The sequence below is a fragment of the Lolium perenne genome, chromosome 6 (assembly GCF_019359855.2).
Source record: "Lolium perenne isolate Kyuss_39 chromosome 6, Kyuss_2.0, whole genome shotgun sequence".
NCBI lineage: Eukaryota > Viridiplantae > Streptophyta > Magnoliopsida > Poales > Poaceae > Lolium > Lolium perenne.
The window spans coordinates 192,803,608-192,875,696 of NC_067249.2; the positions used below are offsets into that span (position 1 = coordinate 192,803,608).

Sequence of the window (72,089 nt, forward strand, 5' to 3'; positions counted from 1 at the left end):
CTCCAAATAAGAGAGTGCGTCAAGGAGAGAATCATTGTCGGGATTCTCAAGATCAAATTCTTGGTTTGTTCGACCTGCCACATAAAATATATGTTGGTCGACAGCAAGTAAGAAAAAGCAAGTCTAAGAAAGATAGAAGGGATCGACAAAATTACCGAGGAAGCGCCGGTTCTGCGTGTTCAAGCGCTTGATGATCCCCTTTTCACGAGTAGCCTGTGCGGCCTTGTGCTCGTTCAAAGCAGTTTCGGCATCATCAAGTCTCTTTTGCAGATCGTCGACACCAGCAGCTTTTGCCTTGGCCTTCTCAGCCTCTGCTTTAGCTTGGCTAGCGTCAAGTTCAGCTTTCTTGCGAGCCGTTTCGCTTTGCTCTAGTTTTTGAGCAAGCGTGTCGACAAGCTTGTTGGCCTCTGCAAGTTTCTCTGCCAAGATAGTAAAGAATCATCAAAATGGCGACAAGATAGGAGCAAGAAGCTATAAACAAGGGGCAGCAAAAAAGTTATTACCTTCAGTCTTGCTGGCATACTCACGGTACCCAATGAATTGGGCACCGATGCGAACAAGCTCTTTGATCATAGGCTATCAAAGAAGAACAAAGAGAGAAAACGTCGGTATGGGAAAAATATGAAGGCATGAAAAAGAAAACAGAGGAAATATAGATAATGACAAGAAAACCAAGAACTTACATCATCCAAGAGAGAATTGGAGGAGCTACCCAATTGGAGGGTAGGCTCCGGGATTGTTTCAACCCTTGTCCTTTTTGGTGAAGGGACAAGAGGGCTTGAAGGAGGAGTGGTGGCGCCAACGTTTTGTTGAGGAGGCGAGGATTCTTCTCCCTCAACTGGCGTCTCCGAAACAATTAAAGTATGTGACGTGCTCGTTTGAGCAGCCACATCAAGAGTTGGTACTTCTTCCTCATCATCACTGCGATTAAAAATCGACAGCATAAAAAGCAAGATAAGACAAAAATCTTCGAGTATAAAAAATAAGGGGAAATAAAAGTGACTTACGAGCTGATGAGGGATTCAAGATATGGATCATAAGTTGCCTTCTGACGTGAAGGACCAACTTCTTCGGCTTTGGAGGTGCCAGAATCTTCGGCATCATTCCTCTTCCTCTTGTTCCTTGGAGAAACAGCAGGAGGAGGAGATTGTGCCAACGCAGTGCCTTCGGAGGCAGCCTCCTTTTCAGAAGATCCTGCAGATTTTAGAGAATCCACGGGTTCATTCACAAAGGAGGGGGCATCTTGGTTGTCATCAGTGACAACGGCCCTTTCCTCGACTTCTCCACCTTCAGGAAGAGGAGGAAGCGAGACAAGATTTGGATGGTTCTGTACAAAAAAAAATAGGGGAAGATATCAGAAAAGGAGTTACAAAAAAGATAGCAAAGCAATAACAAATCAATCGACAAAGGTTACCTTGGGAAGTGGATTGGCGGCGCTGAATGGTTTTACACGGCAAGAAGAAGGGACAGGATCTTTTTTGCTGATAGACGAGATTTTTCGGACAAGCTTTTCTAAGTCATTGACCTCCAAATCCGCTGACAACCGATCTGCGTCCTTGTCGCCAGCATATTTCCAGAGAGGGTATTTGCGAACCTGAAGCGGCTGCACTCTAGTCCTAAGAAAATATGCCGTGATTTGGATACCTGACAACTCTTTGCCGCGAGTATTTTGCAACTCATGGATGCGAGTCATCAAGGCTTGTGTCGACATTTTTTCTTCTTCGGTAGCCTCTGTGTCCCAGGAGCGGCGGCGAAGAATTTTTTTGGCGCCATCGAAAGGAGGAATGTTGTCTTCAGCACATCCATGGTTCTCCTCCTGAATGTACAACCACTTCTTGCGCCATCCTTGAACTGAGTCAGGGAGTTTAACGTCGAAGTAATCGACGGTGGGGCGAACAGAAATTACAACGCCGCCTATATTATAGGCGACATTGGGAGAGCCATTGCGGCGACAAAAGAAAATGCGCTTCCACAGCGCCCAGTTAGGCTGGACGCCAAGGAAGGCTTCGCAGAGGGTGATGAAAATAGAGATATGGAGGATGGAATTGGGCGTCAGGTGGTGAAGTTGCAGACCGTAAATAAAGAGCAGTCCGCGGAGAAAAGGATGAATGGGGGCAGAAAGACCGCGGATGAGGTGGTCGACAAAACTTACCCGATACCCCATTGGTGGGGTTGGGTAGCTTTCCTCGCTAGGGAAGCTCAGTGCCTTGGGTTTCTTGCTGATTCCCAGCTTCTTCAGCAGATTGATGTCCTGGGTGGAAATTTTGGACCTTTCCCACTCCGCGGTTCCCAGATCCACGGCGGCCATTGATGATTCCGGCGTGCTGTGCCTGGTCAAACGACGCGGTGGCATCAACAATGGCGCAAGAATGCAGCTTCGAGAAGATGAGCTTAGGGGATTGAGGAGCGCAGGAGGAGGTTTTGCAGAGGAGAGCAGAGGTGCGGCGTGAGCGGAAGTGCTCGAGGAGGAAGAAGGAGATCTTATATAGAGGTGCGGCGAAACGGCGGACCGTTGGATGGAAAAAATGCGTGGTAGATGATAACCACGTGGAAGTGGGGGTAAAAAAGTATTTTAACATTGGAGAAGTTACGGTACGTGCGCCAGAAAAAGCGGAGGACGTGTGTCCCCCACTTGCACGACGTGTCAAGATAGTGGATCAATTGGGCCCACAAGGCAGCGGGAGGAGACTTCTCGCGATTTTTAACTCGCAGTCGTGGCTATCGTCAGCAATAACGTCACCTTGGCAGAAGAAAAAATTCGCCTTAAACAGCTTCATAAAAGGCGACATGGAAAAGTTATGCTGAGCCTTTGATCAAATACAAGTTTTTGATCAAATGCTCGGGGGCTACTTTGAAAAAATGAAAAGATCAAGAAAGACAAAATAGAAATGGCGTGAGCCTATGATCAAATACAAATATTTGTTCATAGCCTCGGGGGCTACTCCCATCGGGAGCGCTGTTCGCGCACCCGAGAAATTATAAAACTTCGGGAGATAAAAGAAAATATAGTGGTATAAGGCGTGGAGCCTACAACCAAGTACAAGCCCTTGGCTGTAGCCTCGGGGGCTACTCCCATCGGGAACGCTGTTCGCGTGCCCGATGAAATCATGAAAAAGAAAGAAAGAAAAAGAAAAAGAAAGATAGCAGACCAAAAAAGTATATTTCGAGTTATAAATAACTCTGCATATACTCCCATCGGGAGAGCAATATAAGTCATCTTTGACTCAATAAAATGTGCCATTCCAACAGCCGAATAAGCACTCGACAATATATTCTCAGAACGCCAAAGTTGCGATCAATTTCTGAATGCCGCAAATTTGCGAAGGTAAGACCCCAGATCCGTTCTGTGTGGCGTGGCGCCGTCTCTGACGTCGGTTTGCTACTTTTATCCGTATCAACAGATACGAAGAAAAATCCTAACGGACGCGTTAGGTACCCGATAAATTTTACTGGGACTCGACAGAATGGTAAGACCTTAAGCGGCACCTGTCGAAGTTTACACCAGTATCCCGAGATCATGTCCAGGGACGTGATCTTGAAGTAGGTTTTTGCGGATTGCCACTAGAGCAGTTAACTAGTACCTGATCCATCAGATGAACTAGCCCCAACTACCATTATCCCTGCACAATATATAAGTTTATGTGAAGAAATATAGAAAAGTTAAAGTTGTCGAATAAAAATAAAACAGTGGAGATTTTCCCTGACTCTACGATTCAAGCAAAATCTCGGGGGCTACTGACATAGGCATCCCAAATGGGCCTGCCGAAGATAGTACCCGGGGTTTACTGAAGGCCCACTACCCGAAGAATAAGAAGATTCGGAAGCCCAAGATATTATTAAGGAAAGCTAGAGTTGTAATAGGAAGTGTTATTTGTAATCTTGCGGGATGAGTTAGAAACCTTCCCGGACTCTGTAACTTGTACAACACGAATCTCTCGGCTCCGCCTCCTATATAAGGGGGAGTCGAGGGACGAAGAATCATCGAATCATTGTCTCTCAAACCCTAGTTTTCATAATCGTCAAGTACTTTTCGGCTGAAACCTTCGAGATCTACTTGCCCTCTACTTCCAACTAAACCCTAGTCTACAACCCGTAGGCATTGACAAGTTAATACCTTGTCACTATGCTTGTTGCATTATGCTTCATGAATTTGTTTATTTACAAGATTCCTTTTCATAGGAAGTGGGTTAGACTTAAATGTGTTTTGAATTTGCTTTTTGATGCTCTCTTTTGCTTCAACTACTATTTCTTGCGAGTGCATCATTAAAATTGCTGAGCCCATCTTAATGGCTATAAAGAAAGCACTTCTTGGGAGATAACCCATGTGTTTATTTTACTACAGAACTTTTATTTTATATTTGAGTCTTGGAATTTGTTACTACTGTAGCAACCTCTCCTTATCTTATTTTATTGCATTGTTGTGCCAAGTAAAGTCTTTGATAGTAAGGTTGATACTAGATTTGGATTTCTGCGCAGAAACAGATTTCTGTCTGTCATGAATTTGGGCAGGGTTCTCTGTAGGTAACTCAGAAAAATCTACCAATTTTTGTGTGTGATCCTCAGATATGTACGCAACTTTCATTCAATTTGAGCATTTTCATCTGAGCAAGTCTGGTGCCTCTAAAAAATCCGTCTTTACGGACTGTTCTGTTTTGACAGATTCTGCCTTTTATTTCGCATTGCCTCTTTTGCTATGTTGGATGGATTTCTTTGTTCCATTAACTTCCAGTAGCTTTGTGCAATGTCCAGAAGTGTTAAGAATGATTGTGTCACCTCTGAACATGTGAATTTTTGATTATGCACTAACCCTCTAATGAGTTTGTTTTGAGTTTGGTGTGGAGGAAGTTTTCAAGGGTCAAGAGAGGAGGATGATACAATATGATCAAGAAGTGTGAAAAGCCTAAGCTTGGGGATGCCCCCGTGGTTCATCCCTGCATATTTCAAGAAGACTCAAGCATCTAAGCTTGGGGATGCCCAAGGCATCCCCTTCTTCATCAACAATTTATCAGGTTTCTTCTCTTGAAACTATATTTTTATTCGGTCACATCTTATATACTTTACTTGGAGCGTCTGTTTGTTTTTTATTTTTGTTTTGTTTGAATAAATTCATGCTTGTGTGGGAGAGAGACACGCTCCGCTGGTTCATATGAACACATGTGTTCTTAGCTTTTAATGTTCATGCCGAAGGTTGAAACTGCTTCGTTAATTGTTATATGGTTGGAAACAAAAAATGCTACATGTGGTAAATGGTATAATGTCTTGAATAATTTGATACTTGGCAATTTTTGTGCTCATATGGATCATGTTTAAGCTCTTGCATCATATGCTTTGCACCTATTAATGAAGAAATACTGTAGAGCTTGTTAAAATTTGGTTTGCATGATTGGTCTCTCTAGAGTCTAAATATTTTTTGGTAAAGGTGTTTGAACAACAAGGAAGACGGTGTAGAGTCTTATAATGCTTACAATATGTTCTTATGTGAGTTTTGCTGTACTGGTTCATACTTGTGTTTGCTTCAAACAACCTTGCTAGCCTAAGCCTTGTACTGAGAGGGAATGCTTCTCGTGCATCCAAATCCTTGAGCCAAACACTATGCCATTTGTGTCCACCATACCTACCTACTACATGGTATTTCTCCGCCATTCCAAAGTAAATTGCTTGAGTGCTACCTTTAAATTTCCATTCTTTGTCTTTGCAATATATAGCTCATGGGACAAATAGCCTAAAAACTATTGTGGTATTGAATATGTACTTATGTATCTTATTTCTTATTAATTTGCTTGTTGTGCGATAACCATGTTCCTGGGGACGCCATCAACTACCCTTTGTTGAATATCATGTGAGTTGCTAGGCATGTTCGTCTTGTCTGAAGTAAGGGTGATTTATCATGAGTTGAATGGTTTGAGTATGCATATTGTTAGAGAAGAACATTGGGCCGCTAACTAAAGCCATGATCCATGGTGGAAGTTTCAGTTTTGGAAAACAATCCTCAATCTCTTATGAGAATATTATTTGTTGTTGAATGCTTATGCATTAAAGAGGAGTCCATTATCTGTTGTCTATGTTGTCCCGGTATGGATGTCTAACTCGAGAATAATCAAAAACGAGAAATCCAATGCGAGCTTTCTCCTTAGACCTTTGTACAGGCGGCATAGAGGTACCCCTTTGTGATACTTGGTTAAAACATATGTATTGCGATGATAATCCATGTTAATCCGAGCTAATTAGGACAAGGTGCGGGCACTATTGGTATACTATGCATGAGGCTTGCAACTTGTAGGATATAATTCACATAATACATATGCTTTATTACTACCGTTGACAAAATTGTTTCTTGTTTTCAAAATAAAAGCTCTAGCACAAATATAGCAATCAATGCTTCCCTCTGCGAAGGGCCTTTCTTCTACTTTTATGTTGAGTCAGTTTACCTACTTCCTTCTGTCTTAGAAGCAAACACTTGTGTTAACTATGCATTGATTCCTACATACTTGCTTATTGCACATGTTATATTACTTTATGTTGACAATATCCATGAGATATACATGTTACAAGTTGAAAGCAACCGCTGAAACTTATATCTTCCTTTGTGTTGCTCCAATGCCTTTACTTTGAATCTATTGCTTTATGAGTTAACTCTTATGCAAGACTTATTGATGCTTGTCTTGAAAGTACTATTCATGAAAAGTCTTTGCTATATGATTCAGTTGTTTAATCATTGTCTTTATCATTGCTTTGAATCGCTGCATTCATCTCATATGCTTTATAATAGTATGATTAAGATTATGTTGGTAGCATGTCACTTCAGAAATTATCTTTGTTATCGTTTACCTACTCGGGACGAGTAGGAACTAAGCTTGGGGATGCTGATACGTCTCCAACGTATCGATAATTTCTTATGTTCCATGCTTGTTTTATGACAATACCTACATGTTTTGTTCACACTTTATGATGATTTTATGTGTTTTCCGGAAATAACCTATTGACGAGATGCCAAAGTGCCAGTTCCTGTTTTCTGCTGTTTTTGGTTTCAGAAATCCTAGTAAGGAAATATTCTCAGAATTGGACGAAATCAACGCCCAGTATCTTATAATTCCACGAAGCTTCTAGAACACCCGAGAGGGACCAGAGGAGGGCCACAGGGGGCCCACACATGTGGCTGGCGCGGCCCAGGGGGGGCGCGCCCCCCTATTGTGTGGAGCCACCGCGGCCCTTCCGACTCCGCCTCTTCGCCTATAAGAAGCCCCCTGACCTAAATCTTCGATACGAATAAGCCACGGTACGAGAAACCTTCCAGAGCCGCCGCCATCGCGAAGCCAAGATCTGGGGGACAGAAGTCTCTGTTCCGGCACGCCGCCGGGACGGGGAAGTGCCCCCGGAAGGCATCTCCATCAACACCACCGCCATCTCCATCACCGCTGCTGTCTCCCATGAGGAGGGAGTAGTTCTGCATCGAGGCTAAGGGCTGTACCGGTAGCTATGTGGTTCATCTCTCTCCCATGTACTTCAATACAATGATCTCATGAGCTGCCTTACATGATTGAGATTCATATGAGCTTTGTATCACTATTAATCTATGTGCTACTCTAGTGATGTTATTAAAGTACTCTATTCCTCCTCCATGATGTAATGGTGACTGTGTGTGCATCATGTAGTACTTGGCGTAGTTTATGATTGTGATCTCTTGTAGATTATGAAGTTAACTATTACTATGATGGTATTGATGTGATCTATTCCTCCTTTCATAGTATGATGGTGACAGTGTGCATGCTATGTTAGTACTTGGTATAATTGCGTTGATCTATCATGCACTCTAAGGTTATTTAAATACGAACATCGAATGTTGTGGAGCTTGTTAACTCCGGCATTGAGGTGCTCTTGTAGCCCTACACAATTAATGGTGTTCATCATCCAACAAGAGAGTGTAGAGTGGTTTTATTATGTGATCAATGTTGAGAGTGTCCACTAGTGAAAGTATGATCCCTAGGCCTTGTTTCCGAATAGAAAAGTCACACCACAAAGATTCCTATCTCCCATGTCAACTGCACGCCAGCAAGTATTTTCTGGTGCCATTGCCGGGGAGGTCACTGTTTGTTTACTGTTCCACTGCATGTTTACTCGCTGCCATATTTTATTCAGATTGCTATTACAACTCATATACATCCATATTACTTGCATATCACTATCTCTTCGCCGAACTAGTGCACCTATACATCTGACAAGTGTATTAGGTGTGTTGGGGACACAAGAGACTTCTTGCATTGTGATCGCAGGGTTGCTTGAGAGGGATATCTTTGACCTCTTCCTCCCTGAGTTCGATAAACCTTGGGTGATCCACTTAAGGGAAAACTTGCTGCTATTCTACAAACCTCTGCTCTTGGAGGCCCAACACTGTCTACAGGAAAAGAAGCGTGAGTAGACATCATTCATCCCCTCGTTGCTCCCGTCTTCTAGATTGCATCTTGGCTTGGATTGCGTTCTCGCGGTAGGAAATTTTTTGTTTTCTATGCAACGAATCCCTACAGTGGTATCAGAGCCGTGTCTATGCATAGATGGTTGCACGAGTAGAACACAATGGTTTTGTGGGCGTTGATGCTTATGTTGTCTTTAGTTTGAGTACTTTGCATCTTTGTGGCATAGTGGGATGAAGCGGCTCGGGCTAACTTTACATGACCGCGTTCATGAGATTTGCTCCACGCTCGACATGCAACTTGTATTGCATAAGTGGCTTTGCGGGTGTCTGTCTCTCCTACTATAGTGGAGATTCAATTTACTCTTCTATTGACAACACTAGTATCACCGTTGTGGTTCATGTTCGTAGGTAGATTAGATCTCACTCGAAAACCCTAAACCACGTAAAATATGCAAACCAAATTAGAGACGTCTAACTTGTTTTTGCAGGGTTTGGTGATGTGATATGGCCATAATGTGATGATGAATATGTGTGAGATGATCATTATTGTATTGTGGCAACCGGCATGAGCCTTATGGTTGTCTTTAAATTTCATGTTGAGTAGTATTTCAAAGTAGTTGTAATAGTTGCTACATGGGAGAACAATCATGAAGATGTCGCCATTGACCTTGACGCTACGCCGGCGATGATGGAGATCATGCTCGTTGATGATGGAGATCATGTCCGTGCTTTGGAGATGAAGATCAAAGGCGCAAAGACAAAAGGGCCATATCATATCACATATGAACTGCATGTGATGTTAATCCTTTTATGCATCTTATTTTGCTTAGATCGCGATGGTAGCATTATAAGATGATCCCTCTCACTAAAATATCAAGATAATAAAGTGTTCATCCTTAGTAGCACCGTTGCCAAGACTTGTCATTTCGAAGCATCTCGTGATGATCGGGTGTGATAGAATCAACAAGTGCATACAACGGGTGCAAGCCAGTTTTGCACATGCGGATACTAAGGTTGCCTTGACGAGCCTAGCATGTACAGACATGGTCTCGGAACACGTGATACCGAAAGGTAGAGCATGAATCATATGATTGATATGATGAACACTTTGAGTGTTCGCCATTGAAGTTACATCTTGTCTCGTGATGATCGGACATAGGTGTGGTGGATTTGGTTCGTGTGATCACTAAGACAATTCGAGGGATATTGTTTTGAGTGGGAGTTCACCTAGATTTTTAATTTTGTTGAATTAAAATTTGAACTCAATTTGTCATAAACATTAGTCTAAACTATTGCAAAAATATGTTGTAGATATGGTGTCCCCAATCATTTTTAACCAGTTCCTAGAGAAAGAAAAGCTTAAGAGCAACGGTAGCAACTTCACCGACTGGTTCCGTCATGTGAGGATTTTCCTCGCTGGTGGAAACCTGCAATATGTGCTTGATGCACCGCTAGGTGACCCTCCTGCAGAAACTGAAACCGATGAAGTAAAGAATGTTTACGCAACTCGGAAAACTCGGTACTCTCAAGTTCAGTGTGCCATCCTATGCAGTCTGGAAGCCGATGTTCAAAAACGTTTTGAGCACCACGATCCTCATGAGTTGGTCAATGAGCTGAAAGCTATCTTTGAAACTCATGCGGCCGTGGAATGCTATGAAGCATCGAAACACTTCTTCAGCTGCATGATGGAAGAAGGCAGCTCCGTTAGTGAGCACATGCTCGCCATGACCGGGAATGCGAAGAAACTCAGTAACTTGGGAATAGTGATTCCTAACAGACTGGGGATTAATCGTGTCCTTCAATCACTGCCACCTAGTTACAAGAACTTTGTGATGAACTACAATATGCAGAACATGAACAAAGAGTTACCTGAACTCTTCGCCATGCTAAAATCTGCTGAGATTGAGATCAAGAAAGAGCACCAAGTGTTGATGGTCAACAAGACCACCAGTTTCAATAAACAGGGCAAGTCTAAAGGTAAATTCAAGAAGGGTGGCAAGAAAGCTGCCACGCCTCCTATGAAACCTAAGAATGGCCCTAAGCCTGATGCTGAGTGCTATTACTGCAAGGAGAAGGGACACTGGAAGCGTAATTGCTCCAAGTATTTGGCTGATCTAAAGAGCGGCCTTGTCAAGAAGAAGAAAGAAGGTATATCTGATAAACATGTTATAGATGTTTATCTCACTGGTTCTCGTACTAGTACCTGGGTATTTGATACTGGTTCGGTTGCTCATATTTGTAACTCGAAACAGGAACTAAAGAATAAATGAAGACTATTGAAGGATGAAGTGACGATGCGCGTTGGAAATGGATCCAAAGTCGATGTGATCGTTGTCGGCACACTTCCTCTACATCTACCTTCGGGATTAGTTATAAACCTCAATAATTGTTATTTTGTACCCGCGTTGAGCATGAACATTATATCTGGATCTTGTTTAATGCAAGACGGTTATTCATTCAAGTCTGAGAATAATGGTTGTTCTATTTTATGAATAATATCTTTTATGGTCGAGCACCTGAAAAGAATGGTTTATTTCTGTTAGATCTTGATAGTAGTGATACACGTATTCATAACATTGATGCTAAGCGAATTAAAATGAATGATAATTCTACTTATATGTGGCACTGTCGTCTTGGTCATATTGGAGTGAAACGCATGAAGAAACTCCATACCGATGGATTTCTTGAATCACTTGACTTTGAGTCACTTGATAAATGCGAAGCATGTCTAATGGGAAAACTGACTAAGACTCCATTCTCTGGTATTATGGAGCGAGCTACTGATTTATTGGAAATCATACATACCAATGTGTGCGGACCAATGAGTGTAGCATCGCGCGGTGGTTATCGTTATGTTCTAACCTTCACAGATGATCTGAGTAGATATGGGTATATCTATTTCATGAAACATAAATCCGAAACTTTCGAGAAGTTTAAGGAATTCCAAAGTGAAGTAGAAAATCAACATAACAAGAAGATTAAATTTCTACGATCTGATCGCGGAGGTGAATATCTGAGTTATGAGTTTGGCATGCATTTAAAGAAATGCGGAATACTTTCACAATTGACACCGCCGGGAACACCACAACGAAATGGTGTGTCCGAACGTCGTAATCGAACTCTCTTAGATATGGTTCATTCTATGATGTCTCTTACTGATTTGTCGTTATCATTTTGGAGTTATGCATTAGAGACAGCCGCATTCACTTTAAATAGAGCACCATCTAAATCCGTTGAAACGACACCGTATGAATTATGGTTTAATAAGAAACCTAAGCTGTCGTTCCTTAAAGTTTGGGATTGCGAAGCCTATGTAAAAAAGTTACAACCGGACAAGCTAGAACCCAAAGCGGAGAAATGCGTCTTCATAGGATACCCTAAGGAAACTATAGGGTACACTTTCTATCACAGATCCGAAGGCAAAATCTTTGTTGCTAAGAACAGAACCTTTCTTGAGAAAGAATTTCTCACTAAAGAAGTGACTGGAAGAAAAGTAGAACTTGATGAGATTACTGAATCTTCACTCGTTGATCAGAGTAGCGCAGTACCGGAAGTTGTTCCTGTGCCACCTACACAGGCAACAGAGGAAGCTAATGATAATGATCATGAAACTTCAAACGAGATAACTACTGAACCTCGCAGATCGACAAGGGAACGTGCCACTCCTGATTGGTATGATCCTTGTCTAAATGCCATGATTATGGACAACAATGATGAAGACCCTGCGACGTATGAAGAAGCGACGATGAGCCCAGATTCCAACAAATGGCAAGAAGCCATCAAATCCGAAATGGGATCCATGTATGATAACAAAGTGTGGACTTTGGTAGACTTACCTGATAGCCGCAAGGCTGTCGAGAATAAATGGATCTTCAAAAGAAAAACAGATGCTGATGGTAATATTACTGTCTATAAAGCTCGACTTGTCGCAAAGGATTTCCGACAAATTCAAGGTGTTGATTACGATGAGACTTTCTCACCTGTAGCGAAGCTAAAATCTGTGAGGATTTTGTTAGCAATAGCTGCATTTTTCGATTATGAGATTTGGCATATGGATGTCAAAACGGCGTTCCTTAATGGACACATTGAGGAAGAGTTGTATATGGTACAACCCAAAGGTTTTATCGATCCTAAAAATGCTGACAAAGTATGCAAACTTCAACGTTCAATTTATGGACTGAAGCAAGCATCGAGAAGTTGGAACCGACGCTTTGATAAGGTGATCAAAGACTTCGGGTTTATACAGTGTCATGGAGAGGCCTGTATTTACAAGAAAGTGAGTGGGAGCTCTGTAGCGTTCCTGATCTTATATGTAGATGACATATTATTGATTGGGAATGATATAGAACTATTAAGCAGTATAAAAGGTTATTTGAATAATAGTTTTTCAATGAAAGACCTTGGTGAAGCATCGTATATATTAGGCATCAAGATTTATAGAGATAGATCAAGACGTCTAATAGGGCTATCACAGAGTACATACCTGGACAAGTTTAGAATGGACGAAAGTAAGAAAGGATTCTTACCTATGTTACCAGGCAAGGTCTTGAGTAAGACTCAAGGTCCAGCTACGGCAGAAGAAAGAGAAAGGATGAGTCAGATCCCCTATGCCTCGGCAGTAGGCTCTATCATGTATGCCATGCTATGTACTAGACCGAATATAGCACATGCTGTTAGTTTGACTAGCAGATATCAAAGTGATCCAGGAATGGAACACTGGACAGCGGTCAAGAATATCTTGAAGTACTTGAAAAGAACTAAGGATATGTTTCTTTGTTATGGAGGTGACCAAGAGCTCGTTGTAACCAGTTACACCGATGCAAGTTGGAACACTGATCCTGATGACTCTAAGTCGCAGTCTGGGTACGTGTTTATATTGAATGGTGCTGTAGTAAGCTGGGCAAGCTCGAAGCAGTGCACGGAGGCGAAGTCTTCAACAGAATCGGAGTACATAGCGGCTTCAGAGGCTTCATCAGAAGCGGTATGGATGAAGAGGTTCATTGTAGAGCTCGGTGTGGTTCCTAGTGCATTGGACCCACTAGTCATCTACTGTGACAACATGGGTGCCATCGCCAATGCACAAGAACCAAGGTCACACAAGAGGCTGAAGCATATCAAGCTGCGTTATCATTCGATTCGTGAGTACATCGAAGATGGAGAAGTAAAGATTTGTAAAGTACACACTGATCTGAATGTAGCAGATCCGTTGACTAAAGCTCTCCCTAGGGCAAAGCATGACCAACACCAGAATGGCATGGGTGTTAGGTACCTTACAATGCAATCTAGATTATTGACTCTAGTGCAAGTGGAGACTGTTGGAGATATGCCCAAGAGGCAATAATAAAAGTGGTTATTATATATCTTTATGTTTATGATAAATGTTTATATACCATGCTATAATTGTATTAACTGAAACATTGATACATGTGTGTCATGTAAACAACAATGAGTCCCTAGTAAGCCTCTTAACTAGCTTGTTGATTAATAGATGATTAGTTTCATAATCATGAACATTGGATGTTATTAATAACAAGGTTATATCATTATATGAATGATGTAATGGACACACCCAATTAAGCGTAGCATAAGATCACGTCATTTAGTTATTTGCTATAAGCTTTCGATACATAGTTACCTAGTCCTTTCGACCATGAGATCATGTAAATCACTTATACCGGAAAGGTACTTTGATTACATCAAACGCCACTACGTAAATGGGTGGTTATAAAGGTGGGATTAAGTATCCGGAAAGTATGAGTTGAGGCATATGGATCAACAGTGGGATTTGTCCATCCCGATGACGGATAGATATACTCTGGGCCCTCTCGGTGGAATGTCGTCTAAATAGCTTGCAAGCATATGAATAGTTCATAAGAGACCACATACCACGGTACGAGTAAAGAATACTTGTCAGGAGACGAGGTTGAACAAGGTATAGAGAGATACCGATGATCAAACCTCGGACAAGTAAAATATCACGTGACAAAGGGAATTGGTATCGTATGTGAATGGTTCATTCGATCACTAAGTCATCGTTGAATATGTGGGAGCCATTATGGATCTCCAGATCCCGCTATTGGTTATTGGTCGGAGAGAGTTCTCAACCATGTCCACATAGTTCGCGAACCGTAGGGTGACACACTTAAGGTTTGATGTCGTATTAGTAGAACTTGAATATGGAATGGAGTTCGAAGTTTTGTTCGAAGTCTCGGATGGGATCCCGGACATCACGAGGAGTTCCGAAATGGTCCGGAGAATAAGATTCATATATAAGAAGTCATTTTCTAGGTTTGAAAATGATCCGGTATTTTTCCTGGAAGGTTCTAGAAGGTTCTAGAAAAGTCCGGAAGAAATCACTTTGGAAGGCGGAGTCCCGGAGGGACTCCACCACCCATGGCCGGCCAACCCTAGAGGGGTGGAGTCCCAAGTGGACTCCACCAAGGGGGCCGGCCACCCCCCCTCATGGAAGGGTGGGAGTCCCACTTGAGGTGGGAATCCCACCTTGGGTAGGTTTCCCTACACATGGAAGGTTTTGGGTTGGGGTCTTATTCGAAGACTTGTAGTCCAACACTTGGGGGTTCCACCTATATAATGAGGGGCCAAGGGGAGGGGGCCGGCCACCACAACACCACCACCTTGGCCGCACCCCAAGGAGGCCGGCCACCCCCTCTCCCCAAACCCTAGCCGCCCCACTCCTCCACCTCTCCCGCAACGCTTAGCGAAGCTCCGCCGGAGATCTCCATCGCCACCGCCACCACGCCGTCATGCTGCCGGATTCAAGGAGGAGCTACTACTTCCGCTGCCCGCTGGAACGGGGAGAAGGACGTCGTCTTCATCAACACCGAACGTGTGACCGAGTACGGAGGTGCTGCCCGATTGTGGCACCGTCAAGATCTTCTACGCGCTTTTGAAAGCGGCAAGATCGTCTACCGCAGCAACAAGAGCCTCATCTTGTAGGCTTTGGAAATCTTCAAGGGTGAGTCTCGTTCATCCCCTCGTTTCTCCCATCTTCTAGATTGCATCTTGGCTTGGATTGCGTTCTCGTGGTAGGAATTTTTTTTGTTTTCTATGCAACGAATCCCTACACTCTCACTATATTGGCCTTCTAAATTTTTCACCCATTTCGGCAATTGGTGCCAATGGGGGAGAAGTTTGGAGGGTTTAAGGGAATTTGGTTATGTCTTTGCTTTGTGCTTAAGCATGTTCCTTTATTGCATTGCATCTTGTTGCTTTGCATAGTTGAATATTTAGAGGAAACTCCACTAGGCTTTGAATGCCAATATATGCAATGAAAGTCAAGATCATTCACACATGCATATATTATGGGGGAGTTTTCTCTATATATTCAACTTATTTGTTACTTAAATTCCTTATATAAACCCTCTCAAAGAGATTGTCATCAATCACTAAAATGGGGGAGATTGAAAGTGCATGGAGCCCCCATGTGTGGTTTTGGTAATTAATGACAATCCCTATGGACTAATGATTGCATTGAGTTATATTTGTAGGAGTTGTCCATAGGCAATTCTTGAACCATTTGTTGGCTTCAAGGTTGCAATAAGAAGAATTTGATGAAGGATATCAAGTGTCAAGTATGTCTTGAAGATGAAGATGAAGTGAGCCTTCAAGTTACTTCAAGACATCAACATGTTTGTATTAGGTTGCAATAAGAATAATTTGATGAAGGATATCAAATATCAAGTATGTCTTGAATATGAAGATGAAGTGAGCCCTTAAGTTACTTCAAGACATCAACATGATGAAGAATGAAGAATGAAGTGCAAGTTCAAGATGAGCCAACTCGAAGAGTTCATAAGCTTGAAGCTTGCCATGGAGAAATGAAGTGCAAGTTCAAGATGAGTCATCTCGAAGAGATCCTTTGCTTGAGTCTTGCCATCCATATGGTGATCATGGATATGTGAAGATGCGCCGAAGAAGAAGCTCTCCCATGGTGGATTATGGGGGAGCAATCCACATGGTGGTCATGGTTATGTGAAGATGCGCCGAAGAAGAAGCTCTCCCATGGTGGATTATGGGGGAGCAATCCACAAGACTTCGTCAAGCAAGCACAAGCAAGAAAGGCGTTCCATCTTGTTGAGGTCAAGATCTTCGTCATCAAGCTCAAGTGGAATGCGCAAGTATAAGGTTTGCTCTTGATAGGGTTTCTTTCTCACCGGTCTCATAGTGTAGTTGGAGACCGGTTTATAGTTTAGTTGCCGTACTATCAAGAGGGCTCTCGAGTGAATAACTCGATCATATCGTTCGGAGAGAGCTCAAACCTTTGCATCCTTGCATCATCTTTCTTGGTTGTTATTTGGACCTTATCCATGTGATGTTTTAGAGCTTGTGCTTATTCTCATGACAAGCTCTAGTTCATCGAAAACGGATTTCGCATAGATCACTTGTTGCGTTTTCGAGTTTGGTTCATCATCTTTCTTGGTTTTATTTGGATCTTATCCATGTTATGTTTTAGAGCTTGTTCTTATTCTCATGACAAGCTCTAGTTCATCGAAAATGGTTTTTGCATGGGCAACTTGTTGCATTTTCAAGATTGGAGGTTTTACTGGTATGTCTTTTTTAGATAGGTTAAACCTTTCATCATTTGTTTCTATCCTCCCTTGTTGGACTATGATGGTTTCCTGCATGATCTTGTAGAGCTTGTTTCTAGCTTTAAAACAAGCCCAAGATCATCAAAATCGGAGTCCGGATGATAAATTTATGCCCGTTTCAGTTTGATGTTTTTGCCAGTTTTCAGGGGGCGGATATTCCGGCCCAAGTTTGGGGCGGATAATCCGCCCCCCCCCCCCCGAAAAATCCGGTTTTTGGGAAAATCCGGCCAAATATCCGGCCAAATGTCCGGCCCCCATCCAGGGGCATGTTTTCTCATGTTCTTAGCCGATTTTCGGGGCCCGGATATTTTGCAAATATCCGGCTCGGAAAATCCGGCCTGAGCTGACCCAAACGGTCATATTTCGATGGGAGGGGGTATTTAAGACCCCCTTCTTCCTCCTTGGGCAGCTACCTCTTCCCCTTTGTGCTCTCCACCATTGTTGACCTTGAGAGCTTCCCTTTCCCTCTACTCCTCCTATGCTTCTTGAATCTTTTTGAGGGAAAAGGAAGAGGAGATCTAGATCTACGTTCCTACCAATCAAATCCCTCTCTTTGTGAGGGGAATCCACTAGATCTAGATCTTGGAGAAATTTGGTGTTCCTCCTCTTATTTGTTCTTCCTCTCTTATTCTCCCAATAGCTTTTGTAGCTTTGTTGGAATTTGAGAGAGAAGGACTTGAGCATCTTTGTGGTGTTCTTGCTATTGCATTTGGTGCATCGGTTTGAGTTCTCCACGGTGATTCGTGGTGGTGAAAACAAGAAGGTTGTTACTTTTGGGTTCTTGGAACCCTAGACGGATTCTAGGCCTTTGTGGCGATTTGTTGGGAGCCTCCAATTAAGTTGTGGATGTGTGCCCCAATCTTTGTATAAGGCCCGGTTTCCGCCTCGAAGGAAATCCCTTAGTGGAACCGTGACCTAGGCCTTTGTGGCGAGGGTCACCGGAGATTTAGGTGAGGCGCCTTCGTGGCGTTCGGTGTGTGGTGTGAGTACCGCATCTTGGGGTGAGGCCTTTGTGGCATTGGTGTGCATCGAGCAACCACACCTCAAGGTGAGCCTCTTGTGGCGTTCGGGAGCACTAAGCAACCGCACCTCTCCACCGGAGATTAGCACTCGCAAGAGTGTGAACTCCGGGATAAATCATCGTCTCCCGCGTGCCTCGGTTATCTCTATACCCGAGCTCTTTACTTATGCACTTTACCTTGTGATAGCCATCGTGCTTGAAGTTATATATATCTTGCTATCACATACTTGCTTGTATTGCTTAGCATAAGTTGTTGGTGCACATAGGTGAACTCTTGCTTAGAATAAGTTGTTGGTGCACATAGGTGAACCATAGTATATAGGCTTTGGGCTTGACAAAGTAAACGCTAGTTTTATTCCGCATTTGTTAAGCCCATCTCGTAAAAGTTTTAAATCGCCTATTCACCCCCCCTCTAGGCGACATTCGTGTCCTTTCAGGCGAGGCGTGCGTCTTCAGCTCCGACCCGTCGGACGACGGTGTCGGGCCAAGCCGCCGCATCAAGGAGGATGACGTCGCGACCTCGTCACCACTTCCACCAGCGAAGAAGCAATTGTGGGAGAAATAGGAGGAGGCGCAGACGCCCCTCCGTGGTGACGACGAGAAGGAGGAATTCCCCGGCTTCAACTTCATCGTCGGTCGCTCCGTCGACGAGGACTACAGACAGATTACGCTGGACCCGCGGCAGGCGGCGGTGTGGTCCGCCGGGGACCACGGCGCCAACTTCGTCGACTTCGCCGGACCTTCCGAGCCGCTGGCGCCAAAGGATGAGGACGACGACGATGACTGGTCTTTCGGGACATCCAGCGACAACGGCGACAACAGCAACAACCTCTACTTCAGCGCTTCGACGCACGCCGCTGCTAGATTTTTTGTTTTTAGTTTAAATTCGAGTGACTTCTTTATAAATTTTATTTGAATTTTGTATGAATATCGTTTTCAAAATGTCATTTTAAGTTTAAATTTCTATCGAGACTGTCGTATGTGGTGCGCCGGTGCGAGAACATTATTCCCAAATAAAAAATGCTCTACCAGCACCCTTCATACCACAATGCCAGTGTCCTTGCCGACCCCTACTTGAAGACCGCCTGTGGAGATGGTCTAAAACCCTAGAACTCCATTTCTATCCGAGATTCCTCCTGGAGCAGAAGTGCATAACAGGTCAGACAAAAATAAGACGACCCATCTTCTGTGGGCTGGCTCTTGGCCCGGAAAAGCCCAGTATCGTACCCCTGATGCCCAGTAGGCCCATCGATGTGCCGAGCAGCACTGCAGGAGTAGCCTCTGTTCTGTTCTGCTTGCTCCCTTCCGCCTCCAGCACCCAACCGCGAGTCCACGACGGCGAGCGTGTCTCTCCTCCCAGACCGATACGGCGGCGTGGCTGGCGAGGTGGTGGAGGATGGCGAAGGCCGGCGGGGGGCTGATCTGGGCGACGGCGGAGGACCTGGCGAGGAACCGGCCGGTGGTGCTGTCGATGTACCGGCAGATCCTGCGGGCGCTCAACTCGCCGGCGCTGCCGCTGGGGCACGCGGCGCGGCTGGCCAAGAAGGCGGAGTGCCGCGCCATCTTCATCTTCGGCGCCGAGGAGAGGTCGCTGCACAACATCCGGGACCTCCTCGACGCCGCGCGCCACACCCTCGGCATCCTCAACCGCGGCCGCCTCCCGTAGAGCGAGAGAGTAGCCCCTAATCTCACCGGGTATGCTCGAATCGATTGCAAGACTCTGTTCGTCTTCGTGCTGTTGAATGGAATGGCTAGTTTCACGGCATGAATTTGGAGCCACCTGTTGCCTAGTTGTTTCTCTATCTATGTATACACTGCAGAACATGAATAAATATATGTTGCAGACCCAAAAGAAACCACTTATCATTGGATGTTGATGATGAACAGTTCGTGTTATTGTTCTTCAGTTAAATTTTACATGTGCTGTTCACGGAGGTATTGTTGCAACAGGTGTCATAGTTGCAGCGTTCAGGAGCTAGCACACATTTGTAATACCTGAATGACCGATATATCACACCACTGCTGCTTGATAGTTTTTGCCTTTGCTCGGCTGACTGTAAATTTGACATATAACCTTTGCACATAGGAGGATCTGTGCTCTCCCTCTCTCTCCTTTGGTGGAGAGTACAATAGAAATCTATGATATATGACACTAACACAAGCAGAATGGATCATGGCTAATCTTGCAGCTGTACCTTGAGGCATGAAGCAGATTTAGCTTAGAACACAGGGCACACCCTAGTTTCAACTGGATCTAGGCTCAAGTCTATCCCTTTAGCGGTGGGGCATGTGGCCAGAGGATAGTGCTCGCCGGCCATGCCCCACCAGTTGACTGACCGGTTCTCCATGGTCAGTGTGAAGTACAGCAGCACCGCCATGAAACTGATACCTGCATCGAGCGTGGCTGAGAGGCCGTAGTTGTACCTCTGCCACCATTTCTTATGGTACCGGAACATGAAGAAGTTCAAAATGATGCCAATAATCAGCCATACATTGTAGTTCACGGATTTCGCTGGCGGCATGTTCGCTGTAGCGCCGATGAGCACTGGTAGGTTTATCATTAGTATCCACTTCTGACTGGGGAATATCCTGTGGAAGATTTACACGATGACAGGGTCTGCTCCGCCGATGAGAAAGAACCAGTTGACTGCTCCATAGTTACCACATGCCCTGAAAATGCGCTTTTGGCCAACAAGGCCCCAGATAAACGATGCATCAAAGAGGATGCGGTCACCTGGGCATGTCCATGGGTTGTCAGCTGAGAGCTCCTTGTCCTGGCAGACGGGATGGAACCAAGTAGCCACCATGCCACACCGAGGTTAACTGTCCCAGCGTGCTATCTTCCTCTTCGGCGCCGAGAGAGATTGCTGCACAACATTCTTCAACCGCGTCCCTAGTCTCACTGGGTATGCTTGAATCGATTGTAAGATTTGTTTCCTCTTCGTGCTGTTGAATGGCTAGTTTAACGGCATAAATTTGGTGCCATTTGTTGCCTAGTTGTTTCTCTATGTATACACTGCAAAACATAAATGAATATGTATATTGTAGACCCAAAACAAACCCATTTTGTGTTATTGTTGTTCAATTAAATTTGAAACGTGCTGTTCACAGATGTATTGTTGCAAAGTGTCATATATGGTTGTAGCATTCAAGAACTAGCACACATCTGTGTTACCCAAATGAACTGATATATAACACCACTGCTGCTAATAGTTTTTGTCTTTGCTCGGCTGACTATAACCTTTACACGTAATAGGAGGAGCTGTGCTCTCCCTCTCTCTCCTTTGCTTGAGAGTACAATAGAAATCTATGATAATATGACACTGATACAAGTTGAATGGATCATGACTAATCTTGCAGCTTTATATTGAAGCATGAAACAGATCTAGCTTAGAACACGGGGCACACCCTAGATTCAGTTGGATCTAGACTCAAGTCTACCCCTTTAGCGGTGGGGCATGTGGCCAGAGGACAGTGCTCACCAGCTGTGCCCCACCAGGTGACTGACCGGTTCTCCATGGTCAGTGTGAAGTACAGCAGCACCGCCATGAAAGCGACGCCTGCGTCGAGAGCGGCTGAGAGGATGTAGTTGTACCTCTGCCACCATTTCTTCCGGTACCGGAACACGAAGAAGTTGAAGAAGGTGCCAATGATCAGCCACGCGTTGTAGTTCACGGATGTCGCTGGTGGCATGTTAGCTGTAGCCCCGATGAGCACTGGCAGGTTTATCATTAGTATCCACTTCTGACTGGGGAATATCCTGTGGAAGATGTACACAACGACAGGGCCTGATGCGCCGATGAGAAAGAACCAGTTGACAGCTCCATAGTTACCAGCTGGCCCGAAAATGCGCCTCGGGCCAACAAGGCCCCAGATAACCGATGCATCAAAGAAGACACGGTCACCGGGGCATGTCCATGGGCTGTCTGCTGCGAGCACCTTGTCATTGCAGATGTTTGGGATGGAACCAAGTAGCCACCATGCCACACCGAGGTTGACTGTCCCAGCCACAATTGTACCGGCGAACTGGGTAAACAAAGTTCACTAAGGTCAGTAAATGGTATTTTCCTACATGTCACTCCTTGGCTTATAAGGTGGGAAAATTTTAGTGGTCTAATTACCTGAACAATGAACATTGATCGGGGAGGTATCTTCATATAGTGGCCGAGCTTGAAGTCTGAGAGGAAAGCAACCGCCTGGTTCATGCTCATGTATCCGTACACCTTGAAGCAGACGTTGGCGATGGGGTATCCAGGCTTTATCAGCCCCATGGCGTACTCGGTGATGACATTCAGACCAGGTGTCTGCCAATCAAGTAATTGTCAGCTTTTCTTCTTGCAGAAATAATCAAATGCAAGAGAAATGGAGAATACATTGACCATTCTGAAATACTATATACTTGCCTGGGCTGTGGTTGCAGTAATGATGCTTATGGGGAGGGTGAAGACGAAGGCCATGCCACAGGCGAAGATGAGGCCCCACCATGGGAGCTGAACCTGGTCATTGAGGACGGTGCAGAGGATGAGGGAGACTGTCAGCGCCAATACTGTCAGCGAGTAGAACCACCATGCTGGTATGTCGTCGTACTTTCTCATCAGTCTTGTGTGGATGTCAGGCTCCTCCTGCTTTGAAGCTTGGAACCGTTGGTAGATCTCCCTGCAAGTTGGTGTCTCTTTAAGGTTCATAAACCACATGTGTGTCTGTTCATGTACAGAGTTGAGAGCTCTTACTTCCCATAGAAGATGGCGACGTGAGAAATGGTTGCAGCAATGGTGGCGAAGCTGAGCCCGTAAGAGAGCGCAAAGAAGGTGCTGAGGTTTACCACGCCGAGCTTTCCGTACGCCTCCTTGTCTAGCTGGAAACGACTGTCCACGATTTTGGTGATGTCATAGAAGGATCCGTTGGACATGAAGAGGTGCGAGGAGAATATGGGGAACGTCTTGGCGTGGTAGAGGTCGGTCCCCCAGTATGCCGTGGGTATGATCACGTATAAGAAGACGGCATAGCCAATGGCGATGTTGGCGGTGGCGAAGAAGGGCGAGATGAGCGGGCTGAAGAGGAAGGAGGAGACGGCGGTCCAGTCGAGCGTGAATGCCCCGAGGCCCAGGCCGTGCATGCCGGATCCGAGCTGCTGCGCTGTGACGGACTTGGAGAAGACCCAGCACACCCAGGACACGGAGGTGAGCACCGGGAAGAGGTAGCCCGGCACGACGTACCACGCGAAGCTGCAGATGAGCGCCACCAGGAAGAACTTTGAGCGGGATATCTGCCGCGACCCCTTGGGGAACTCTTCCTTCTCGTGCAGCGCCCTGGTACATTCAGAGGGGCCGTTAGTGCCACACACACACACATGCTATGAAGTGTAGAAGACTTCCACAATGCTATGGATTCAAAAATGCTGACATGTAAACAAATCAATTCATCAATCATCAATTCATGTCATTATTTTTTGCGAGAAAGTTCATGTCATTGACCGTATGATGCTCTACATACAGAAATGCAAATCATAAAACGGCGCGATGCGCAACTTTTTTCTACTACATAGGAGTGTGTGTTTTGTGCAAGATGAAAAGTTGTGGAAATATATTGCAAAACCATTCTCCCTGTCTTCCTACATTTGTGTATCTGTAACCCATCGATCCCTGGTTATAAAAGCTAGAACTAACCCTGGCTGACCACCACGTTAAGTAAGACAACCTTGGAGTATGATACACTACGACCAGACACGATAACAATTGATTCCCAATTGGTTTGGTTGCCACGATGGATCGTGTACTCGCTGTCAGGATATGCACGCAGGCGGCTCACTTAACTGGAAAGATGGCGCGCAAGCATGTGCGAGAAAGTACGCGCGTCTTTTCTGGACAAGTTGGGAGTCCTGGACCACGATAACACACCACCATTGTCTACTCCATCCATCCAGTTGCACGCAAATTTCAAACAAACAATCGCAGAGGTCACCCTCTCCCCTAGAAGAGGCCTACCAGAACTAGAAGAAAAGAGTCAAAAACTGTGCAGTGCACGTTAGGCGCTGCAGCCCCAATTCGCGCGCGTTCACATCACACATTCACACCCCTCGTCGCGTGCTGCCAATTTCTCATCACAACTTCCGAAGGCTGCATTGGCCGACTGCCAAATCTGGAGGCGCAAATGGAGATTCCTCTCTCCGGCGCTGTCGACGGGGACGAAACGCGCGGCCCATGAGTCCAGGCGGCGTCGCCGTCGGTCTCTTTTCAGCGGGGGATTCGTGGACTCGATGGAGTCTATAATGTGCCGAGACGTCCCAACCATCTTGAAAGCTACCACTGCTTATAGTCTTTGGTCTCGACGAGTTGCTGTCATGTATGCATGGCGAGTTGATCATCGTGAGTCTAAGATGCCGGAAGATAAGTTGACGACGAGCGGCAGCCCAACTGTTTCTGAAAGCTATCTGTACTCAAACGAACTGGAGGATGCCGTCGGAATGCCGCTGGTCTAAATATAAGACGTTTTGGCAAGCTGCCATTCTGGCAAAGCATCTTCTATTAGTGAACGCAGAGAGTAAGTACAAGCGACTATCATATTTGGGAGCATCTCGTTTCTCTGATGAAATGGATTGTGTCGATCGGTTTCAGATGATAAAAGATGCGTATCAGTGGAGGTATCGGCATATTATTAAACGGCAGTCGTCTGACTAGAGTCAGATATCCCTGGACTGGTTAGTGTTAATGGTAGGTGAGTTGCAGGTTGGTTTAGAGGAGAAAACTAGTGCCAATTGGCGCAAGATGGGGGCCCTTTGCTAGTTCATACAGAAAGGATTCTGTGCTACTACTGCATCAAGAGAATATATACAAAACTTTTGGCATATATAGAAGGCAAAGTGGCAGTGACTGGTGGGGCCTAACTAGTAGATTCATATCTCTGTCATGTGATCGGTCGATTAGTAAACCAGAAACCAAAGCTGGACATCACTCTTTTGGTTAAGGACAACCTTGGCCAATAAGCCTGCAACAATGCAACTTGATTCCACAAAAAGGCCTGCCACTCTTTTCTTGTTAGTTCATGGAAATATTGAGACTCTTTGATTCAACTGGTTTTCGTATAATTTGGGAGAATTGGGATCCCTAAAGTATTTGTGGTGTGTGGTAATTTGTTCGATTTGTATCCCTGTGAGAGGTAGATTATCTTTTATAATTCGTTTATAGTCTATTTCCCAAGAATTCTTACATTGATTGATGTCTTGGAAAATCCATGTGGTTTACTATGTGCAATCACATATATTTTTGGTATAAATTCCTACTCAAATGAATTATCTACTCAGCCTCTTTTCAAAGGAACCTGACCTAACAATAACCCAGATTAAGATGCCTGGCTAGCTATAAGGATCACACATTTCATCCTTTGTCAAACCGGGCCCTGAAAATAAGACAGGACCCAAGCAGACCTTACGATGTGTCTATGTCTATGCGACCCGCAATCATATTATCCACACACCCATGTTGCTTTTGGATGAAAATAGATCTTTGTAAGGGAGTAAAACCTTTCCACCCATAACCATAATTGGCTTTCTTTCAACCATTCGTACACCTAATCAGTCGGCTAGATAACGCCTACCAAAGTTTGATGGGAAAAGCAACAGCGTGTCTGCATTTGCATCAGCGTAACCCGTGTTTTAAAACATAACGTGCCCTTGGTGTGCGGAAAGACAGTATTCTAAACCAACTGAAAACCCAAGTTGCACAACTCGGCACTATTTTCTTCTGAAAGAATGCATCGAGCGACGTAATAATTCAGGATTCAATCAGCAGCAGCAACTTATCTATCCATCAATCCAGTGGATATACTCATGGGTCAAAATGCCGGCTTGAATGGTAGGTTCTCTCGGCATCGTTAGTGTCGAAAGGACTATGAAAAAGAAAAACGAAAAGAGATCATCCAACTGAGATGCATGTCAGTGTCTCGCTAGCTGTAGTACTGTAGTTTGTCAAATTTTGTGCCTAAATAGTAGATTCATATCTGTTTGTGATCAGTCGTACGATTAGTGAACCAGAAACCAAAGTTGTACATCACTCTTTTGTTCATAGACAGCCTTGACCAATAAGCCTGCCACTTGATTCTAAAAAAGGCCTGCACTTCTTTCTTGTTAGTTCAAGAAAATATCGAGATCCTCTTTGATTGAAATGGTCTTTGTATAATCTTTGGAGAATTGTGACCCTTAAAGTATTTATTCTATGTGGATAGTTTGATTTGTAGCATTGAGAGACATAGATTATCTTTTAAATCGTTCATACTCTGTTTCCCAACAATTTTTTACATTGATTGACGTCTTGGAAAATTCATGTGGTTTTAGTATGTGCAATCATGTATATTTTTGGTACAAATTCCTACTCCAACGAGTTAACTATACTCCCCGCAAGAGAAAAACGAATTAACTATACTAAGCCTATTTACAAAGGGACCCGATCTAACAATAACCCAGATTAAGGTGCGCCTAGCTAGCTATAAGCATCACACATTTCATTTTGTCAAACGGGGCCTGAAAATAAGACAGGATTCAAGCACACACCTTACTATGTCTATGTGACCCGCAATCATATTATCCCACACCCATGTTGCTTTTGGATGAATTAGGTCCTTGGAGGGTAGCAAGATCTTTCCACCCATAACCATAACCATAATCAGTTTTTTTAAAACCACTCGTACACCTAATCCGTCGGCTAGATAACGCTTACCAAAGTTGCTGGGAAAAGCAACAGCGTGTCTGCATTTGTATCAGCGTAACCCATGCATGTTTTAGAACATAATAATAACGTGCCCTTGGTGCGCGGGTAGACAGTTTTCTAAACCAACTGAAAACCCAAGTTGCATAACTCAGCACTATTTTCTCTGAAAGAAGGCATCGAAGCAACGTAATAATTCGGGATTCCATGAGCAGCAGCAGCGGCAACTTATCCATCCATATCAATCAGTGGATCTGTGGATGCAATCACCCATGTTCATGGTGGGGTCTCGTCAGTGTCGAAAGGACTACGAGAATGAAAAGAGGCCATCTAATTCGCTAGGTGTAGTACTCAAGTTTGCCAGATTTTGTCCATCGCCTTTCTTTTAAAATTGATGGCCTGGGCCTGGTCAGATTCTCCAATCTGAAGCTAATTAACTAACACCTGAATTGGCTGGTGATGACTGATAATACGATGCATATGCACAACTTGTTACTAGAAAAATGATGCTAGTAATAACATTATAAAACTAGCTGGCCGAGCTTTGGGTTCTATTGCTGGTTTTGTCACTAGCTTTAGTGAGTTTCTATATCAATATCGTCGAGAAACTTTGGGGAAAAGGTACCATACAAAGTGTCTTCCACACTTGTACGACTACTGTTTCTATCTAGGCGCCAAACGGAAAGATACAACGGCCAGGGGACAAAGCAACTAACCCAGCCAGGCGCCAAATTAAGAAAGAAGCGGTGAAATCTTGGGGGCAAATTTTATGAACGCAACGCTTTGTTCGCCGGCCTCCGGAACGCGAAACCAAATTCCGACCAAATCCACGGTAATTAACAAGAAACGTAAGAGAGCAAAGATCACTGGAGTGGAGTGGGGAGGGAGGTGCTCACCGGAAGAGGGAGACCTGGACGAGCGTGGTCGGCCACCACATGTGCGCCGGCTCCACCACGTACTTGCGCATCAGCCCGGCCCATCCGTAGCCGAGCACCTGGTAATTAGATTGACAGCAAAATCGCGAATTAAGAGTGGCCGGAGCTAATTGCGGTGGCTAGTTAATGGCCGTTAATTAGGAGAAATTTAAGGAATATAATCTTGCGTATGCTCCGGTGACTGCTCCGACGTACCTGGGTGGTGATGATGAGGAGCCATGCGGCGAGGAAAGAGATGGAGCGGTAGTAGTAGGCGCGGATGATGTCGACGATCCCGACAGCGTAGGCGTTGCCGTTGCCGAAGGCGTATCCGGCATTGGCGAAGATGGAGATGAGCACGTGCTCCTTCATGTTGAAGGGCCCCGGGTTGAGGCTCCACTCCCCGCCGCCGAGGAAGGCCGGCACGGGGAAGCTCCGGCGCGGGAGGACGCGGGCCATGAAGTGGCCGATGGGCAGCGACGCCACCTGCACCGTGATCTGGGTCACGATGAGCGGCTCCGTGCGGTAGGAGAAGAACTGGTTGAGGAAGCTCATGAGCGCGCAGGAGAACAGCCCGATGGTCCACATCCGGAACGTCCACACCGGCAGCGTCGGGTCGTCGCCGGTGGGCACCGTCAGCCGGACCTGCTCGATCGGGGACGTCTCCTCCTCCTCTTCTTCCACTCCCTTGCCGGCGCCGGCGGCGAGGCCGCGCTCGTCCGCCGCTATCTCGCCCATTGCGCGCGTGAGCCGGTTTAATGGGCGCTAGCTGTAAACTGTGCGAGCTGTGCGCCTCTCGGCCTCTGCAGTCTGCACCGTGGTTTTGGAGCAGAGGCGCGTTTATATGGGGAGGGTCTCGGGTCTCATGGGTGTATCCTGTGTCCAGATTCTTTGGACGTGCGTCAGTCCTGTTGTTGATCCGCGAGCATTTACAACGCGAAAAGAAGGCAGTAGATGCAAGATTCTATACGTATAAAGGCTGGAATCTGGCTGTCCTACGTATGAATACGTACGTGAATCTTGTCGGATCTGGATACTGCCATACTCGGATATCAATCAATCAATCAAATATTTCCCTCCCAAAAAAACTTGTTTTTAATGTCCTCCTAAAATGGCGCCAGTATCAAAATAAGGAGAAATATAGTGCGATAATGGCGCGCGGGCGCAAAACTTCCGGGATCGATTCGTGTGAACGGACGTCAAAACGGAGCCGGTGCATCGGCGACGGCGAGCCGTCTCTGTCCGACGTGCCCGGTAGTCTATTTGGGCGTCGACGCCACCGGCACGCTGCCGGCGAAATAGGTGTGATGCTGGGCGGTGGGCGCCCGGCGATTGGCCGGGAGAATGCTAATCAACACCTCGGCCTGTCTGTACTGTAGCTGCAAATCCTATAACCAGCGATTATTTAACCATTTGCTCAGTCCAAGTAATTCTCCGGCGGGTCCGATGCCACATTGTACTTCTCGACCAGGTCAGTGTAGGGGACTGTGCTTCGGTGACTTAGCCAGTGACTTTGAGTCACTTACAAGTGGGGTCAAATGGGACCTAAATAATGAAGGGTCCACATGTCAATCGCTCAAAGTCACGACAAAGTCACCCTGATAAAGTCACCAAAGCTCAATCCCAGTGTAGGTAACTCGCAATGACAACCTTGATGACGAAGAAGTATCACACCTATCCCTAGTCAGATACTCCGCGAAAACCGTAAAATAACCGCCACTTTGCAATATTGGACTAAAAAAATGTTGATTCCACAAATTGGGCCAACGCGTAAAACTTTTTTTTTGGTAAACTGTAAAACAAGGCCTCCAAACATAATATCTGCAGCTTGGAGGTCAAGATATACGGTGAACTGCAAACCAAACAAAACCGTTGGTGGGGCGGAACTCTCAGAAAGGCATCGCCGCTAGAATCACCGTAGTCTGGCCAAACTTCCAGCTGGGATGTCCGATTCACGCGGCAAACTCCACTTCTCGGCGAGGAGGTTTACCATGAAGCTCGCGTCACATGCAAGAGGCGGAGCTCGTGCTAAGAAGGCGATGGGGCAGCGCAGGGCAGTGTCGTGAAGCAGCAATGGCAGAGCAACCGGTGCAGCCTTGACAGGCAGCTGATGACTCCCAAGTGTAGGAGATCAATGGTAGTACTTTTCAATAAGAAATGTTGTCGAACCCACGAGGAGCTGAAGGTATTGGTTAGCCGATTTGACAAGCAAACCATAATAATAATGCACTAGTTTTGGTGTTTTCAGTGTATAATTTGTAATAAAATAAAATGCAGAAAGTAAATAAAAATATGTAAACGCTCTTAATGAGAGAAAGCCCAATTCTATATGCAGCAAGAGGATAAGCTTAAGTATGTGTGAGCTTATATGAGACAAGCGTTCCCGAGGGTGGCATGAATTTACTAGCATTAGAGTTCTACACAACATGGTAAATATTTTTTCATGTTTCATTTCCTTAGGGCGGAGTCTAAATTAGGTGCAATCATAGATATGGCAAATACACCCCTTATGATGGGTTCTAGAGTTATTTTAATGTGCAAGTATAGAAATCATTAAGACATAAATATCCCACCATAGCAATAAGATCATTGGAATCCAACATAAACCCCTCTAATGCAACTCAAAGCATTGGAAAACGGTTTCAGTCATTCCGTCTCTTCCAACACTCATTTATTACATTAAAGTGAAGCCCTATGAGCACATATATGTGAAGTAATATGTGGCTGATGTTCACATAAAACCATCATAGAACAACATACAATATAAAAAAACTTGAACAAATACTCATTGCACATCATATAGAATCATAGCTAAATCATCATATGCCCTCAAGAACATGAGAAACTAGTCACAAGTGTCAAATATGATATGGACCAGAGACATATGATTACAACACAATCTGAATATATAATATCTCCATCAAATAATGACAAAGTACCAATCACACACATGCAACTAGCCCTTAAAGCAGTATCCAGGGTTCAATCAAACACAAACTATGAGGGGGGTGAAGTCGATCTCGTAGATGGTGATGGTGGTGATGATGGTGTGATACGCGTACAACACGCGTCCGTTGGGAACCCCAAGAGGAAGGTGTGATGCGTACAACAGCAAGTTTTCCCTCAGTAAGAAACCAAGGTTTATCGAACCAGTAGGAGCCAAGAAGCACGTTGAAGGTTGATGGCGGCGGAGTGTAGTGCGGCGCAACACCAGGGATTTCGGCGCCAACGTGGAACATGCACAACACAACCAAAATACTTTGCCCCAACGTGACAGTGAGGTTGTCAATCTCACCGGCTTGCTGTAACAAATGATTAGATGTATAGTGTGGATGATGATGTTTGCAGAGAACAGTAAGAACAATGTTTGCAGTAGATTGTATTCGATGTAAAAGAATGGACCGGGGTCCACAGTTCACTAGTGGTGTCTCTCTGATAAGAAATAGCATGTTGGGTGAACAAATTATAGTTGGGCAATTGACAAATAAAGATGGCATGACAATGCACATACATATTATGATGAGTAGTGTGAGATTTAATTGGGCATTACGACAAAGTACATAGACCGCTATCCATCATGCATCTATGCCTAAAAAGTCCACCTTCAGGTTAGCATCCGCACCCCTTCCAAAGATTAAGTTGCAAACAAATGCACAATTGCATTAAGTATGGTGCGTAATGTAATCAACACAAATATCCTTAGACAAAGCATTGATGTTTTATCCCTAGTGGCAACAAAGACATCCACAACCTTAGAACTTTCACATCGTCCTGCATTTAATGGAGGCATGAACCCACTATCGAGCATAAATACTCCCTCTTGGAGTTACAAGTAACGACTTGGCCAGAGCCTCTACTAGCAACGGAGAGCATGCAAGATCATTGACACGCGTACAACACGCGACCGTTGGGAACCCCAAGTGGAAGGTGTGATGCGTATAGCAGTAAGTTTCCCTCAGTTAGAAACTAAGGTTTATCGAACCAGTAGGAGTCAAGAAGCACGTTGAAGGTTGATGGCGGCGAGATGTAGTGCGGCGCAACACCAGGGATTCCGGCGCCAACGTGGAACCTGCACAACACAAACCAAGTACTTTGCCCCAACGAAACAGTGAGGTTGTCAATCTCACCGGCTTGCTGTAACAAAGGATTAGATGTATAGTGTGGATGATGATTGTTTGCAGAAAACAGTAGAACAATTGCAGTAGATTGTATTTCAGTTGTAAAGAATGGACCGGGGTCCACAGTTCACTAGTGGTGTCTCTCCCATAAGATAAATAGCATGTTGGGTGAACAAATTACAGTTGGGTAATTGACAAATAGAGAGGGCATGACCATGCACATACATGATATGATGAGTATTGTGAGATTTAATTGGGCATTACGACAAAGTACATAGACCGCTATCCAGCATGCATCTATGCCTAAAAAGTCCACCTTCAGGTTATCATCCGAACCCCTTCCAGTATTAAGTTGAAAATAACAGACAATTGCATTAAGTATGGTGCGTAATGTAATCAATAACTACATCCTCGGACATAGCATCAATGTTTTATCCCTAGTGGCAACAGTACATCCATAACCTTAGAGGTTTCTGTCACTCCCCCAGATTCACGGAGACATGAACCCACTATCGAGCATAAATACTCCCTCTTGGAGTTAAGAGTAAAAACTTGACCAGAGCCTCTACTAATAACGGAGAGCATGCAAGATCATAAACAACACATAGGTATAAATTGATAATCAACATAACATATTATTCTCTATCCATCGGATCCCAACAAACACAACATATAGCATTACAGATAGATGATCTTGATCATGTTCGGCAGCTCACAAGATCCGACAATGAAGCATAATGAGGAGAAGACAACCATCTAGCTACTGCTATGGACCCATAGTCCAGGGGTGAACTACTCACTCATCACTCCGGAGGCGACCATGGCGGTGTAGAGTCCTCCGGGAGATGAGTCCCCTCTCCGGCATGGTGCCGGAGGCGATCTCCTGAATCCCCCGAGATGGGATTGGCGGCGGCGGCGTCTCTGGAAGGTTTTCCGTATCGTGGCTCTCGGTACTGGGGGTTTCGCGACGAAGGCTATTTGTAGGCGGAAGGGCAGGTCAGGGGGCCACACGAGGGGCCCAGGCGACAGGTCGGCGCGGCCAAGGGCTGGGCCGCGCCGCCCTACCTTCTGGCCGCCTCGTGGCCCCACTTCGTTGACTCTTCGGTCTTCTGGAAGCTTCGTGTGAAAATAGGCCCCTGGGCGTTGATTTCGTCCAATTCCGAGAAAATTTCCTTATTAGGATTTCTGAAACCAAAAACAGCAGAAAACAGCAACTGGCTCTTCGGCATCTCGTTAATAGGTTAGTTCCAGAAAATGCATAAATATGACATAAAGTATGCATAAAACATGTAGATATCATCAATAATGTGGCATGGAACATAAGAAATTATCGATACGTCGGAGACGTATCAGCATCCCCAAGCTTAGTTTCTGCTCGTCCCGAGCAGGTAAACGATAACAAAGATAATTTCTGGAGTGACATGCCATCATAACATTGATCATACTATTGTAAGCATATGTAATGAATGCAGCGATCCAAACAATGTAAATGACATGAGTAAACAACTGAATCATATAGCAAAGACTTTTCATGAATAGTACTTCAAGACAAGCATCAATCAGTCTTGCATAAGAGTTAACTCATAAAGCAATAATTCAAAGTAGAGGTATTGAAGCAACACAAAGGAAGATGAAGTTTCAGCGGTTGCTTTCAACTTATAACATGTATATCTCATGGATATTGTCAATGCAAAGTAATATAACAAGTGCAATATGCAAGTATGTAGCAATCAATGCACAGTTCACACACGTGTTTGCTTCTTGAGGTGGAGAGAGATAGGTGAACTGACTCAACATAAAAGTAAAAGAATGGTCCTTCAAAGAGGAAAGCATCGATTGCTATATTTGTGCTAGAGCTTTGATTTTGAAAACATAAAAAGAGCATAAAAGTAAAATTTTGAGAGGTGTTTGTTGTTGTCAACGAATGGTAGTGGGCACTCTAACCCCCTTGCCAGACAAACCTTCAAAGAGCGGCTCCCATTTTATTTTTATTTTTGTGTGGCACTCCTTCCAACCTTTCTTTCACAAACCATGGCTAACCGAATCCTTCGGGTGCCTGCCAACAATCTCATACCATGAAGGAGTGCCTTTTTATTTTAGTTTTATTATGATGACACTCCTCCCCACCTTTGCTTTCTCAAGCCATGGCTAACCGAATCCTTCGGGTGCCGTCCAACAATCACATACCATGGAGGAGTGTCTATTTTTATTAATTAATTTGGGACTGGGAATCCCATTGCCAGCTCTTTTTGCAAAATTATTGGATAAGCGGATGAAGCCACTAGTCCATTGGTGAAAGTTGCCCAACAAGATTGAAAGATAAACACCACATACTTCCTCATGAGCTATAAAACATTGACACAAATCAGGGGTAATAAATTTTGAATTGTTTAAAGGTAGCACTCAAGCAATTTACTTTGGAATGGCGGAGAAATACCATGTAGTAGGTAGGTATGGTGGACACAAATGGCATAGTGGTTGGCTCAAGTATTTGGATGCATGAGAAATATTCCCTCTCGATATAAGGTTTAGGCTAGCAAGGTTTATTTGAAACAAACACAAGGATGAAGAGGTGCAGCAAAACTCACATAAAAGACATATTGTAAACATTATAAGACTCTACACCGTCTTCCTTGTTGTTCAAACTCAATACTAGAAATTATCTAGACTTTAGAGAGACCAAATATGCAAACCAAATTTTAGCATGCTCTATGTATTTCTTCATTAATGGGTGAAAAGTATATGATGCAAGAGCTTAATCATGAGCACAACAATTGCCAAGTATCACATTATCCAAGACATTTTAGCAAATTACTACATGTATCATTTTCCAATTCCAACCATATAACAATTTAACGAAGAAGAAACTTTCGCCATGAATACTATGAGTAAAGCCTAAGGACATATTTGTCCATATGCAACAGCGGAGCGTGTCTCTCTCCCACACAAAGAATGCTAGGATCCATTTTATTCAAACAAATCAAAAACAAAAACAAACCGACGCTCCAAGCAAAGCACATAAGATGTGACGGAATAAAAATATAGTTTCAGGGGAGGAACCTGATAATGTTGTCGATGAAGAAGGGGATGCCTTGGGCATCCCCAAGCTTAGACGCTTGAGTCTTCTTGATATATGCAGGGGTGAACCACCGGGGCATCCCCAAGCTTAGAGTTTTCACTCTCCTTGATCATGTTGTATCATCTCCCTCTCTTGATCCTTGAAAACTTCCTCCATACCAAACTCAAAACAACTCATTAGAGGGTTAGTGCACAATCAAAACTTACATGTTCAGAGGTTACATAATCATTCTTAACACTTCTGGACATTGCACAAAGCTACTGAAAGTCAATGGAATCGAAAAATCCATCGAACATATCAAAACAGGCAATGCGAAATAAAAGGCAGAATCTGTCAAAACAGAACAGTTCGTAAAGACGAATTTTATTGAGGCACCAGACTTGCTCAAATGAAAATTCTCAAATTGAATGAAAGTTGCGTACATATCTGAGGATCACTCACGTAAATTAGCATAATTTTATGAGTTACCTACAGAGAATTTGGCCCAGATTCGTGACAGCAAAGAAATCTGTTTCTGCGCAGTAATCCAAATCTAGTATGAACCTTACTATCAACGACTTTACTTGGCACAACAATGCACAAAACTAAGATAAGGAGAGGTTGCTACAGTAGTAAACAACTTCCAAGACTCAAAATAAAAACAAAGGTACTGTAGTAAAAACATGGGTTGTCTCCCATAAGCGCTTTTCTTTAACGCCTTTCAGCTAGGCGCAGAAAGTGTGTATTAAGTATTATCAAGAGACGAAGTGTCAACATCGTAATTTGTTCTAATAATAGAATCAAAAGGTAACTTCATTCTCTTTCTAGGGAAGTGTTCCATACCTTTCTTGAGAGGAAATTGATATTTAATATTACCTTCCTTCATATCAATGATAGCACCAACAGTTCGAAGAAAAGGTCTTCCCAATATAATGGGACAAGATGCATTGCATTCAATATCCAAGACAACAAAATCAACGGGGACAAGGTTATTGTTAACGGTAATGCGAACATTATCAACTCTCCCCAAAGGTTTCTTTGTAGAGTTATCAGCAAGATTAACATCCAAATAACAATTTTTCAATGGTGGCAAGTTAAGCATATTATAAATTTTCTTAGGCATAACAGAAATACTTGCACCAAGATCACATAAAGCATTACAATCAAAGTCATTGACCTTCATCTTAATGATGGGCTCCCAACCATCCTCTAGCTTCCTAGGAATAGAAGCTTCGCGTTCTAGTTTCTCTTCTCTAGCTTTTATGAGAGCATTTGTAATATGTTTTGTGAAAGCCAAGTTTATAGCACTAGAATTAGGACTCTTAGCAAGTTTTTGTAAGAACTTTATAACTTCAGAGATGTGGCAATCATCAAAATTCAAACCATTATAATCTAAAGCAATGGGATCATCATCCCCAATGTTGGAAAAAATTTCAGCAGTTTTATCACAAGCAGTTTCAGCAGTTTTAGCAGTTTTAGGCAGTTTTTCGCGCTTTGCATTTGAAGTGGAAACATTGCCAACACCAATTACTTTACCATTAATAGTAGGAGGTGCAGCAACATGTGTAGCATTAGCATTACTAGTAGTGGTAATAGTCCAAACTTTAGCTATATTATCTTCTTTTTCATTTTTTTCTCTTTCCCACCTAGCACGCAATTCGGCCATCAATCTTATATTCTCATTAATTCTAACTTGGATGGCATTTGCTGTAGTAACAATTTTATGATTATGATTTTCATGAGGCATAACTTTCGATTTCAAAAGATCAACATCAGCAGCAAGACTATCGACTTTAGAAGCAAGTATATCAATTTTCCCAAGCTTTTCTTCAACAGATTTGTTAAAAGCAGTTTGTGTAATAATAAATTCTTTAAGCATGGCTTCAAGTCCAGGGGGTGTGTTCCTATTGTTGTTGTAAGAATTCTCATAAGAGTTACCATAGCCGTTGCCATTATTATAAGGATATGGCCTATAGTTGTTACTAGAATTGTTCCGGTAAGCATTGTTGTTGAAATTATTATTTTTAATGTAGTTGACATCAACATGTTCTTCTTGGGCAACCAATGAAGCTAACGGAACATTATTAGGATCAATATTTGTCCTATCATTCACAAGCATAGACATAATAGCATCAATCTTATCACTCAAGGAAGAGGTTTCTTCGACTGAATTTACCTTCTTACCTTGTGGAGCTCTTTCCGTGTGCCATTCAGAGTAATTAATCATCATATTATCAAGAAGCTTTGTTGCCTCACCAAGAGTGATGGACATAAAGGTACCTCCAGCAGCTGAATCCAATAGGTTCCGCGAAGAAAAATTCAGTCCTGCATAAAAGGTTTGGATGATCATCCAAGTAGTCAGTCCATGGGTTGGGCAATTTTTAACCAAAGATTTCATTCTTTCCCATGCTTGTGCAACATGCTCAGTATCCAATTGTTTAAAATTCATTATGCTACTCCTCAAAGATATAATTTTAGCAGGGGGATAATATCTACCAATAAAAGCATCCTTACATTTAGTCCATGAATCAATACTATTCTTAGGCAGAGATAGCAACCAATCTTTAGCTCTTCCTCTTAATGAGAAAGGGAACAATTTTAATTTTATAATGTCACCATCTACATCTTTATACTTTTGCATTTCACATAGTTCAACAAAATTATTAAGATGGGCAGCAGCATCATCAGAACTAACACCAGAAAATTGCTCTCGCATAACAAGATTCAGTAAAGCAGGTTTAATTTCAAAGAATTCTGCTGTAGTAGCAGGTGGAGCAATAGGTGTGCATAAGAAATCATTATTATTTGTGGTTGTGAAGTCACACAACTTAGTATTTTCAGGATTACCCATTTTAGCAACAGTAAATAAAGCAAACTAGATAAAGCAAATGCAAGTAACTAATTTTTTTGGGTTTTTGATATAGAGTGCAAACAAGATAGCAAATAAAGTAAAACTAGCAACTAATTTTTTTGCATTTTGATTTAGTGCAGCAAACAAAGTAGTAAATAAAATAAAGCAGGACAAAAACAAAGTAAAGAGATTGGGATGTGGAGACTCCCCTTGCAGCGTGTCTTGATCTCCCCGGCAACGGCGCCAGAAATTTAGCTTGACACGCGTAAAACACGCGACCGTTGGGAACCCCAAGTGGAAGGTGTGATGCGTATAGCAGTAAGTTTCCCTCAGTTAGAAACCAAGGTTTATCGAACCAGTAGGAGTCAAGAAGCACGTTGAAGGTTGATGGCGGCGAGATGTAGTGCGGCGCAACACCAGGGATTCCGGCACCAACGTGGAACCTGCACAACACAAACCAAGTACTTTGCCCCAACGAAACAATGAGGTTGTCAATCTCACCGGCTTGCTGTAACAAAGGATTAGATGTATAGTGTGGATGATGATTGTTTGCAGAAAACAGTAGAACAATTGCAGTAGATTGTATTTCAGTTGTAAAGAATGGACCGGGGTCCACAGTTCACTAGTGGTGTCTCTCCCATAAGATAAATAGCATGTTGGGTGAACAAATTACAGTTGGGCAATTGACAAATAGAGAGGGCATGACCATGCACATACATGATATGATGAGTATTGTGAGATTTAATTGGGCATTACGACAAAGTACATATACCGCTATCCAGCATGCATCTATGCCTAAAAAGTCCACCTTCAGGTTATCATCCGAACCCCTTCCAGTATTAAGTTGAAAACAACAGACAATTGCATTAAGTATGGTGCGTAATGTAATCAATAACTACATCCTCGGACATAGCATCAATGTTTTATCCCTAGTGGCAACAGTACATCCATAACCTTAGAGGTTTCTGTCACTCCCCCAGATTCACGGAGACATGAACCCACTATCGAGCATAAATACTCCCTCTTGGAGTTAAGAGTAAAAACTTGGCCAGAGCCTCTACTAATAACGGAGAGCATGCAAGATCATAAACAACACATAGGTATAAATTGATAATCAACATAACATAGTATTCTCTATCCATCGGATCCCAACAAACACAACATATAGCATTACAGATAGATGATCTTGATCATGTTCGGCAGCTCACAAGATCCGACAATGAAGCATAATGAGGAGAAGACAACCATCTAGCTACTGCTATGGACCCATAGTCCAGGGGTGAACTACTCACTCATCACTCCGGAGGCGACCATGGCGGTGTAGAGTCCTCCGGGAGATGAATCCGCTCTCCGGCAGGGTGCCGGAGGCGATCTCCTGAATCCCCCGAGATGGGATTGGCGGCGGCGGCGTCTCTGGAAGGTTTTCCGTATCGTGGCTCTCGGTACTGGGGGTTTCGCGACGAAGGCTATTTGTAGGCGGAAGGGCAGGTCAGGGGGCCACACGAGGGGCCCAGGAGACAGGTCGGCGCGGCCAAGGGCTGGGCCGCGCCGCCCTACCTTCTGGCCGCCTCGTGGCTCCACTTCGTTGACTCTTCGGTCTTCTGGAAGCTTCGTGTGAAAATAGGCCCCTGGGCGTTGATTTCGTCCAATTCCGAGAATATTTCCTTACTAGGATTTCTGAAACCAAAAACAGCAGAAAACAGCAACTGGCTCTTCGGCATCTCGTTAATAGGTTAGTTCCAGAAAATGCATAAATATGACATAAAGTATGCATAAAACATGTAGATATCATCAATAATGTGGCATGGAACATAAGAAATTATCGATACGTCGGAGACGTATCAATCATAAACAACACATAGATGATAGATTGATAATCAACATAACATAGTATTCCATATTCATCGGATCCCAACAAATGCAACATGTAGCATTACAAATAGATGATCTTTATCATGTTAGGCAGCTCACAAGATCCGATAATGATAGCACAATAAGGAGAAGACAACCATCTAGCTACTGCTATGGACCCATAGTCCAGGGGTGAACTACTCACACATCACTCCGGAGGCGATCATGGCGATGAAGAGTCCTCCGGGAGATGATTCCCCTCTCCGGCAGGGTGCCGGAGGCGATCTCCTGAATCCTCCGAGATGGGATTTGCGGCGGCGGCGTCTCTGGAAGGTTTTCCGTATCGTGGCTCTCGGTACTGGGGTTTTCTCGATGAAGGCTATATGTAGGCGGAAGGGTAGGTCAGGGGCGTCACGAGGGACCCACACACTAGGGCGGCGCGGCCCAGGCCCTGGCCGCGCGGCCCTAGCGTAGCGTCGCCTCGTCGCCCCACTTCGTTTCCCTTTCGGTCTTCTGGAAGCTTCGTGGAAAAATAAGACCCTGGGCGTTGATTTCGTCCAATTCCGAGAATATTTCCTTACTAGGATTTCTGAAACCAAAAACAGCAGAAAATAGCAACTGGCTCTTCGGCATCTTGTTAATAGGTTAGTGCCATAAAATGCATAAATATGACATAAAGTATGTATAAAACATGTGAGTATCATCAATAAAGTAGCATGGAACATAAGAAATTATAGATACGTTGGAGACGTATCAGCATCCCCAAGCTTAGTTCCTACTCGTCCCCGAGTAGGTAAACGATAACAAAGATAATTTCTTAAGTGGCATGCTATCATCAATACTATTGTAAGCATATGTAATGAATGCAGTGATCCAAAGCAATGGTAAAGATAATGGTTAAACAACTGAATCATATAGCAAGGACTTTTCATGAATAGTACTTTCAAGACAAGCATCAATAAGTCTTGCATAAGAGTTAACTCATAAAGCAATAGATTCGAAGTAAAGGCATTGAAGCAACACAAAGGAAGATTAAGTTTCAGCGGTTGCTTTCAACTTGTAACATGTATATCTCATGGATAGTTGTCAATGCAAAGTAATATGATGAATGCAAACATGCAAGTATGTAGGAATCAATGCACAGTTAACACAAGTGTTTGCTTCTAAGATAGAAAGAAGTAGGTGAACTGACTCAACATAAAAGTAGAAGAAAGGCCCTACGCAGAGGGAAGCATGGATTGCTATATTTGTGCTAGAGCTTTTATTTTGAAAACATAGAGAGAGCATAAAAGTAAAATTTTGAGAGGTGTTTGTTGTTGTCAACGAATGATAGTGGGCACTCTAACCCCCTTGCCAGACAGACTTTCAAAGAGCGGCTCCCATGAAATTTTTTATTTTTGGGTGACACTCCTTCCAACCTTTGCTTTCACAAACCATGGCTAACCGAATCCTCGGGTGCCTGCCAACAATCTCATACCATGAAGGAGTGTCTTTTTATTTTAGTTTTATTTAGATGACACTCCTCCCCACCTTTGCTTTCTCAAGCCATGGCTAACCGAATCCTCGGGTGCCGTCCAACCTTTCACATACCATGGAGGAGTGTCTTTTTTTTTGTAAAATTATGAAGGTTAATTAATTGGGGCTGGGAACCCCATTGCCAGCTCTTTTTGCAAAATTATTGGATAAGCGGATGAAGCCACTAGTCCATTGGTGAAAGTTGCCCAACAAGATTGAAAGATAAACACCACATACTTCCTCATGAGCTATAAAACATTGAAACAAATAAGAGGTAATAAATTTTGAATTGTTTAAAGATAGCACTCAAGCAATTTACTTTGGAATGGCGGAAAATACCATGTAGTAGGTAGGTATGGTGGACACAAATGGCATAGTTTTTGGCTCAAGGATTTGGATGCATGAGAAGTATTCCCTCTCAATACAAGGCTTAGGCTAGCAAGGTTATTTGAAGCAAACACAAGTATGAACCGGTATAGCAAAACTCACATAAGAACATATTGCAAGCATTATAAGACTCTACACTGTCCTCCTTGTTGCTCAAACCATTACCAGAAAATATCTAGACTTTAGAGAGACCAATCATGCAAACCAAATTTTAGCAAGCTCTATGTATTTCTTCACTAACAGATGCAAAGTATATGATGCAAGAGCTTAAACATGATCTATATGAGCACAACAATTGCCAAGTATCACATTATTCAAGATATTATATCAATTACCACAAGTAGCATTTTCTGTTTCCAACCCTATACCAATTAACGAAGCAGTTTCAACCTTCGCCATGAACATTAAGAATAAAGCTAAGAACATATGTGTTCATATGCAACAGCGGAGCGTGTCTCTCTCCCAAACAATGAATGCTAGGATCCAATTTTATTCAAATAAAACAAAAACAAAAACATACAGACGCTCCAAGTAAAGCACATAAGATGTGACGGAATAAAAATAGGGATTTCTATTTTCGTGCCCCTGGCTCCTTAGTTGTGCTCAGTTTTCCCCAGCCCCTTAGTTTTTCCTCAGTTTTCCCCAAGACCTTGTCTGAAACCCGCAGAAGGAGCTCGGACGGAAGGAATCCCGTTAAGTTGACGTTGGTTGGTGCTGGCAAGTGGGGCCACTGTTGGTGCCCCGCAGTGGACACGTCTTCACTTATCCAGATCATCGTGGGACCCACAACTTGTCCACGTTAAGTGCGCCGGACCCACAGCTTAGCCATGTGACCGTTGCAAAATGGGAGCCCGAGCCAGCCCCGCGCCCGTGCCATTGCTTCCCCTTTCTTTCCCCGCGCCCCATTGTTCTTCTTCTCCGCCAGCGGCAGCCCTTCTCCGGCAGGCGGGTGATGTCTAGTTTCTCTTCGACCTCCCGTTCTTCATGGCCGCAGTATGGACCCGTGCCTTTGACAAGATGCCCTGACTGCCCACGCCAGGAGCCTCTGAAGCGGTCGATATGTAAGACGGACGAGAACGGCAACCGTGGACGTGAGTTCCTTGCATGCGAGAGCTTGCCATATAGAGAGGGGGATAAGGTTAGATCTCGCTCCAATTTCTCTGTTTTCTCTCGATTTTCTTGCTATTCCCTCGAATTTGGAATTTGGGATGCAGGCATTTCGAGTGGATCGATGTGTACGTTCAGAGGCTTCAATTGCAGGAATCAATTGGCGCTATTGGGGAGCGCAATTTGGGAGGGGGGGACTTGCTGTAGAGAATGCGGCGGAGAGAGGAGCCGTTCCGATTATGCCTAATGCTCCCAATGTAGGACTGGTGGAAGTGAAAGGAGAACTGAAGAAAATGAACAAGAAGTTAAGACAGCTGATCGAGTTGAAGAAGCAAGCTAATCTGATGGCTGGTTGTTTTTTCTGTTGTATAATTGCGATCGGATTCTTATCATTGCTCACCAGGCGCTAGAAGTTGTTACAAGGGATACCTTGTTACAAATTCATTATTCAGTTACATGTACTTGTAGTTGTTTTCATGGTTAGTGTGTGCATTCACCGAAATTACCAACTATATTGGAATGCTTTATGTATGCCTCATGTTTATACAAGGGATTCTTATCATTGCTCACCGAACTATATTAGTGCGTGCCGTTTCAAAATTACCGAAACTATATGCCAAAACTATATCCCCTAAAAGAAAAAGGAAAGCGAAAGATAGATGATAATTGTTAGAGGGGTGACAATAATGCATTCACCGAAATCCGCAAATATGTATGCCTCATGTTTATACCGAAATTATACCACTTTTGGGCTGTTTCAAATTACCGAAACTATATGCTAAAACTATATCCCCTAAAAGAAAAAGGAAAGCGAAAGATATTTGATAATTGTTAGAGGGGTGAAAATAATGCATTCACCGAAATCCACAAATATGTATGCCTCATGTTTATACCGAAATTATACCACTTTTGGGCCGTTTCAAATTACCGAAACTATATGCCAAAACTATATCCCCTAAAAGAAAAAGGAAAGCGAAAGATAGTTGACAATTGTTAGGGGGGTGACAATAATGCATTCACCGAAATCCGCAAATATGTATGCCTCATGTTTATACCAAAATTATTCCACTTTTGGGCCATTTCAAATTACTAAAACTATATGCCAAAACTATATCCCCTAAAAGAAAAAGGAAAGCGAAAGATAGTTGATAATTGTTAGAGGGGTGACAATAATGCATCCACCGACAGAGAGAGAGAGGGGTGGTCACGAAGAGACGGGGAGGGGTATACTGCCCGTTAGATCAGTTGATCAACGGTTCGTGGAGTCGATCGGTGTGACAACGGCTCAACCAATCAGGATAAGTTTGGGCTTCTGAGAGCATTTGTGACAGAACTTGAGGGCAAAACTGAGTAGTACTAACAATCCAAGGGCACATAAATAGTAAATAGACTAAGGGATTCAAACAAAAAGAATTACAAAATGAAAATTGCGTGTTTTGTACAATATAATTCATATTGGGCTACATCAAATTATTTGCAATTCAAATATACATGAGTGTGACAATTATGGCATCATTTAGAGAAACTATGTTTTTGGGGAAGATGTTTTGCAAAGGGGTTTGAGTGGAAAACCATGCATCTTCATAGCTACACTAGTGATTCTGAGAAGTGGCAATTTGTGGTAAAACTTGATTTATATATGTTTGTTAAGGTTTTCTTGGTGGCAGGTTGCGTAGGAAGACTCCATGAGTAGGTGCCACTATGTTTTTATTTTTTTGAATTTTTTTGCGCATGAAATGCCTCAATTAGATATGTTAATCTCATTTGTTGACTCTCTGTTGACTAGCTACTTGAGGGTAAAACTGAGTATATTGCACTTGCCAGTCTAAGTACTCGAGGGGAAAACTGAGTACAGATAAAATTTCTGTATAAGGCCCGAGGTTATAACTGAGTACACCAAACGTCCCAGGGTTAGACTCGTGTCGCGGTGCACGCTGCAGCCGTGCATAGCGGACGCGTGTTGCGGTACACGCTACCTTCGTCTTTATAGAGCTCTTTTCCTCTCCCTCGACGCACGTTCTCACTGCAACCGCCTCTCCTGTCTCATCATCTTCTCCACAACCGAAGAAAAAACCCCGAAGAAAACCGCTGGCGATGGAGAAGAATGAGATGCCCATTGTCGGCGCATCAGCCACCGGCGCATCGGCCGCTGCCCCCGTCCAGGCCCATGTCGCTGCTTCCAACGTAGCCGCCGGCGCATCAGCCGCTGCCCCCGTCCAGGCCCCTGTCGCTGCTTCCAACGTAGCAGCCAGCGCATCAGCCGCCAGCGCATCGGCCGCCGCCACCGTCCAGGCCCCCGTCGCTTGGGACCCGTACGAACCAGTGCCATACGTCGCGCCGGAGAACCCCTACAACACCAGCATCGTCGACGACGAGCCGGAGGTAACCCTTTGCTCCCTTGTTCTTATCCCATTTCAGTCCTTTTGTGTTAGATCTAGCGTTATTAGGGTTCCTCTGTTCCTAGTTCAATCCATTTGTGTTAGATCTAGCGTTATTAGGGTGCGTCTGTTCCTAGTCCAATCCTTTTGTGTTAGATCTTGCGTTATTAGTGCTTGTGATTTGCTTTTGTTTAAGATTTGTGCCGATGATGATGAATATTTGGGCACAAATTGATTCAGGGTTTGGTCAGTAAACAATTGGTGTGTTCAAATTTGTTGTGCATGATCTTTGGTTTGCTGACTCAAATCCTGGATATAAGTGTGTCCAATGTAACTGAGGCTACCTCTTTTTTTGAGCCCATATTATCATGCATGATCTTTGTTCAGTCTCTGTTCCATCATCGTTGCAATTGACTCCGTGTTTTTTCCACGATCTTTGGTGCTACGTGACAGGTGCAGAGCAGCGACGTCGACAGCGACGACGAGTCCTTCCACACCAAGACTCGTCACGTCCTCAGGAGGCTGCAGTCCGGCCATTACGATGGCCCCTTTGCTCGAGGCATTTACAAGTGCCCCTTCTGCAACAGGAAGCTCCGCGCCACCGACTTCAACTGCCTGGTGAACCATGCTGAATCCATTGGCAGATGCGGCGCTAGAGTTGGAACGACGGTGAACATGCATGCGTTCATGGACAAACACAAAGCACTTGGGATTCACTTGCGCAACCTCCAGGCGAGTCACAGGCGCAACCTGGAGGCGTTGAACATGCCTACTGCACTCTCTGTATGTGACTGCTCTATCTATAGAGCAGCTTAAATTCATGTAAAATGTAGCTTATGTTGTAGAGTTCTGTCGGTACTACTGTTGGATCTGTCGTGAATATATCTATGCTATGTTGGCTGCTGTATGCAGCTTATCCTATATTTTCTGGATTTGTGCCCTAGATTTCCTACCTGATTGGGTAAAAACGAAGGCATAAAGAAATGAATGTCGTTAAAAAACAGAAGGAGAAGCTGCTCTAGATTTGCTACCAATTTGGGCTATCAAATATGAATGAGATCGAGCGAGAGAGAGGAAAAAGGTACATTGAAAACTGCTAATCTGGGCGAAAGAGACAGAAACCACTCGTGCCCACGTCCTGGACCCACACGGCTCCACACGCTACAGCCCCACACGCTACGGCCACATAAACATGGTCTCGTCCTGTCCCACGCGGTTCCTTCCTACCAGCCCCACACGACGCGGCTCCACAAACGACACGACCCCACTCGTCAGCACGGAACGGCCAACTTAACGGATTCCTTCCGTCTGAGCTCCTTCTGCGGGTTTCAGACAAGGTCTTGGTGAAAACTGAGGAAAAACTAAGGAGCTGGGGAAAACTGAGCACAACTAAGGACCCGAGGGCACGAAAATAGAAATCCCATAAAAATATAGTTTCACTAGAGGAACCTGATAATGTTGTCGATGAAGAAGGGGATGCCTTGGGCATCCCCAAGCTTAAATGCTTGAGTCTTCTTGAAATATGCAGGGATGAACCACGGGGGCATCCCCAAGCTTAGAGCTTTCACTCTCCTTGATCATATTGTATCATCCTCCTCTCTTGATCCTTGAAAACTTCCTCCACACCAAACTCAAAACAAACTCATTAGAGGGTTAGTGCATAATAAAAAATTCACATGTTCAGAGGTGACATAATCATTCTTAACACTTCTGGACATTGCACAAAGCTACTAAAAGTTAATGGAATAAAGAAATCCATCAAACATAGCAAAACAGGCAATGCGAAATAAAAGGCAGAATCTGTCAAAACAGAACAGTCCGTGAAGACGAATTTTTATGGGGCACTAGACTTGCTCAAATGAAAATGCTAAAATTTAATGAAAGTTGCGTACATATCTGAGGATCACTCACGTAAATTGGCAGATTTTTCTGAGTTACCTACAGAGAATACTACTCAAATTTGTGACAGCAAGAAATCTGTTTCTGCGCAGTAATCCAAATCCAGTATGAACCTTACTATCAAAGACTTTACTTGGCACAACAATGCAATAAAATAAAGATAAGGAGAGGTTGCTACAGTAGTAACAACTTCCAAGACTCAAATATAAAACAAAAGTGCAGAAGTAAAATGATGGGTTGTCTCCCATAAGCGCTTTTCTTTATAGCCATTAAGATGGGCTCAGTAATTTTAATGATGCTCTCGCAAGAAATAAGAGTTGGAGCAAAAGAGAGCATCAAAAGAAAATAAGAAACACTTTTAAGTCTAATCCACTTCCTATGAAAAATAATCTTGTCACAAATAAATTCATGAAGAACAAAGTGACAAGCATAGGGAGATAAAACACAAGTAACTTCAAAATTTTCAGCATATAGAGAGTTGTTTTAGTAACATGAAAACTTCTAGAACCATATTTTCCTCTCTCATAATAATTTCCAGTAGCATCATGAACAAACTCAACAATATAACTATCACATAAAGCATTCTTATCATGAGTCTCATGCATAAAATAATTACTACTCCCAACATAAGCATAGTCATTCTTATTAATTGTAGTGGGAGCAAATTCAACAAAGTGGCTATCATTTTTATTCTCATCAAATATAGGAGGCATAGTATAATCATAATAAACTTTATCCTCAATAGTAGGTGGCACAAAAATACCACTATCATCATAAATGGGAGGCAAAGTATCATCAAAGTAAATTTTCTCCTCCATGCTTGGGGGACTAAAAATATCATGCTCATCAAAACCAGCTTCCCCAAGCTTAGAATTTTCCATAGCATTAGCAACAATGGTGTTCAAAGCATTCATACTAATAACATTGCCATTAGCACGCATATAAAGTTCCATAGGTTTTTTAATTTTCTCTTCAAACACCTCATGTCCTAACTCAAGATAAATACTATAAAGATCTCTAATATTTTTGTTGTTTTCCATTAAGCCTAACTAGTGAAATAAAAACATGCATCGAATTAAGTAAAGTAAAACAAGTAACTAATTTTTTGTATTTTGATATAAGAAAGCAAACAAAGCAGTAAATAAAATAAAGTAAAGCAAGACAAAAACAAAGTAAAGAGATTGGAAGTGAGAGACTCCCCTTGCAGCGTGTCTTGATCTCCCCGGCAATGGCGCCAGAAAAAAGAGCTTGATACGCGTACAACACGCGTCCGTTGGGAACCCCAAGAGGAAGGTGTGATGCGTACAACAGCAAGTTTTCCCTCAGTAAGAAACCAAGGTTTATCGAACCAATAGGAGTTAAGAAGCACGTTGAAGGTTGATGGCGGCGGAGTGTAGTGCGGCGCAACACCAGGGATTCCGGCGCCAACGTGGAACCTGCACAACACAACCAAAATACTTTGCCCCAACGTGACAGTGAGGTTGTCAATCTCACCGGCTTGCTATAACAAAAGATTATATGTATAGTGCGGATGATGATGTTTGCAGAGAACAGTAAGAACAATGTTTGCAGTAGATTGTATTCGATGTAAAAGAATGGACCGGGGTCCACAGTTCACTAGTGGTGTCTCTCCGATAAGAAATAGCATGTTGGGTGAACAAATTATAGTTGGACAATTGACAAATAAAGATGGCATGACAATGCACATACATATTATGATGAGTAGTGCGAGATTTAATTGGGCATTACGACAAAGTACATAGACCGCTATCCAGCATGCATCTATGCCTAAAAAGTCCACCTTCAGGTTAGCATCCGCACCCCTTCCAGTATTAAGTTGCAAACAACAGACAATTGCATTAAGTATGGTGTGTAATGTAATCAACACAAATATCCTTAGACAAAGCATTGATGTTTTATCCCTAGTGGCAACAGCACATTCACAACCTTAGAACTTTCTGTCACTGTCCCAGATTTAATGGAGGCATGAACCCACTATCGAGCATAAATACTCCCTCTTGGAGCCTCTACTAGCAACGGAGAGCATGCAAGATCATAAACAACACATAGATGATAGATTGATAATCAACATAACATAGTATTCCATATTCATCGGATCCCAACAAACGCAACATGTAGCATTACAAATAGATGATCTTGATCATGTTAGGCAGCTCACAAGATCTGATAATGATAGCACAATGAGGAGAAGACAACCATCTAGCTACTGGTATGGACCCATAGTCCAGGGGTGAACTACTCACACATCACTCCGGAGGCGATCATGGCGATGAAGAGTCCTCCGGGAGATGATTCCCCTCTCCGGTAGGGTGCCGGAGGCGATCTCCTGAATCCCCCGAGATGGGATTGGCGGCGGCGTCTCTGGAAGGTTTTCCGTATCGTGGCTCTCGGTACTGGGGTTTTCTCGACGAAGGCTATATGTAGGCGGAAGGGTAGGTCAGGGGGCGTCACGAGGGACCCTTACACTAGGGCGGCGCGGCCCAGGCCCTGGCCGCGCGGCCCTGGCGTGGCGTCACCTCGTCGCCCCACTTCGTTTCCCTTTCGGTCTTCTGGAAGCTTCGTGGAAAAATAAGACCCTGGGCGTTGATTTCGTCCAATTCCGAGAATATTTCCTTACTAGGATTTCTGAAACCAAAAACAGCAGAAAACAATAACTGGCTCTTCGGTATCTTGTTAATAGGTTAGTGCCGGAAAATGCATAAATATGACATAAAGTATGTATAAAACATGTGAGTATCATCAATAAAGTAGCATGGAACATAAGAAATTATAGATACGTTGGAGACGTATCACGGTGCTAATAAAGATGTTGATGAAGATGCCTCCCCTACATCAAATAGGAGTGGTGATGACGATAGCGTCGATTTCCCCTTCACCGGAGGCACCGATGTGACATGATCTGCCCTCTCCTGGAGTAGGAGAGTACTTTCGTCTCCGCCGCCGCCTCAATAAATCTCACAAAAAATATGGCTTAGGTTCTTTTTCTAGAAAACGGATTGCGTCTATTAAAAAGGGGACCGAGACGATGCCCAGGGGCGAAATGGGCATGGGTGGTGCGCCTAGTGCTTTAGGGCGCGCCGACTGGCCTCTTTACGACCCTCGTGGCTCCTCTCGCGTGATTCTTTGGCCCACGGTGCTTCTCCGGGTGAAAAATTAATCAGGTATTTTTTTCCTTTGATTTTTAGGTGTCTAGAAGGTCCATAAAATAATAATAAAAACAAAGGGGAGGTTTTCTGCATCCTAGGAATTAAATACCAATGAAGGGTACTTTGTAGAAAAGTCCCGGAAATCAACTAAAAATGCATAAATAACGATATATTATGGTAAATATCAATAAAAACTAAATATAAATGTAAAAATGTTGATAATGTAAAATGCACGTATCAATAGGTTCTACAAATTTTATTTTAAAAACTCTTGCAGATTTACGCTTTGTAGAATAGTACGACAGCCTAATGCAAACTGGGTGAGGAAACCAATATGATTATACATGTTACTTAAAGCACGGAAGTTATAAGAAATGTAAATAAGACAAGTAAAGAGATCAGCTAGGAATAACCAAAGCACACAGATACGAAGATGTATACATTCATGTGTTCCCTTCCTTGGGAGGAATGTAAGTCACGTTGGAGAGGTGTGGGATTCCATGAAGGATTTTCGAACACCACGAAGGCTCACTTATTCTCCGAAGCCTATCATACGAAGGAATAGCACAATAAATTGTGGTAGATGTTAAGGTACTCTCCAAACCATCACAAACTTTTTCATGGAGAAAATCCACAACCCGGATGCTTCTTAGTGACCCTATCTGCCTAGGTTTTCCTACAAACCCAAGAGTAACAGGCTTGCTCGATGAACTCAAGGGGGTTGATATTTGGCTCGGTGGGTGATACGTCTCCGACGTATCGATAATTTCTTATGTTCCATGCCACATTATTGATGATATCTACATGTTTTATGCACACTTTATGTCATATTTATGCATTTTCTGGAACTAACCTATTGACGAGATGCCGAAGGGCCAGTTCCTGTTTTCTGCTGTTTTTGGTTTCAGAAATCCTAGTAAGGAAATATTCTCGGAATCGGACGAAATCAACGCCCAGCATCCTATTTTTCCACGAAGCTTCCAGAACACCCGAGAGTCGCCAGAGGGGGGCCACAGGGGCCCCAGATGATAGGCCGGCGCGGCCCAGGCCCTGGCCACGCCGCCTTATGGTGTCGTCGCCTCGTTGACCTTCTGACGCCGCCTCTTCGCCTATAAGAAGCCCCTCGACCTAAAACCTCGATACGAAAAAAGCCACGGTACGAGAAACCATCCAGAGCCGCCGCCATCGCAAAGCCAAGATCTGGGGGACAGGAGTCTCTGTTCCGGCACGCCGCCGGGACGGGGAAGTGCCCCCGGAAGGCTTCTCCATCGACACCACCGCCATCTTCATCACCGCTGCTGTCTCCCATGAGGAGGGAGTAGTTCTCCATCGAGGCTCGGGGCTGTACCGGTAGCTATGTGGTTCATCTCTCTCCCTATGTACTTCAATACAATAATCTCATGAGCTGCCTTACATGATTGAGATTCATATGATGATGCTTGTAATCTAGATGTCATTATGCTAGTCAAGTGGATTTTACTTATGTGATCTCCGGAGACTCCTTGTCCCACGTGTGTAAAGGTGACAGTGTGTGCACCGTGTGGGTCTCTTAGGCTATATTTCACAGAATACTTATTCACTGTTATGAATGGCATAGTGAAGTGCTTATTTATATCCCTTTATGATTGCAATGTGTTTTGTATCACAATTTATCTATGTGCTACTCTAGTGATGTTATTAAAGTAGTTTATTCCTCCTGCACGGTGTAATGGTGACAGTGTGTGCATCCGTGTTAGTACTTGGCGTATGCTATGATTGTGATCTCTTGTAGATTATGAAGTTAACTATTGCTATGATGGTATTAATGTGATCTATGCCTCCTTTCGTAGCGTGAAGGTGACAGTGTGCATGCTACGTTAGTACTTGGTTTAGTTGTGTTGATCTGTCATGCACTCTAAGGTTATTTAAATATGAACATTGAATTGTGGAGCTTGTTAACTCCGGCATTGAGGGTTCGTGTAATCCTACGCAATGGTGTCCATCATCCAACAAGAGAGTGTAGAGTATGCATTTATCTATTCTGTTATGTGATCAAAGTTGAGAGTGTCCACTAGTGAAAGTATGATCCCTAGGCCTTGTTCCTAAATACTGCTATCGCTGCTTGTTTCTTGTTTCTTGTGTTTATACTGCCTGCAATATTACCACCATCACTACACGCCAGCAAGCACTTTTCTGGCACCGTTGCTACTGCTCATATTTATTCATACCACCTGTATTTCACTATCTCTTCGCCGAACTAGTGCACCTATTAGGTGTGTTGGGGACACAAGAGACTTCTTGCTTTGTGGTTGCAGGGTTGCATGAGAGGGATATCTTTGACCTCTTCCTCCCTGAGTTCGATAAACCTTGGGTGATCCACTTAAGGGAAACTTGCTGCTGTTCTACAAACCTCTGCTCTTGGAGGCCCAACACTGTCTACAAGAATAGAAGCACCCGTAGACATCAAGCACTTTTCTGGCGCCGTTGCCGGGGAGGAAAGGTAAAAGGCACTCATACTCCGGTTCCGTGTAATAAGATTTCTTTCTGGCGCCATTGTGTGTGTGCTCGAAGCTATTTCCTTTAGATCCTGCAATTGCATCTTTTTGTTTCTTGTTTATACTAGTAAGGCATAATGGACAACAATGAGCTTCTTATTCTATTTCCTGATTTAAGACATGGATGGTTTGATCCGAAAATTTAAAAACCCATGAAACATATTAGTATGAACACTTTGAACACTATTGTTGCTAATGCTATGGAAAATTCTAAGCTTGGGGAAGCTGGTTTTGATGAGCATGATCTTTTTAGTCCCCCAAGCATTGAGGAGAAAATTTACTTTGATGATACTTTGCCTCCCATATATGATGGTTATAATGATAGTAGCCTTTTGGTGCCACCTACTATGGAGAGTGAATTTTATTATGATTATACTATGCCTCCTACATTTGATGAGAATAATAATGATAGCTACTTTGTTGAATTTGCTCCCACTACAACTAATAAAATTGATTATGCTTATGTGGAGAGTAATAATTTTATGCATGAGACTCATGATAAGAATGCTTTATGTGATAGTTATATTGTTGAGTTTACTCATGATACTACTGAAAGTTACTATGAGAGAGGAAAATGTGGTTGTAGAAATTTTCATGTTACTAAAACACCTCTCTATGTGCTTAAAATTTTGAAGCTGCACTTGTTTTATCTTTCTATGCTTGTTGCATTATGCTTCATGAACTTGTTTATTTACAAAATTCCTATGCATAGGAAGCATGTTAGACTTAAATGTGTTTTGAATTTGCTTCTTGATGCTCTCTTTTGCTTCAAATACTATTTCTTGCGAGTGCATCATTAAAACTGCTGAGCCCATCTTAATGGCTATAAAGAAAGAACTTCTTGGGAGATAACCCATGTGTTTATTTTGCTACAGTACTTTTATTTTGTATTTGAGTTTTGGAAGTTGTTACTACTGTAGAAACCTCTTCTTATGTTAGTTTTGTGTTTTGTTGTGCCAAGTAAAGTCTTTGATAGCAAGGTTGATACTAGATTTGGATTACTGCGCAGAAACAGATTTCTTTGCTGTCACGAATCTGGGCAAAATTCTCTGTAGGTAACTCAGAAAATTATGCCAATTTACGTGAGTGATCCTCAGATACGTACGCAACTTTCATTCAATTTGAGCATTTTCATTTGAGCAAGTCTGGTGCCTAAATAAAATTCGTCTTTACGGACTGTTCTGTTTTGACAGATTCTGCCTTTTATTTCGCATTGCTTCTTTTGCTATGTGGGATGGATTTCTTTGTTCCATTGACTTCCAGTAGCTTTGGGCAATGTCCAGAAGTGTTAAGAATGATTGTGTCACCTCTAAACATGTGAGTTTTTGATTATGCACTAACCCTCTAATGAGTTTGTTTTGAGTTTGGTGTGGAGGAAGTTTTCAAGGGTCAAGAGAGGAGGATGATATACTATGATCAAGGAGAGTGAAAGCTCTAAGCTTGGGGATGCCCCGGTGGTTCATCCCTGCATATTTCAAGAAGACTCAAGAATCTAAGCTTGGGGATGCCCAAGGCATCCCCTTCTTCATCGACAACATTATCAGGTTCCTCCCCTGAAACTATATTTTTATTCCGTCACATCTTATGCATTTTACTTGGAGCGTCTGTGTGTTTTTGTTTTTGTTTTTGTTTTTGTTTGAATAAATGCTTATGTGGGAGAGAGACACGCTCCGCTGGTACACATTCAACCATGTGCAACTTTCACCACACCGTCACCGAAGCATGCGAATCACCACCTACCATTACCTTCATACCATTATCACCCCCCCCCCCCCCAGACTTAAGTACCCGACAAGCCCGGAGATTGTGATATAAAGACAACCGCTAGTACATGGATCCATATAACATAATACACCGTGAGGACTACTCACAAATGATTGGATCAACAATCATAAACATTGTATTAAAGATCTTGAATAGATTAAATAGTATCGGTCTTCCAATACCACCAATATTGCGATGTAATCAAGATTACAATTTAGAGAGGAGTGGGATGGTGATGGAGATGATCGTGGCGACGATAGAGGTTCGACGTTGATAGAGATCAGACTTGTGGCGTCAGAATAGATTTTCGGCGGTGCTCTATATGTCTCTAATGACCTAGGTGCCTTCACACTGAATACTTGGTTTGATGAGGCGAAGCCACCGATAGGTGGTACAGGCGGGGGTGACAGTACCGTTGATTGTTAAACCTTATGTGATACGTCTTCATGGCCTTGTTGATTTGGTGAAATTCCTAGCTTGTAATTCTTCTTTAATTGTCACTGATTTCCTTTCTAAAATGCCCAACTATGCATATAAGTAAATATAAACAAGGATTTTCACATCTATGCAATAATTAATGATTAGCATCGGGTCCATAGAGATATTATCATCATTTCAATGAATATTATAAGGTTTAGACCGTGATAAAGGTAAGTGTATTACCACTCATAGAAAACTACTAGATGCACATGTCTCTGATGACGCGTCAAGCACACGCCCGTTGGGAACCCCAAGAGGAAGGTGTGATGCGTACATCAGCAAGTTTTCCCTCAGTAAGAAACCAAGTTATCGAACCAGTAGGAGTCAAGGAACATGTGAAGGTTGTTGGTGACGGAGTGTAGTGCGGCGCAACACCAGGGATTCCGGCGCCAACGTGGAGCTTGCACAACACAATCCAAATACTTTGCCCCAACTTAACAGTGAGGTTGTCAATCTCACCGGCTTGCTGTAAACAAAGGATTAAATGTATGGTGTGGAAAATGATGTTTATTTGCAAAGAACAGTAAAGAACAATGATTGCAGTAGATTGTATTCAGATGTAAAAGAATGGACCGGGGTCCACAGTTCACTAGTGGTGTCTCTCCAATAAGAAATAGCATGTTGGGTGAACAAATTACAGTTGGGCAATTGACAAATAAAGAGGGCATAACAATGCACATACATATCATGATGAGTAGTGTGAGATTTAATCGGGCATTACGACAAAGTACATAGACCGCTATCCAACATGCATCTATGCCTAAAAAGTCCACCTTCGGGTTAGCATCCGCACCCCTTCCATTATTAAGTTGCAAACAACAGACAATTGCATTAAGTATAGTGCGTAATGTAATCAACACAAATATCCTTAGACAAAGCATTGATGTTTTATCCCTAGTGGCAACATCACTGATGTCTACGGGTGCTTCTATTCTTGTAGACAGTGTTGGGCCTCCAAGAGCAGAGGTTTGTAGAACAGCAGCAACTTTCCCTTAAGTGGATCCCCCAAGGTTTATCGAACTCAGGGAGGAAGAGGTCAAAGATATCCCTCTCAAGCAACCCTGCAACCACAAAGCAAGAAGTCTCTTGTGTCCCCAACACACCAAATACACTTGTCAGATGTATAGGTGCACTAGTTCGGCGAAGAGATAGTGAAATACAAGTAGTATGGATGTATATGAGTGGTAATATCAATCTGAATAAAATATGGCAGCGAGTAAACATGCAACAAAACAGTAAACATACGGAGATTCGATGCTTGGAAGCAAGGCCTAGGGATCCCGCTTTCACTAGTGGACACTCTCAACAATGATCACACAATAGAACCACTCTACACTCTCTTGTTGGATGATGAACACCACTAATTGTGTAGGATTACACGAACCCTCAATGCCAGAGTTAACAAGCTCCACAATATTCGATATTCATGTTTAAATGACCTTAGAGTGCATGATAGATCAACACAACTACACCAAGTACTAACATAGCATGCACACTGTCACCATCACACTATGAAGGAGGCATAGACCACATCAATACTATCATAGCAATAATTAACTTCATAATCTACAAGAGATTACAATCATAACCTACGCCAAGTACTACACGATGCACACACTGTCACCATTACACCGTGGAGGAGGAATAGACTACTTTAATAACATCACTAGAGTAGCACATAGATGATATTCAACTAGATCACATAAAGAGAGAGATGAACCACATAGCTACAGCGGAGCCCTCAGCCCGGGGGTGAATTACTCCCTCCTCATCATGGAGACAGCGATGGCGGTGAAGATGGCGGTGGAGACGGCGGTGGAGATGACTCCGGGGGCAATTCCCCGTCCCGGCAGGGTGCCGGAACAGAGACTTCTGTCCCCCGAATTGGAGTTTCGCGATGGCAGCGGCTCTGGAGGGTTTTCTCTGGTTTCGTCAAGCGATGTCGAGGAATTAGGTCAGGAGGCTTCAAATAGGCGGAGAGGCGGAGTCGGAGGGGCCACGAGGGACCCACACACTAGGGGGCGCCCCCCCCCTTGGCCGCGCCGCCCTGTGGGGTGGGGCCCACCTGGCTCCCCTCTGGCCCTTCTTCCGTGCTCTGGAAGCTTCCGGGCAAAATAAGATATTGGGCGTTGATTTCATCCGATTAGGATTTCTGAAACCAAAAACAGCAGAAAACAGCAACTGGCCCTTCGGCATCTCGTCAATAGGTTAGTTCCGGAAAACACATAAAATCATCATAAAGTATGTATAAAACATGTAGGTATTGTCATAAAACAAGCATGGAACATAAGAAATTATCGATACGTCGGAGACGTATCAGCATCCCCAAGCTTAGTTCCTACTCGTCCTCAAGTAGGTAAACGATAACAAAGATAATTTCACATGCTACCAACATAATCTTGATCATACTATTGTAAAGTATATGAGATGAATGCAGCGATTTAAGACAATGGTAATGCAATGAGTAAACAACTGAATCATATAGCAAAGACTTTTCATGAATAGTACTGTCAAGACAAGCATCAATAAGTCTTGCATAAGAGTTAACTCATAAAGCAATAATTCAAAGTAAAGGCATTGAAGCAACACAAAGGAAGATTAAGTTTCAGCGGTTGCTTTCAACTTGTAACATGTATATCTCATGGATAGTTGTCAATGCAAAGTAATATAATAAGTGCAATATGCAAGTATGTAGGAATCAATGCACAGTTCACACAAGTGTTTGCTTCTTGAGATGGAGAGAAATAGGTGAACTGACTCAACATAAAAGTAAAAGAATGGCCCTTCGCAGAGGGAAGCATCGATTGCTATATTTGTGCTAGAGCTTTGATTTTGAAAACATCAAGAGAGTATAAAAGTAAAGTTTTGAGAGGTGTTTGTTGTTGTCAACGAATGGTAGTGGGCACTCTAACCCCCTTGCCAGACAAACCTTCAAAGAGCGGCTCCCATTTTATTTTTATTTTTGGGTGGCACTCCTTCCAACCTTTGATTTCACAAACCATGGCTAACCGAATCCTCGGGTGCCTGCCAACAATCTCATACCATGAAGGAGTGCCATTTTATTTTAGTTTTATTATGATGACACTCCTCCCCACCTTTGCTTTCTCAAGCCATGGCTAACCGAATCCTTCGGGTGCCGTCCAACAATCACATACCATGGAGGAGTGTCTATTTTTGTAATATTATGAAGGTTAATTAATTTGGGACTGGGAATCCCATTGCCAGCTCTTTTTGCAAAATTATTGGATAAGCGGATGAAGCCACTAGTCCATTGGTGAAAGTTGCCCAACAAGATTGAAAGATAAACACCACATACTTCCTCATGAGCTATAAAACATTGACACAAATCAGAGGTAATAAATTTTGAATTGTTTAAAGGTAGCACTCAAGCAATTTACTTTGGAATGGCGGAGAAATACCATGTAGTAGGTAGGTATGGTGGACACAAATGGCATAGTGGTTGGCTCAAGGATTTTGGATGGATGAGAAGTATTCCCTCTCGATACAAGGCTTAGGCTAGCAAGGTTATTTGAAACAAACACAAGTATGAAGCGGTGCAGCAAAACTCACATAAAAGACATATTGTAAACATTATAAGACTCTACACCGTCTTCCTTGTTGTTCAAACTCTTACTAGGAATTATCTAGACCTTAGAGAGACCAATTATGCAAACCAAATTTTAGCAAGCTCTATGTATTTCTTCATTAATAGGTGCAAAGTATATGATGCAAGAGCTTAAACATGAGCACAACAATTGCCAAGTATCAAATTATTCAAGACATCATACCAATTACTACATGTAGCATTTTCTGTTTCCAACCATATAACAATTAACGAAGCAGTTTCAACCTTCGCCATGAAAATTAAAAGCTATGAACACATGTGTTCATATGAACCAGCGGAGCGTGTCTCTCTCCCACACAAGCATTTATTCAAACAAAAACAAAAACAAAAGCACACAGACGCTCCAAGTAAAGTACATAAGATGTGACCGAATAAAAATATAGTTTCAAGAGAAGGAACCTGATAATTTGTCGATGAAGAAGGGGATGCCTTGGGCATCCCCAAGCTTAGACGCTTGAGTCCTCTTGAAATATGCAGGGATGAACCACCGGGGCATCCCCAAGCTTAGAGCTTTCACTCTCCTTGATCATATTGTATCATCCTCCTCTCTTGACCCTTGAAAACTTCCTCCACACCAAACTCGAAACAAACTCATTAGAGGGTTAGTGCATAATAAAAAATTCACATGTTCAGAGGTGACACAATCATTCTTAACACTTTCTGGACATTGCCCAAAGCTTCTAAAAGTTAATGGAACAAAGAAATCCATCCAACACAGCAAAAGAGGCAATGCGAAATAAAAGGCAGAATCTGTCAAAACAGAACAGTCCGTAAAGACGAATTTCTAAGAGGCACCAGACTTGCTCAAATGAAAATGCTCAAATTTAATGAAAGTTGCGTAAATATCTGAGGATCACTCACGTAAATTGGCATAATTTTCTGAGTTACCTACAGGGAATTAGGCCCAGATTCGTGACAGCAAGAAATCTGTTTCTGCGCAGTAATCCAAATCTAGTATCAACCTTGCTATCAAAGACTTTACTTGGCACAACAATGCAACAAAACTAAGATAAGGAGAGGTTGCTACAGTAGTAACAACTTCCAAGACTCAAATATAAAACAAAGTTACTGTAGCAAAATAAACACATGGGTTATCTCCCAAGAAGTTCTTTCTTTATAGCCATTAAGATGGGCTCAATAATTTCAATGATGCACTCCCAAGAAATAAGAGTTGAGGCAAAAGAGAGCATCAAGAAGCAAATTCAAAACACATTTAAGTCTAACCCACTTCCTATGCAAAGGAATCTTGTACACAAATGAATTCATGAAGAACAAAGTGACAAGCATAAGAGGATAAAACACGAGTAACTTCAAGATTCTCAACATAAAGAGGGGAAACTTAATATTATTAAGATGCATATAACCATGTTTCCCTCTCTCATAATAACTTTCAGTAGCATCATTGATGAAATCCACAATATACCCATCACTTAAAACATTCTTATCATGGTTCATATGCATAGAAGTATCATTAATTTTGGCATAAGAAGAGTTCTTCTCATTAATAGTAATTGGAGCAAGATTATTATCAAGAATTTGAACATGGTAAACAAGTTGCATATTAAGGGAATTGTTTTTGGTAATCCAATCATGACTATGACAAGTTTCATAAGGATAGTTATAACCTATATCATAGCATTCTTTATAATAATCATCAAAGGTCGGAGGCACAGTGTCATCATAAGAAATAGAATAGTTATCTTTCATAGTCGGTTTATCTGTGACCATACCATCATTGTTATTAGAAGGAGATGTATCAAACACATAATGATCAGTAGCAAAAGGATTTTCAAACACCTCTTCCCCAATCTTAGAGCTTTCTATATCATTATGGGAGGAAGCATGGATAGCACTGATACTATGGCAATTATTATCATTATCATTTTCAGAATTAGCTTCCCAGAGATTTGCAATATCAAAAGTAGTGTGCTCATTCAAATCATGATCTCTAATGTATGTAAAGGGCATAGGAAGATCATTGTATTCAGATTCATTATCATAATAATCATTAGGAGCAACATACTTACGGTTACCTAGCGTTATCTCATTCACGCGGGGATATGCCGCTACCTCTTTCTCTTTATTCTCCTTCTTCTTCTTCTTCGTTCCCTTCTTCTTCTTCTTCTTCTTCTTCTTCTTCTTCTTCTCTTCCTTCTCCTCGTTCCCTTCTTTAGGAGGAAGAGGCTTGAAGGGTGGCTTATCCGCATAACCTGATTTACTTTCAGAAACAATAGAAGAAACTTGGGAGGATTCCTCCTTTTCATTAATTAGTTCAAAACACACAGCGGTCCTATCATATTTTGGCAAGGTGTCATCTTCTAAAATATTTTGTATGTAAGTATTTGTATGGCTATTATCAATGCAATAAGAAAAACACCCATGCAGGACATCATCAATATCAAGATCACTCATATGTAACAAAGAGATTTTTCTTGAGAGCTCTTCACACCACAAAAATAAAGTAAGTTCATCATGCTGATTAGGAGTAATTTCATCATCACAATACCAATTTGTAGCACTCATGGGGTTCAAATTATCATTGGAGGAGCATTGAAAATTAAAATGACCCACTCCATGGCAAAGTTCACAAATAAAAGGATAGAGGGCACACACTTTTTTACCAAGATCATCTAGAGCCCTAAACCACTTTCTAGTTTTTTCATTAATATGATGGATACAATATTCATCTTTGATTTGATTAATTCCACAAGGTCTATGCATTCCACAAAAATTAACATGCTTATAGGAAATAGCATTCTTAGGAGTTTGAGCATGCTTATTGCAATCATTAACAACAATTTCATTCTTCATGCAAGCCTCTTTAAAAGGTTCATGATACTTATCAAAATTCTTCTTAGGCAATTCAAAATGAGAAGCAAAGGCTTTATAAAGATTTGCAGCAACTTGAGAGTCAAGACCATAAGTAGCACTCATATCTCGAAATTTATCAGTATCCATAAAAGCTTCAATGCATTCATAATCATAATTTATACCTGACTCTTCACCTTTGTTGTTCTCCCATCCTTCAGCGTTCTCCTCAATCCGATCAAGAAGATCCCACCTAGCTTAAACCTCCTTGCTTGTGAAAGATCCCTCCGAACAGGCATCTAGATAGTCCTTGTGATGTCCTGAAAGCCTTGCATAAAAATTATTAATAATAACATTACGGGGGAGCTCATGAATGGGACATTTGAGCATTAGTGACTTCAATCTCCCCCGCGCTTGAGAAATACTCTCTCCATCATGAGGATAAAAGTTATAAATATAATTCCTATCAATATGCACTTCATGAGGAGGATAAAATTTAGAATAAAAGAGAGATACAATTTCCTCCCAACCAAGAGAATGACTATTCTTCAACAATTTATACCAATGTGCCGCTTTTCCAGACAGCGAAACAGAGAATAGATTCTTCCTCACTTCATCCATAGAGATACCTGCACACTTGAATAACCCGCATAATTCATGCAAAAACAGTAAATGATCTCCAGGATGGACAGTTCCATCCCCTTCATAGCGGTTATCCATAACACGTTCAATAATTTTCATGGGTATCTTGAAAGCAGTACTTGTAGTAGGTGGATTTAAAATATCACAAGAATCATTAGAGTTATCGCATATGGGAGATAAAGTATTATCAGAGCAAATTTTCTCCCCTAAAGATGGGAAGCTAAAAAGATCACAAAAACTAGCTTCCCCAAGCTTAGACTTCTCCATAGCATTAGCAGTGATTGCGTTCATACTAATAATATTGCTACTAGCATGCAAATGAGGTTCCATAGGTTCTTTAATTTTCGCATCACACAATTCATATCTTAGCTTAGGAAATAAATTAAAAAGCTCATAGTTGTTTTCCATTATGCCTTACTAGTGTAAAACAAAAAACAAAAAGATGCAATTGCAGGATTTAAAGGAAATAGCTTCGAGTACTTACAACGGCGCCGGAAAATAGCTTAGTAGCCGAGATCCGGAGTGTGAGTACCTTTTACCTTTCCTCCCCGGCAACGGCGCCAGAAAAGTGTTTGATGTCTACGGGTGCTTCTATTCTTGTAGACAGTGTTTGGCCTCCAAGAGCAGAGGTTTGTAGAACAACAGCAAGTTTCCCTTAAGTGGATCACCCAAGGTTTATCGAACTCAGGGAGGAAGAGGTCAAAGATATCCCTCTCAAGCAACCCTGCAACCACAAAGCAATAAGTCTCTTGTGTCCCCAACACACCAAATACACTTGTCAGATGTATAGGTGCACTAGTTCGGCGAAGAGATAGTGAAATACAAGTAGTATGGATGTATATGAGTGGTAATAGCAATCTGAATAAAATATGGCAGCGAATAAACATGCAACAAAACAGTAAACAAACGGAGATTCGATGCTTGGAAGCAAGGCCTAGGGATCCCGCTTTCACTAGTGGACACTCTCAACAATGATCACACAATAGAACCACTCTACACTCTCTTGTTGGATGATGAACACCACTAATTGTGTAGGATTACACGAACCCTCAATGCCGGAGTTAACAAGCTCCACAATATTCGATATTCATGTTTAAATAACCTTAGAGTGCATGATAGATCAACACAACTACACCAAGTACTAACATAGCATGCACATTGTCACCATCACACTATGAAGGAGGCATAGACCACATCAATACTATCATAGCAATAATTAACTTCATAATCTACAAGAGATTACAATCATAACCTACGCCAAGTACTACACGATGCACACACTGTCACCATTACACCGTGGAGGAGGAATAGACTACTTTAATAACATCACTAGAGTAGCACATAGATGATATTCAACTAGATCACATAAAGAGAGAGATGAACCACATAGCTACAGCGGAGCCCTCAGCCCCGGGGGTGAATTACTCCCTCCTCATCATGGAGACAGCGATGGCGGTGAAGATGGCGGTGGAGACGGCGGTGGAGATGACTTCGGGGGCAATTCCCCGTCCCGGCAGGGTGCCGGAACAGAGACTTCTGTCCCCCGAATTGGAGTTTCGCGATGGCGGCGGCTCTGGAGGGTTTTCTCTGGTTTCATCAAGCGGTGTCGCGATGGGCATCCCCAAGCTTAGATGCTTGAGTCTTCTTGAAATATGCAGGGATGAACCACGGGGGCATCCCCAAGCTTAGAGTTTTCACTCTTCTTGATCCTATTGTATCATCCTCCTCTCTTGATCCTTGAAAACTTCCTCCACACCAAACTCAAAACAAACTCATTAGAGGGTTAGTGCATAATCAAAAATTCACATATTCAGAGGTGACATAATCATTCTTAACACTTCCGGACATTGCACAAAGCTACTGAAAGTTAATGGAACAAACAAATCCATCAAACATATATAGCAAAACAAGCAATGCGAAATAAAAGGCAGAATCTATCAAAACAGAACAGTCCGTAAAGACGAATTTTTCAGGGGCACTTAACTTGCTGAGATGAAAATGCTAAAATTGAATGAAAGTTGCGTACATATCTGAGGATCACGCACGTAAATTGGCAGATTTTTTGAGTTACCTACAGAGGGGGCTGCTCAATTTCGTGACAGTAAGAAATCTGTTTCTGCGCAGTAATCCAAATCTAGTATCATCTTTACTATCAAAGACTTTACTTGGCACAACAATGAAATAAAATAAAGATAAGGAGAGGTTGCTACAGTAGTAACAACTTCCAAGACTCAAATATAAAACAAAAGTGCAGAAGTAAAATAATGGGTTGTCTCCCATAAGCGTTTTTCTTTAACACCTTTCAGCTAGGCGCAGAAATTGTGAATCAAGTATTATCAAGAGATGAAGCATCAACAGAGGGGTTTGGAGTTTTATCAACTATGCATTGTATCTTATCTATGTAAGTTTCAGAGGCTCCTTTTTCATTATTCTTAGGCTTGCTATTCTCATCAAACAAATTTTCAGGAACAATCCAATCAAAATTCTTTTCTAGTGCCTCGCACATTCCTAAGAGCTTGCAAGGTATTGATGTTTTAATCTCCCCCTCACAATTAACTTTATTAGTGTACTTTAATCTATCTTTTTCCATCTTTTCAACAGTATTAGCAAAATTGGTATAAAAGCCAAGCATCTTATGTGTAATAAAGACTTTTCTAGCTTCTCTAGCTACATCACCAAATTCTTTAAGGAGGGTTTCTAAAACAAAATCTTTATTTTCTCCTTCTTCCATATCACCTAGTGTAAGAAACATATGTTGCATTATAGGGTTGAGATTAACAAATCTAGCTTCCAACAGGTGTACTAAAGAGGCAGCAGCAATTTCATAAGTAGGAGCAAGTTCTACCAAGTGTCTATCTTCAAAATCTTCAACTGTACTAACATGAGTGAAAAATTCTTCTATATTATCTCTTCCAATGATAGACCCTTGTCCTACCGGTATGTCTTCCAGAGTAAACTTAGGAGGAAACCTGATGAAATAAACAAAAGGTAAATAAAGTAAATGCAAGTAACCAATTTTTTTGTATTTTGATATAAGAAAGCAAACAAAGCAGTAAATAAAGTAAAGTAAGTAACTATTTTTTTGTATTTTGATATAAAAAGCAAACAAAGCAGTAAATAAAAAATAAAGTAAAGCAAGACAAAAACAAAGTAAAGAGATTGGAAGTGGGAGACTCCCCTTGCAGCGTGTCTTGATCTCCCCGGCAACGGTGCCAGAAAACGGTCTTGATGACGCGTCAAGCACACGCCCGTTGGGAACCCCAAGAGGAAGGTGTGATGCGTACAACAGCAAGTTTTCCCTCAGTAAGAAACCAAGGTTATCAAACCAGTAGGAGTCAAGGAACACATGAAGGTTGTTGGTGATGGAGTGTAGTGCGGCGCAACACCAGGGATTCCGGCGCCAACGTGGAACCTGCACAACACAATCCAAATACTTTTCCCCAACTTAACAGTGAGGTTGTCAATCTCACCGGCTTGCTGTAAACAAAGGATTAAATGTATGGTGTGGAAAATGATGTTTGTTTGCAAAGAACAGTAAAGAACAATGATTGCAGTAGATTGTATTCAGATGTAAAAGAATGGACCGGGGTCCACAGTTCACTAATGGTGTCTCTCCAATAAGAAATAGCATGTTGGGTGAACAAATTACAGTTGGGCAATTGACAAATAGAGAGGGCATAACAATGCACATACATATCATGATGAGTAGTGTGAGATTTAATCGGGCATTACAACAAAGTACATAGACCGCTATCCAGCATGCATCTATGCCTAAAAAGTCCACCTTCGGATTAGCATCCGCACCCCTTCCAGTATTAAGTTGCAAACAACATACAATTGCATTAAGTATAGTGCGTAATGTAATCAACACAAATATCCTTAGACAAAGCATTGATGTTTTATCCCTAGTGGCAACAGCACATCCACAACATTAGAACTTTCTGTCACTGTCCCAGATTCAATGGAGGCATGAACCCACTATCGAGCATAAATACTCCCCCTTGGAGTTACAAGTATCAACTTGGCCAGAGCCTCTACTAGCAACGGAGAGCATGCAAGATCATAAACAACACATATATGATATATTGATAATCAACTTGACATAGTATTCCATATTCATCGGATCCCAACAAACACAACATGTAGCATTACAAATAGATGATCTTGATCATGATAGGCAGCTCACAAGATCTAACATGATAGCACAATGAGGAGAAGACAACCATCTAGCTACTGCTATGGACCCATAGTCCAGGGGTGAACTACTCATACATCAGTCCGGAGGCGATCATAGTGATGAAGAGTCCTCCGGGAGATGATTCCCCTCTCCGGCAGGGTGCTGGAGGCGATCTCCTGAATCCCCTGAGATGGGATTGGCGGCGGCGGCGTCTCTGGAAGGTTTTCCGTATCGTGGCTCTCGGTCAAAGGGTTTTCACGACGGAGGGAATAAATAGGCGGAAGGGCAGCATCGGTGGAGGCACGAGGGCCCCACACCATAGGCCGGCGCGGGCCCCATGCTGGCCACGCCGCCCTATGGGTACGGGCCCTCGTGGCCCCAATTCGTATCCCCTTCGGTCTTCTGGAAGCTCCGTGGAAAAACAAGACCCTGGGCGTTGATTTCGTCCAATTCCGAGAATATTTCCTTTGTAGGATTTCTAAAACCAAAAACAGCAGAAAACAGCAACTGGCTCTTCGGCATCTCGTTAATAGGTTAGTGCCGGAAAATGCATAATAATGACATAAAGTGTGTATAAAACATGTGAGTATCATCATAAAAGTAGCATGGAACATAAGAAATTATAGATACGTTTGAGACGTATCAGTCTCTTGTGAACAATTTGAGTGCCATACATCGAAAACGAACTCCGCATGAGAAAGTTATGCTCTTTTTATTGAACACTGCGCAAAACCAATTTCAAATGAAAAAACAAGCACTAGGCCTAGTCTAGTCGGAAACCAACTCTTTCTGTTTGCAATATCTAATTCTCAATTTGGGAAAATCTGACTCTAAGAAATGTCCTAAGTGGATTATTGAAGGAGCACTTGAGGGTATTTTTTGCCAACTTACGGGGTGTAGTCAAAACCAACTCTACATATGCGATGTATTATGTTTATGGTTCTAGTTTGTGTTTGTATATTTACTGACCTAAAAATATAATTCTATTAGTTCATTAAATGTATATGGTTAAGGATGTGAGAACATGTTTACTCAACTAGAGAAATAATGGTTGAGACCTTAAGGTTGGCCGCATGGGCCCTAATGGCCCATCTGGGCCAGAAAAACCACATCCCTAAGCCCCCCCGAAGGGCTGCCCCTAGTCAGCCCAAGAAGCGGGTGGATAGGATTCGGTGAGGGCCTTAGCCAACCACTTTGGAGGTGGGAGCTGCACGAGGAGGAGGCGCGCGACGACCAGGGGGAGGTGGCGGCAAACCCTTACCCCTCTTCCAAGATGGTCCCCTTCCCTGGCCTCCTATATAAATCCATCCCTCACCTCTCTCAAAGAAACACCAATTGCCCATGAGGCTTCTCCCTCCCTCTTTCATGTGCAGGGTTTCTTCACGACCATACGCCAAAAGGCTGATCCACTCTCACCAACACCGTTGTGCCCTAGATGGCAGAGCTCTATTGGTTTGCCAAGTTGTACACCCTGAGCAAGGAGCATATTAAGTCCACGCGCCTAGGAGGATTAATCCTAGGTGTGGAGATCGCCGTGTTCAGAGTCTTCATCAAGCTCTGTGCATTCGTTTAGTGAGTTAATTAACCTAGATCCTCTCTTGTAGATTGCATCCTATAGAACAATTTTTGTTTTCCATGCATGAACCCTACTAAAGTCTTCTAGGGCAGAAACGTTCTTTAATGTAGGTCCAATTGACCTTGGCTTCAATCTCCGAAGGAAGTCTGGACCAAGTTCAACACGAGGCCACTGACTACTGAATTCTGGCCCCTACCCGGAGTTTCGGGCCAACTTTAGGACCGACTTTAATTCCAAGTGAAGTCGGTAGGCCGACTTCCGAATCATTCTTTGGACATGGTTCTTGGAGAATTTAGTAGCCAACAACTTCGTCCAAAAACTCACACGGATGGGTCAACATTGAAGGCGTGTGACTTTTTTCTTGGTAAAAAGCGGATTTTTGAGGTTGCTCTCAAATGGAATATCTATTGATAGTCCTAAGGTGGTAGAAAATAATATTTGGTTTCCAAAGCACGTCCTCTCTTAATAGTGCGTCATTTTCCACAGCTCAAATAATATATGACATTTCATGAATCAAAATTTGTTTCCATCTTTCCTCTTTTTCCCTTGAGGGGTCTCCGCCCATCATTTCTTCCATTTCAAAGGGACAAAAACCTATTGATACAATTAATAAACATGGTTGGTCCTTTTGTCGTCAACATCAATTTCCAGTTTGAGAGTGAAGATGTCCGTTCAGTACTCACTCTAGGCGTGGAGGAGCTTCGAGCACGGGCGTTCATGGTTTTGCTACATGCATGTGAGTTCATGTCATGTTGAGAAAGTTCTCATTGTAGACGGTCATGGTGACGTCGGTGGCAAAATTTGAGCCCTACTTCTACGAATCATATGGTGGCTGGAGCTCTCCGAACTTCATCCAGATCCACAAACATTTTGCAGAGCCTCTGTGGACTAACCAATAGAAGTTGCAGTCACACTCTATCATAATTGAAATCCGGTAGCGGATTATCATATGTATATATCCTCGTGGGTAGAAGCCGGTTTTGGATGCGAGCGATTACACCATTATGCCACCACAGATAATTATTGAAGGCCGCAAGTGATGAATGGTCAAGAGAAACACAAATATGAAGATAAGTTGAGAGAGAGAGAGAGAGAGAGAGAGAGAGAGAGAGAGAGAGAGAGAGAGAGAGACTATGCATCATCATCAGAAACTATGATCTGAACCAGAACAGGTAATTTCGGCATGAAAGTTAAAAACAAGAGGATAACCTCAGCCTGCAATACAGTTCATGCATCTGAACTACTCCCTCCGATTTCTTTTAATTGACTCGAATTTACTACAACTTTGTACTGAATTTAAGTTAATTAAAAAAAAATCGGAGGGAGTAGCAAATACTCGACCATCAATAATAGTGCAATACTCGGCGCTTTTGTTGGTCATGAGCCTAGATCGTCCGTCACAACCATATCACAATATATAAGTGATAATTTTACATTCTACGGTCAAAAGGAGGAGATTAATATACAATTCTTTGTCGAAGCTAACCTTTCAAGAATCTACACTCAGATGTTCCAAAATCTGTGTTTTCCTCAATCACTACAAATCACATTCGGTGTCATAAATTCGTTGTAGCATTAGCTTGTACCTCTGTGACAATACGTGCAGCCACCAAACGATTAAACATCCAGCAAAAGGAATGTTCCTACTCCTTGTTCCTTTCGAGTTGGTTGTGCGGATTAATTTTCCTACGGAGAATAATGTGCACCCCAGTTGGTCGTGCTGATTAGTTTTTCTAGTCTACGTACATTAATGTGCACGCTTTGATGCTGAATAGCTACCAAGAAACGTACATCGCTGTTTCATACTGAATGATAACTATTGAACGAAGAAATGTAAGTCTTTTAGACGAAGAAGCAACCTTGTATGGCCAATAACGAAGTTAATCTGAAACATGGTCTTTATTGGACCTTCTTTCTGCAAGAGCTGGTTAGCGTGTGTCATAATGCAGGAGATTTAGCTTTGTTAAGTGAAGGATGCTAAGCTATGTTTGGGTTTATTTTCGAGAAAGATGCTAAACTATTCAAAACCTTCCAGGTAATTAATGTATAGCACGACTATTCCAAATTTTGAAGAACCGCTGCTCTTTGACACAACACAGGTTGAAAACCAAGAGATAAATAGTTCAGGAACATCTGATTTGAGGACAACAAAAAAACAGCGGCACTGCTTAAGCTGCAGAACACTGAGGCGCAGACAAGGGATAGCAAGCTCAATAATGTGGATGGTCACAGTTACAAGTAACAAGCATATAAGATTCAGTTACACAAGAACGAGTACCAAGCAGATTCACACCTTGAACACTAGTACCAACATAAACTACAGAAACGAAAAGCTCAGGTGCAAAAGGAAGAGCACCACCACAATCTGGAAAGAGCAACCATGCTTTTTGGAAAGACATCAAACTGCCAAAGTACCACCACCACGGAGACGCAGCACAAGATGAAGAGTGGACTCCTTTTGGATGTTATAATCCGCCAAGGTACGCCCATCCTCCAGCTGCTTCCCAGCAAATATAAGCCTCTGCTGATCTGGAGGAATACCCTCCTTGTCCTGGATCTTGGCCTTCACATTATCGATGGTGTCAGACCTCTCCACCTCAAGCGTGATGGTCTTTCCAGTTAGTGTCTTGACAAAGATTTGCATCCCTCCTCGGAGGCGCAGGACAAGATGAAGGGTGGATTCCTTTTGAATGTTGTAATCAGCCAGCGTACGCCCATCTTCCAACTGCTTCCCAGCAAAGATGAGTCGCTGCTGATCAGGTGGGATGCCCTCCTTGTCCTGGATCTTGGCTTTGACATTGTCTATGGTATCAGAGCTCTCCACTTCAAGTGTGATGGTCTTTCCAGTTAGCGTCTTCACAAAAATCTGCATGCCACCGCGGAGGCGGAGGACCAAGTGAAGAGTAGACTCCTTCTGAATGTTATAATCAGCCAATGTGCGCCCATCCTCAAGCTGCTTTCCGGCAAAGATAAGCCTCTGCTGGTCAGGAGGGATACCCTCCTTATCCTGGATTTTGGCCTTCACATTATCAATGGTGTCAGAGCTCTCGACCTCCAGGGTTATGGTCTTCCCAGTAAGGGTCTTCACAAAAATCTGCATCCCACCCCTCAAACGAAGAACAAGGTGTAGGGTGGACTCCTTCTGTATGTTGTAATCAGCTAAGGTCCGACCATCTTCAAGCTGTTTCCCAGCAAAAATAAGTCTCTGCTGGTCTGGTGGGATGCCCTCCTTGTCCTGGATCTTTGCTTTGACGTTATCAATGGTGTCAGAGCTCTCAACCTCCAGAGTTATGGTCTTCCCAGTAAGAGTCTTCACAAAGATCTGCATCCCGCCTCTCAGGCGCAGAACAAGGTGGAGGGTGGACTCCTTTTGGATGTTGTAGTCAGCCAATGTCCTGCCATCCTCTAGCTGCTTTCCAGCAAATATGAGCCTCTGCTGGTCCGGAGGAATACCCTCCTTATCCTGAATCTTGGCTTTAACATTCTCTATGGTATCAGAGCTCTCAACTTCAAGGGTTATAGTCTTGCCGGTCAGCGTCTTCACAAATATCTGCATCTGTTTCATGCAAACATATGATTATGTCAAATAACTGTAACTACACATCTCAGTATGACATTTGAATGGATAAGCAAGCAAAAAAACATATATAGAGATCCATATGAGTAAACATGTGAAGATGCAGTTGGACTCTATGTACTCCCCCTAATGCATAGAAAGTTGTATATACAGGCTTGGAGAACTACATGTTTACTGTTTCGAAGGTGTGTAGTTGATGAGACTACTGCGGTACTGCATATCTACAAACAGACATATGATCCATCAACTAAAACTTCATGTGCAAAATTTCTAGAAGATAATGCAAGATTTCGAGAAGACAAATGCTAACGCTTGTGGCTAGTTCTGGGTTATTGCCCTTTTTGGTGATCAGGATTCATTCTAAGAAAAGAATTTGACTTGGAAAACCAAACCACAGGCCAGCTTTTGCACCATAGAATTTGTCTTCAATATTAGATTCACATCGATAGACTGCACCATGTGTGATCCAAGCAGGATCTCAGTTGTCTATCTCAATACTTTTTTACATAATAAATAAAACCACCCTTCTTTCGTGAGACAGTTGTGATTCCGCTTTCATGTTTTGGATTGAGCTTTGTCAGTCTTTCTTTTTCTTGGAGGACCTTCCCACAACACACACGCGACGCTAAGGTTCCCGTGGCAACTGAACTAGGATTCAAAGCTAGCATAATACAAGATTTGGAGAAGACAAATGTTAATGCTTGTAGCTAGTTCTGGGTTATTGACTTACTAGACCATAGTTGCGCGCGTTGCTGCGCCCATCCATATTTCAAGTTATTACATAGTTGAAATACAAGTATTTGATATTTTATTATATTTTTAAATTATTGTTTTGAAGGAAAATATTTTTATTTTTATTACATGCTATATTTAAAAATATTTATTGGCCATTTTTTGAGCTATGAATGTCATTTCTTAATTG

At 42.8% G+C, this 72,089-nt stretch overlaps 3 protein-coding genes and 1 pseudogene across 3 annotated transcripts in view; 1 reads left to right on the forward strand and 3 right to left on the reverse strand.

The window, feature by feature from the left end:
• Positions 1-19,314: 19,314 nt before the first annotated feature.
• Positions 19,315-19,941, forward strand: LOC127306586 (uncharacterized). Its single transcript, XM_051337242.2, has one exon. It carries the CDS (start codon positions 19,437-19,439, stop codon positions 19,704-19,706), a length of 270 nt encoding a protein of 89 aa, XP_051193202.1. The 5' UTR covers positions 19,315-19,436; the 3' UTR covers positions 19,707-19,941.
• Positions 19,942-20,202: 261 nt separating this feature from the next.
• Positions 20,203-21,105, reverse strand: LOC127310131 (oligopeptide transporter 4-like; annotated as a pseudogene).
• A 106-nt stretch (positions 21,106-21,211) lies between these two features.
• LOC127306585 (oligopeptide transporter 4) lies at positions 21,212-28,476 on the reverse strand. The gene is made up of 6 exons (XM_051337241.2): positions 27,870-28,476; positions 27,636-27,733; positions 22,771-23,349; positions 22,444-22,696; positions 22,162-22,344; positions 21,212-22,066 (listed from the first exon to the last, which is right to left on the reverse strand). Exons 1-6 carry the CDS (start codon positions 28,389-28,391, stop codon positions 21,431-21,433), a joined length of 2,271 nt encoding a protein of 756 aa, XP_051193201.1. The 5' UTR covers positions 28,392-28,476; the 3' UTR covers positions 21,212-21,430.
• A 41,316-nt stretch (positions 28,477-69,792) lies between these two features.
• The window catches only part of LOC127306584 (polyubiquitin-like), a 9,298-nt gene continuing 7,001 nt past the window's right edge, over positions 69,793-72,089 (reverse strand). The window contains exon 2 of the mRNA XM_051337240.2: positions 69,793-71,146. Within this exon, the coding sequence (XP_051193200.1) occupies positions 69,989-71,146 (1,158 nt within the window). The 3' untranslated portion in view covers positions 69,793-69,988. The remainder of the gene's footprint in view (positions 71,147-72,089) is intronic.

What these genes read in the sequence shown, in the direction of transcription:
- LOC127306586 (XM_051337242.2), top strand. Translation starts at nt 19,437, where the DNA reads ATGGCGAAGGCCGGCGGGGGGCTGATCTGGGCGACGGCGGAGGACCTG.
- LOC127306585 (XM_051337241.2), bottom strand. Translation starts at nt 28,391, where the DNA reads ATGGGCGAGATAGCGGCGGACGAGCGCGGCCTCGCCGCCGGCGCCGGC. An exon ending in GTCGCCATCTTCTATGGGAA is followed by an intron (nt 22,697 to 22,770) that starts GTAAGAGCTCTC and finishes ACCAACTTGCAG; the next exon opens with GGAGATCTACCAACGGTTCC. An exon ending in GATCAATGTTCATTGTTCAG is followed by an intron (nt 22,067 to 22,161) that starts GTAATTAGACCA and finishes TTGTTTACCCAG; the next exon opens with TTCGCCGGTACAATTGTGGC.